The 72,089-nt window shown below is 44.8% G+C and overlaps 1 protein-coding gene across 1 annotated transcript; it reads right to left on the reverse strand.

Moving 5' to 3' along the window:
- Positions 1-3,306: 3,306 nt before the first annotated feature.
- LOC125642805 (alpha-1,4-N-acetylglucosaminyltransferase-like) lies at positions 3,307-6,212 on the reverse strand. Its single transcript, XM_048864615.2, has 2 exons — positions 5,823-6,212; positions 3,307-4,602 (listed from the first exon to the last, which is right to left on the reverse strand). Exons 1-2 carry the CDS (start codon positions 6,132-6,134, stop codon positions 3,991-3,993), a joined length of 924 nt encoding a protein of 307 aa, XP_048720572.2. The 5' UTR covers positions 6,135-6,212; the 3' UTR covers positions 3,307-3,990.
- Positions 6,213-72,089: the final 65,877 nt, after the last annotated feature.

Raw genomic sequence — 72,089 nt, forward strand, 5'->3', positions numbered from 1 at the left:
AAAGGCCAGGAGACTAAATGGTGGGAAGACCTTCTGCTGTTGTGGCTTGCAAATCATACCACAGGAAAGACAGGGTGCGGGTTTGTTTGTACCACAGAGTGGAGGAAAGCATCATGGTGAATAATCACGACAGGATGTGATGGGACAGGGTGCTGAACAATCTTTTCATTTTTCTCTCAGGGTGTAGCTACACTGCAGCTGGAGGTGTAATTTCCAGAACAGGTGTAAGGCTTCAGGGATGAGACCCCAGGCTTGCAGATCCTGGAACAGCTGATAGTCCCACATCATCACCAGGAGCCCATGCAAAGCCACAGCCAGTACTCCTTGGGGAATTCTGCGCTACTGCGTACCTGCATAATTAATGAGCCCAGCATATTTTTTAATTTTTTGCGCCCCCCCCAAAAAAAAGCTTCTGCCAAAATGTTGTTGCAGTTCTGCCTTTTGCCCACCAGATGGTGCTATGGCACAACAACAGCGGTAGCTTCGGGCAGAAAACAACTTCTGTAGTTCTGCTTTTTGCTCACAAGAGGTCGTTGTGTTGATAAACCAAAGCAGCAGCTCCTGGCCAGCTAAGGAAGAGAAAGTCTACCTTCTTCACAGCACCTGTCAGGACAGGTCAGGAGACAGGGGCTATGGGGAGACAGACAGCATGGGGTGGTGGTGGGGTCAGACAGTGGCTCATAAGGGCTAGTGGGAGAGGACAGACTGGGGCATGGGCTGAATGGGAGTGGAGGCGCAGAGCAACAGGTGGGAGAGAGGTGCGGAGCCACATGGTGATGGAGGGTGGGGTGCAGCGCTACATAGGGACAGAAGGTGGCTGGGTGGGGGCCTAGAGACACATGGGGACAGGGGAAGGGGTACAGGGACACATAGGGACAGGGGAGTGTCTGGGTGGGGGCACAGAGATACATGGGGATGCAGGATGGGTACAGGGACACACAGGGGCAGGGGAGTGGCTGGGTGGGAGCACAGAGACACATGGGGATGGGGGAGAGAGCTACATAGGGAGAGGGGGTGCAGGGCCACATGGGAATGTGGGAGTGGATGTCTGAGTGGGGCTGAAGGGACACATGTGGACAGGGGCTACAAGGACACATGGGGGGTGCAGGAACACAATAGGACAGGGGCAGATGTGCCTGACTGAATGGGAGAGGCAAGAGGTCAGCCAGGGTCTGCACAGGGGAAGTTATGTAACAATCCCTCCTCACCCCTGCCCACCTCCCCCAAAAAACCCTGTTCCATACTTTTCCCACCCGTACCCAACAACCTTCCAAGTTCACTCCCTGACTCCTTCCCAGCAATTTACATCCCTGTCCCTCAGCTCCTCCATTACCCCTGACTCCCCCACGCCTTTTCACTGCTTCTGAGGAGTGTGGGGAATACAGTTCTGTATTGTAGTTTAAATGAATTATTACTCAGAGTTCTGTATTAATATGCCTAGTAAGGAATCTATTTGTAAAAAAAAATTTCCTGAATCTTTTTTGTTGCCTGTATTGTTACAGATATACTTACTGACAGGTATTTTGAAATAAATAATGAAAAATTGAAACTGGTGTGATTATACTGTGTTATTTTGAGAAATAAAATATGCAGAATTTTGCGGAATTTTAAAATATTGTGTGCAAACTTTTAATTTTTTTGTTGCAGAATTTTTAATTTTTTGGCACAGAATTCCCCCAGGACTAAGCCAGGGAGCAAGGTAGAGAGTCGGAGCTGCAGGAAGTACTGCTCAAGTGACCCAGAGTGACAATACCCTGGAGCCCTATTTAACCCTGGAGGGTGCCCCAGGAAGCTGATTGGGCAACCATGTAGACTTTGGATCTGCTTTGACTCCAGACCTCATCTTGTTGCCTGCTCTCCATTCTCTGATCTCAGCCTGACCCTGACCCTTGCCTCCTGACTGCAGCCTGGTGCTCTCTCTGGTCTCTGACCATGGCCTGACTTCAATTGCAACTCTTATTTATTGAACCTGGCTCTAGTGATTCCTCTGATCACTATCACTGCCATGTGGAACCCAGCCCAGCTGTAACTGCTCGGCCACACTGCCTGTGCCGTGGTCTCTTATATTACGTAAATGTACATGTGTTACCACTGATTGAAATAACATGCTAAAAATAGCAGTCTAGACACAGCCTGGCAGAGGCTAACTGCCTGCGGATGTACCGAGGGTCGTGCTTTCTCTGCCCCAATGCATATTTAATTATTCATACAAACTTGACCAAGCTTCATCAGGAGAGACTCTCACATCCGTATACCCCATAGTTAGGGCTATGATTTTGTCTTGGAAGTCATGGGATCCATGAGTCCCAGAGACCTCTGTGACTTGAGCCCATGGCACCTGGGAGTTCCAGGGTCCCCTTGCTGCCTGTAGAGGCTGGGAACTGCGAGGTCCTCAGGAGCTCCCCGGGTGCCCCACAGCTTGTAGCCGCCGCGGGTGGCGGGGGAGCCCTGGGAGCTCCAAGCCAGGGCCCCCTGGGTAGTGTGTGGACCCTGAAGCTCCCCATTTTGTCATGCATATTTTTAGTAAAAGTCAGGGATAGGTCATGGGCTTCTGTGAATTTTTCTTCATTGCCTGTGACCTGTCCATGACTTTTACTAAAAATATAAGTGCAAAAGCTTAGCCTTACCTATAGTTCAGAGGTTTGGGCACACATCTAAGAGGTGGGAAGCCTAGGTTGCAATCCCTTCCCCTTACCCTTACCAGGCATAGGGGGGAATTGAACTGGTGTCCCCTTCACCTGGTGTGAGTTCCCTAACCACTGGGCTAAAGGTTATAAGAGAGGAGTCCTTCCCATTTTGTGCTGAGTCAGGAGTGCTCAGAGCATACCTACCAGACTGGGTCCTGCAGGCAGCACATGTGAGTAGAGGCAGAAACATAGGTGCCAAGGGAACTTAAATCATGAGTTCAGCACCTGCAGGGTTAGGCAGTAGCTGAATGGGGGTTTTGTGGATTGCAGTAGTGCCTAAAACTGGGCTTTAGGTGCCTAGGTTCCTTTGTGGATCTTGACCTTCATCTCCATGCCTTGCTTTTCCAGCTGTACAATGGGGAGAATACCACTTCCCATCCTCACAAGTTGTTGGGAGACGAAATTCAATAGTTTAAGTGAGCTGCCCAAATGCCGTAAGAATGGGGCCATATAAGTACTTAGAGAGATATATTAAGAAACAATGAATAAACACAACTCCCTTTCCTTTTCACTCCATCCCAGAAGCTTGAAGGAGGTTTGAGAGGGGAATACAAATTCAGAGCCATTGGAGTGGGTTAGATATTTTATTTATATGTGCATTTAAAATGTCACTGTCCAGAAGGTAGGGTACATAGCTGAAGCAGAAGAGAGGAAAAATAAACAACGTTAATGAACAGTTGGAGTGGAGGAAGTTTGGGCTATGATTGATTATTATATTTATTCTTACTGAACATTGATATTACAGTAGCACTGAGAGGGCTGAGACAGCTTGGGGCCTCATTACACAAAGTACTGTACAAGCACTCAGCAAATGACAAGAAAAAAATTCCCAAAGAATCTAAGGAGCCAGATTTTTAAAGGCATTTAGGCCCCTAAAGATGCAGATAGATGCCTAATGGGATTTTCAGAAGCACTTTTCTGCATCTGTAGGCACCAAATACCTTTGAAAATCTGACCCTTGGGTTTTTCAGTGGATCTTTGGCTCGCAAAGCCAACGAGATTTTTGAAAATGGGATTCAAGCTCCTAGATCACTTAGATACTTTGGAAAATTTTACCCTAAAGGACAAAACATACTTGTAATTGGTGATGACATGATATTTACACTCCCACCTTCTTACACATTTCATTAGGTCCTGGGGAAACTTGGGAGAAGAGGTGGTTTCTGAGAGACTCTTTCCTACGAAGTGGTCTGCAGACAGAAAATGGCTGAGTCACTGACTAAGAGGAGGTACACATTGTGCAGTTTATTTTAGTCACAGGACTATCAGGGCTGGAAAGGACACCTCGTTCTGCTAGATCCAGTCATTCAGTCTTATTTTGTTGCATATGACCACTGCCTTCTGTGCCTTGAATAAGGGCCTTATAAGTGGTGGGGCAGTATGTTTTGTACAGATTTTCCACTAAAGTGTTACTTCCTGCAACCACAGTCTTGTGTTCCTTGTTCATGAAGTTCCACAGGTGCAAAGCATAGGAATTGTTGAAGTCAGGGCTTCTCTTCCAAACCTTGTAGTACTGCCTCCATGCTGGGTAAGGGATGGGGTAGAAACGCTGAGGATGTAAGAAGGAAATGTTCTGACAGCTCTGATCCTCCACATTATGGAAATTGGTCAGGTTGCACAAGGCTTGCAGCCTCCTCGTCATTAAGAGGGGTCCTTGGTTTCCCCAAATGTGTCCATTGTAGTTTTGAACAAAATCTTTCATGCAATCCCAAATGAACCAGTGATGGTGAGGAAAGCCAAAAATCCCATTGCTGGAGAACTGGGAAGCCTGGGCTGCCAGGAAGTTTGTCACTGGAATAGGCCTGATGGAGATGACATCTGTGTCCATGTAGGTCCCACCGTATTTCCAGATGAGTGCAAGTCTGCTGGCATCAGAGCTGATATGAACCCAGTACTTTTCCTGGGTTGCATTTACCTACAGAGTTGGAAAGGGATCACAGAGATGCAATTGTCTCCAGTTCAAAATTTCAGAACACCTGATCCCATTAGCTATATAGTCTATAAAACTCTCAACAGTGTCTATCCTCACTTTAATCCCTTTAAAAATTAATGGCCACCCCCCCTCCCGCTCCCGCCCCCAGCTATGAAACTTTGCTGGGAAAAGGCAAGAGCAGCTGTAGGTTTTGTTCAATGTGATTCTACAGGTGTTTCCAAGGTGCAGTAAACTCCAAGGAAACATGCAACATTTATGAAATAATGAGAATATGAATCATTAACTGTAATTTCCACAAAAACAACCTTGCCCCATTTCAATTTACACACTCACTGTCTGATCCAAAGCCCACAGATTCTCATTGACTTCAGTGGGCTTTGGAACTCGCCTTTCCTAGTATTCTCTAAAGAGGATAAAAAGTGAGAGAGAAATTCAGGCCTTAGTTATGCTGGTGCACAGAGGGCTGGTGTAGCAGTTTAGCAGCCAACTGCCTGATTATTCTCCAGACTCTCCGCTTTCATTTAAAAATAAATAAAATAAAGAAGTCCTTAACTGTAATGGTTGCCAACAGATCCATGAAAACATGGAACAAGTGCAAACTAATGCAGTGATGCCTGCCTGAGTTTTCAGACAGGACTCAAAGGACTCAGAACAAGAACTCAAAGGGGTGTGAACTCCCTGAACAACAGTTCTGAGAGGCGTGGGTTGACCTTGGAAGACCATCACTGCCTTTCCTGCCCCCAAATTGACCTCTGAATGACCCTCTCACTTCTAGAGCTTGTCCCCCGACATTTTCATTGCTGTTTCTGACACCTTTAACAAGCACTGAAATCATTTTTCCCAAACAGTAAATGCTTATTTTAAATTCATGCTGACTAAAATTTTTCAAATACAACTTCTTTATAAAAAAAAATTCCCTTTTAAAAAAAGATGTTGATTAACCATTTTGATAAAATATGCTTATCAAAATCATTACTGACATGTCCGTTTGCCATAACTCCTGTCATCAGGAAATGGAAAATGTCCATAACAATTTCAATAAATATTTTGACTAATGCATGGCAAATCATCAAGAAACAGGGATCCATATTGAATGCAACAAAACAACAACAGCTTCAAAACTTCAAAACAATGTGCAAAAATGTTCCTTTAATTTTCTACCACCTCTACTTTAAATCTTGTTCAAAAACATTTCCTCTCACCTTGTGATACCATGGCAGCAGAGGTGTCTCCTGGAACAAAGTTTCCATCTGGAAAGGAAAAATGAAGACATTCTTCATAGTAGATAAAAGTGAGAAGGCTGTGTAAGTGGAATTTGAATCCAGCCATGTGCTATTGTTCAGCCCTTTCATGAAGAAAACAACAGGTCTGTCATGGTAGATCCTGGTAGCAGATTCCACAGAACATGAAACCAACGGAGGAGGCTCAAGGCGATCTGTAGTCTCCACAAAGATGATGCTTCTGCTCTGGCTCATAATATCCTCTTGTGTCAGGAATTGCTTAGAAATAGGCATGCATGACAAGACGCAGCCAGACTGCAGGGTGATTTCATACAAAATGGCAAAGACAAAGACAAAAAAGAAACAGAGCACTATTTGGATCTCCTTCAACATCCTTGCTTTTCCTTGGACATCTGAGTCTTAAATAACAAACAAAGTCAATGTTAGTGGTTCATTGTTTATCCCAGGGAAAAATGTGACAGGAAAGGATTTCAAAAAGTATTATGACCTTTGATTATTTTGTATGTGGTTGCCAGTGTATTATGTAACTGGTGAATCAAGAGTTAAACCAACTCACATACCTGAGTTGGCATCAACCTCTTTGACTCAGGCAGTTTATCATAGAATATCAGGGTTGGAAGGGACCTCAGAAGATCATCTACTCCAACCCCCTGCTCAAAGCAGGACCAATCCCCAATTTTTGCCCCAGATCCCTAAATGGCTCCCTCAATGGTTGAACTTACAACCCTGGGTTTAGCAGGCCAATTCTCAAATCACTGAACTATCCCTCACCCAAAAGAGCCTTATGAAAAAGGCTTGTCAACTATCTATGAATTGGAATCCTGAAGTTTGCAGTCCTCAAACCAGAAGAGTTCTCCACTGAACTTAATGGAACTCAGTGGCAACGAAAAGGGCCCTACATCATAACAGGAAGGAGAAACTGACATGAATCTAATTGAGTGGCACAAGCAAGGTACCCTACTGAGCTAAGATATGGTGGGTGTTTGAAGAAGACACAATTAAAGGTGTCAATAACAGAACAACCTCCTGCCTTGTCTTGGGAGCTCCATATAAGGGAGCAGCAGAGTCAACAGTCACTCACACCTTTCAGATCATATGAGATCCCAAAGGAAGTGGGTCGTGTACTTTTGTATGTATATTCTCACTGTGGGGCATTTAGTTTCTTCTAATATTACCAGTCTACTTGGCTGTGCAGTTCCTGTGGAACCTAGGGTTATTATCCATTCACAGTCCATTTTATTTTGGCTGCATGAAGTGAAAAATAAATGCACAGGCCAAATTCAACATTGCTGCACAACGCCACAGAACCTGAGTAGATCAGAAGTTGCTTCAGGAGGGAGGCAGAATTTGGCCCTATATCTGGACTACACTGTGTTTCAGGTGTGTTCACTCTGGGTGTGCCACTTGATTGCATGTTACCAGTGCATATCCATTATAGACAAATCTGCCAATGCTCATTAGCCAGCCTGAGATTTTGAACAGCAGCCTCAGTGCTTAAGGAGTCTATTTGTTTTATGTTCAGGATAAGGCTGCAAGACAGAAAGTGATACACACCTGGGCTCCCATTACAGTGTAGGGCATGAGGGTGATTGTTTGACAGTTGTGGATTTGAGGTGTCTGAAGGGGAAATCTGCAGTAACCATCTATAGTAGTCGTCAAGGCTGTGAGCAAACTGAGTAAATTGTACTTCCAGTAAAGATAGGAGATACACCCACATTTCTTTATCTGGTAACTTTTCTTATTAACTAATAGGATCAGAATATAGACAAAGTACCATGTACTGCACATCAATTATCAGACACAGATGAACATGATATGTTGGGGAAGAGTCAACATGGCTTTTTGCCAAGGGAAATCATGCCTCACCAACCTATTAGAATTCTTTCAGGAGATAAACAAACATATGGTCATGGGGGATCCAGTTGATATTGCATACTTGGACTTTCAGAAAGCCTTTGACAAGATCCCTCACCAAAGGCTCTGAAGCAAACTAGGCAGGCTTGGGATAGGAACAAAGGGTAGGAAGAAATGGCCAGTTTTCACAGTGGAGAGACATAAATAGCAGGGTCACCCCGAAGGATCAGCACTGAGACCGGTGCTGTTCAACATATTCATAAGTGATCTGGAAAAGGGGGTAAACAGTGAGGTGGGAAAGTTTGCAGATGATACAAAATTACTCAAGATAGTTAAGTCCAAAGCTGACTTTGAAGAGTTAGAAAGGGATCTCACAGAACTGGGTGACTGGGCAACAAAATGGCAGATGAAATTCAGTGTTGATAAATGCAAAGTAATACACCCTGGAAAACATAATCCCAACTGTATATATAAAATGATGGGGTCTAAATTAGCTGTTCCCACTCAAGAAAGAGAGCTAGGAGTCATTGTGGATAGTTCTCTGAAAACATCCAATCAATATGCAGCAGGAGTCGTAAAGGCTAACACAATGTTAGGACCCAATAAGAAAGGGATAGATAATAAAACAGAAAATATCATAATCCTGCTATATAAATCTATGATATGCCCACACCTGGAATACAGCATGCAATTCTGTTTGCCCTATCTAAACAATGATATTTTAGAATTGGGAAAAGTACAGAGAAGGGCAACAAAACTGATGGGGGGTATGGAAGAGCTGTCAAATGAGAGATTAAAAAAACAGGGATTGTTCATCTTAGAAATGAGATTACTAAGGGTGGATATGATAGAGGTCTATAAAATCATGAATGGTGTAGAGAAAGTGAATAAGGAAGTATTATTTACCCCTCACATAATACAAGAATCCAGGGTCACCCAATTAAATTAATAGGCAGTAGGTTAAAAACAAACAGAAGGAAGCACTTTTTTTGCACAACACACAGTCAACCTGTGGAACTCATTGCCAGAGGACATTGTGAAGGCCAAAAGTATAACTGGGTTAAAAAAAGAATTATATAAATTCATGCACGATAGGTCCCTCAATTACTATTAGCCAAGATCGTGAAGGATGTAACCCCATGCTCTGGGTGTCCATAAACCTCTGACTGCCAGAAGTTGGGAGTGGACTCAATAATTCCCCTGTTAATCCCCTTTGAAGAATCTGACACCACATACTGTTGGAAGACAGGCTACTGGGCTACATCAAACATTCGTCTCTCCCAGGCCATTCTTACGTTCTTAAGCTACATCAAAACTCTACTGTGAGGTCCCTGGATGCTCTGGCATGTTGGTGGAAATTGAGCCTCCCCTGGATTGTTTATTTGGATGTTACTTTGCTCTACATTGTTGCCACCTATTCAGTTTTCAGTGAGCCACTGACTGCTGTAACGGCACCATAGAAATTGTTTAGGGGAAGCTAGAGGGTTTGGCAGTGATTACACTGTAGCAATGGATAGGAAGGATACAGTTCCCTATAGGTTCTGGAGAAAAAAAAGGTAGGTCTTGGTTGCAGCCTCAATGTGAAGGCAGAAGGAGAAGGAGTCAAATATGTTTATATGTATGTGCATGCACACTGTGTTTATGTCGGTGCATGTGTGTGTGTGTGTGTGTACATGTGGTTTAGAATCTCAGAGTCACATACAAACTTTCCTTTTATTTTTTTCTTTCCTTTCCAAGTCTTCATTCCCATTTAGCTAATAATTCATCCCAAGGGGCTGATGCTGGAGGAGCTGGACCTTCCAGTTCCATTGTGAAAGATGGTGCCCAGCCTTCCAATGCCTGATGTGTTTGGGGTTCAGGGAAGGTGAGGGGGAGAGTGTACAGCTGACTCAGCAATCAACCAGCTTCAACTTTTCAAAAAGACCGTCGTGCACTGTAGACCACTGCCCCTCCAGCAGCCTGTACTTGTCACGTAAATACAATTTGCCAGTGAGACCTGGAGAACAATGAACCAAAGTGTGGAAAGGACATGAGAAATAATAAATAGAGGTAAGTATGTTGACCCTCAAATAGAACCTCTCTGTGTGTGTCTCTCTCTCACACATACCCCTTCTGTAATATTTCTAGTTCTTGTAAAATGCATAAACTTAGGATGAAATCCTGCCTCCACAGAAGTCAAAAAGAGTTTTTTCATCAACTTCAGCGGGGCCAGGATTTCACCTTTAGTCTTTTAGAATTTTAGCTCCCAACTAAAATGAATCCCTCGCACATATGAAGATGGAGATTTTGTTCTTCCAATGAAGTTGAGGTGTTGGAGCACTGTCTCTGCAGCTGTTAAAATTTTAAAGTCTTGGCTCCATTTTCTTGGTAATATTAGCTTGAAACAGAAGACCAAGCAGTTGCATTGATTAAAAATGGGAATATCAAAATATTCTCATTTCTGACTCCATATTTCCCATTTGATGGCCTAAAAATCTGATGTCTCAATTCTTTCTGAGGACCCCAACACAAGTGTGGTTGCAATAAATTTCAGAATACTCCAGAAGGCATATTGTGGAAACAGAATAAGCTGACATGCCAACAGATGTCAGTTCTGTGTGTGACAACATGAAGAAAAAACATGAATCTTTGTTGTCTTATTTCAAGGAATTGTTTTCTGTGGTTGGTGTTCCAAAGCCAGTAGGTGGGGAGTTACTTATTCAATTCACATTTGACCTGGAGACAACTGTTATCAGAATGTTCACTTCTCTTCTCAAGTTAAGAGGGCTGCAGAACCAAACATTAAAAATACATCCCAGCCATTAAATAGATTATCCTGTCAAGTGGTTGCTTTTTCTTGTGCATCAGACAAGATGCCAACTTGCTGGCCCTCCTTGACAAGATATTTCTATTCTCTTGGTCATTTCAGTATTTCAAACACAATATGTAAAAGTGGATGAGGCTGTGAGAAAGAGTAGCAAGAATGCCAAGCTGTTACAGCACTGGAAACATTGTGTGATAATTCCCTCAACTCAGTCTGTGAAATACTTGTTAAAGAAAGGTACAATCTAATTGCCAGTAAATAATACAACTTTGTGTAGACAACTTCTACAAGTGGAGGGGCAGGTCAGTTGGCCCACTCATTATATCTAACATTTGCCATCTTACCAACACTTGTGACAATTATACTTCTGCAACGTCTTGGAGGTGTCATGGATCATGAGATGCTATGGGAAGTTCTGCCATTAACAGACTGACGATAACTTTTCTCATCAGACAAAGGCAGTGTTTGAGGAGACCCTGGAACCTGAGTGAAAACATTTCGCTCAGACTCTGGCCAGATATGACAGAGGTGATGCTGGTAAGAAGAGGGAAGAAGTTTGAGGAACTGTGAGGAACTACAACCTCACTCTCTATTTGGAGCACCGACTCCTTATAGCCAAAGGTGCAATACCATGTTGGCGTTCTTTTGGTGGCTTCACTGGTCCTGGGTAAGAATGTTGTTTTCTCTCTTTGTCCCGCCGGCAGATTACCCCATTTTTTCTTAGATGCAAGACTAGCCATGGTGATACACATCATCTTTACCACCAGGCTAGACTAGTACAGCAGGCCACCCTAGGAAGGGTATACAGTGTCTATATTGTTTGCATTTTAGTGTTTGGGGCATTCTTAGGCCTGGTCTACACCAATTTTGTACTGGAATAACTCTGTCCATCATGGGTGTAATTTTATACCAAACTAGTTATCCAGGTACAAAGCCTAGTGTGGACACAGTTATCAAGGTGCCTTGAACACCTTCCCTTATGGATATTAATGCTACCAGTATAAGCCCCTTTATACCAATTTAGCTATATCCACACTGGGGTGGGGAGGAGGGGGCACCACTTTAACTCAGCCGGTATACTTCAAAAATACCAGTTGCTTCATCTCTTGTGCTTTTATTTTATCTTCTTCATCTGGCTCCACTTCCCTTTTCCTGATTTTCCTTTCCGATCTCAGGCACCATCACTCGGTCTCCTTTCTTACATTGCCTTCAGGATGTGACTCCTCTTTTCCTTCTTCATCCAGCCAGCCCTTTGGGTCCATCTCTCTCACACCCTGAAGTGTCTCCTCTATCTCCTCCCCTGCATTTGCTGCTTCTCCTTTCTTCCTGTTTTCTCCTCAGATTCTGTCCCCAGCTGGGACAGGGCCCTTTCAGCAGCACCCTGGTCATGGACATTGCTGCAGCCTGAAGAAGCTGCGGGCCAAGCGGGAGGCAATTATGAACTTCTGTCGGGGGATTGTAAGCACCTGAGTGATGCTAATGGGGTAACTGGGAGGATACAAGTGGGAGGAAGAGGAAGCTCAGAGAGGAAGCTTGGGCAAAGGAGTGACGGTAGCATGGAAGCCTGCCTTTTCTGCAAGCCTGCATTACGTTGTTACTTTGTAAGAAGGGATTTGCTAAACACTTTGGTGACAGATAACAACACAGGGCGGGGGGGGGGGGTTTGTGGCTGTGAGGCCACACAAACTGGCCAGGCAGCTGAGTACACGGGGTAATGGCGAAGGCAGCCTGTGACACCAGCTCAAGAGTATAGTTCTCTTTTCTAACGTATCCAGTCATTCTCTCTCTCTGTCCCACTCTCCGACTCACACCCAGCCATGCACTACCTCCACTCCCACATCAGGCTTGGAGAGTTGACCAGATGCCTACTAGCCACAGGACTCACCCTACTAACCAAAGAGGGCTGTGGAAGGGCCCCAACTGTCCTGAGAAATCTTCCTGGTGAATAGCTGCTGAGGAAATGGGGAGTGTGCTGTGTAGTACTGGGGTGCAATCTCTAGAGCCTGCTCTGAATCTCTGCTTTTCTTCATCGGGGCCAGGAAGCTCTGTGACTCTCTTCTCAGGGAATTGCCACTGAATTCTGCTTTGGGGAAGAGACCAGGGACCTGGCCCATATGTCCTGAAGGCTCCCTGAGTTCCATGCAGATCTCAGGGATCTCTCAGAGGCAAGGGGACATTGTGTCCCTACATCTTTTGGGGGGCCATCTGTGACTCCACTCCAGGTCTTTGTCAGTGCTGCCAATGACTCCCCCAGTCAGCACCTATCCCTAGAACCCTCCTGTGAAGGGGTTCTCCAACACAAAGGGCTCAGCATGAAAGTTAATACATCTGGATGTGGGGGGACATGCATCTCACAGCTCCATACTTTCTGCCCCATTGCTGCCTGATCCCCAATCACAGATTCCCAGAGCCCTGGAGAGCCCTCCATGAGTCCTGGGAAGGGGGGAATTGCTGTTGGGTGGGAGAGAACCATGCACATTGAGTCCCTGTGCACATGGTTCATCTGAGCATGATATGCCTCTAGTATATTTGTGTTTTCATAACTGTTTGATTGTATTTGCTTTAAAAATAATTCAGACTCTCCACAGAATATGAGACAGAGGTGGGAGGGTCGAATATATTCAGAATAATGCCCCAGAATTCCCCAAACGTTCCCGACAAGCTTAATTGTAACATATAAGTCTAGAATTGAATGGGTAGGTCAATGCATAATGCCTTGGCTATCATATATATGCTCGGGGGTGGGGGGTTCCCTCCCTTGTTTGACCATTTCAAAATATTGTGGGATATTTTTAAATCAGCTGAAACTTTTAATCTATACAATTTTTTTTAGTTCAGATTTGGTTTGAGGTTTGGACTAAGAGCAGTAACTGTAAATTCCTTTTATCTGAACTGATTAGCACACATCACAAATATAAATACATGTAATCTGCAAGAAAAGGTAAATAATATCCCTATCTAGCTATCTGTCATTGCCATACATACCATCACCATGCATACTCATCTATCTATCCAGGGCTCATCACCATGGTATCTGAGCACCTCCCATTAAAATAATCGGCTCTCTGAATCGCCTCTCCTTCCCTGACAACAAGAAACGGGCTTAGGCTTGTGTTTTGTTTTTATGAATGAGTCTATGAAAATGCAGGCTCTCTTGTGGGACTATCTGGATAAAGGGGTGGGTTTTACATTTGGCTCTGCATGCAGTAAGGTTAGTGATTGTTCTTAATCTTCTGGCAGTGGATTCCCAGAGACAGTGTTATTCGTAGTAGACATGGCACCATCTGAACTGCATAGGTCTTATCTCTTTTCTGAATCTGCTATAGTCAATTATCGATTAAATTACAAATTATATTAAAAGTAGAGTGGGAGCCCACACATGCACTTCAAAGCCAGCTGCATCTCAGATTTAAACCCAGGCTCACAGTAAATTTCTGTCTGTCAGAAAACCTCTAGATTATATAATATTTAATATATAGCACAGTTATATATCTATGAAACTAAAACAAATCATGTGAATTATGTCAAATCTTATGCTACAATTTCCATTCATTTTCCGATTTTACTTTTGACATATTTGTAAATAAATCAAAACTCACCTTCTTTGATCAGAAAAAGCCAGACAGAGCTTGCAGTCTGCTGGACACGAATGCTGAATTATTTTGAATTAGGATACTTTTGAAAGCAGGCACTAGAATTATCAGGAAGGTTGGAGAAGTCCATGACCTGGTGCCTAAGAATACAGACTGCCTATGCAGTGCGTTCATGCCAGGTGGAACTTTGAGAGCAGTATCTTATACCTTGCTTTCAGGCCGTGCTGGCATTTGCACTCTGTTTGCACTGAGATAAGAGGAGGAAACATAAAGAGCTATATTTGCAAATGTGCAGGATTATGAGCACCAGGAAGGATGCCGCACAAAAACATGTGCATTTGCAGTGCAACGATGAGTACTTTCCAATGAAAAAATGCAGGCACCACTACTTTGAAGGTGCACAGTTGCACTGCTAACAAAATGGAGGAGCATATGTGCACAGTGGAAAATTGCACCAGCGACTAGGGCAGATGCTTTGCGCTGCTGATTGAAGTGGGCACAAAATTATAGCTTAGGTTCACCTATTTGGAGCACAGTTTTACCTGTGGGCACATGGAAATTAGGTGTGGATGTAATTTCTTCAGCACATTTAACCTTTCCTCCTTGGACCTGAAATGGGACTCGAGAGATGCGTTGTCACTTGTGATTTATACAATGTCCTGGAAAGAGAGCTGCTACTTTCTCTGGGGAGGAGAGGTACATTTGTGGGTATGGTGTGCAATGCTATGAATCGCTTTCAAGGAAGGATTTGAACCAGAAGTGGCAGTGGCTCCTGCATATGCCTCTGGGCAGAGGCCCAGACAATGATACTACCCCTACCTGGTATTCAGCCACTACACAAATGCCTGGTCTCAAAGGTCCCTTATGAAGCTAGACCTCTACAAAAGACGAGACACATGACATGCTCCTGGAGCACTACGGCTGTGTGGAGGTATCTGGTGATGATAGAACACAACTTCTTCATGTTGCCATAGGACACCTCACACCCCAGAGGAGGCTGCCATTGGAGGGGTGTGAACTACAGCACCCAGGATGTGGGGCTTGGGTTAAGCCAGGACTCGCCTGTCAGAGGGTATTGCAACTCCTGACTCGCCTGTCAAAGGGTATTCCAATGACTAACCCCCCTTACAAGGGCACTCAGACAGGCCATATCAACTTCCATCGGCTAACAAGTTCCTGCATGTTCTCTGACAAAAGCCTGTAGTCCGCCAGCCTAGCGTAGTGACCCATAACCCCTCAGGTATAGCTTGGCTCCTGTGAGTGAGACTCACCTTGTAACTCCCACCAGGGGTTCTGGGTACCCTGTGCCCATGTGCACCTTTGTAAGAATCACTTCTATAGCCTACTGAGGAAGCTAACCCAGGGTATTTAAATGCTGACTGGGAGCTGATCAGCTCCTGCCCTGTTCATGGAAACTGTGCCCTCTTCATTCCCTTTCTCCATCCTCTCTGAGGCTGAGTTTGGCCACCATGTGAGGTGGGAGTGTGCTGCTGTTTTGTCTCTGGCTACTGAGTGTTAACTGGCTGTTGCAATGAGGCCATGCCGGGCAGCTGATGTTGTCTGCTCTCTGGCTCAGGCATTACAGAAGCAATTTCTCGTGCAAATATTTGCACCAGGTGAATCTCACAGGTAGCTCTACAGTGAAGCTGTGCACAGCATCCTTACCGGGGCTCACCCACTCTTTTCTTCATTCCTTTCTGACCACTGGAAGAGGTTACACATTGAACAGGGATTCAGATATAGAGTGGCAACCAAATAAAGCCAGAAAGTTACTACCATTGAAATAAAAATACATTCCGCTAGCCCCACTCCTCCATAGCTGTGTTGCACCCCAGGTTGCGATGCCCCTGGAAACCTAATGCTGTGGCCTAGCTCTTGTTGTGTTTGCTTTCTGAAATATGTGGTTCCTGTTTCAAATGGCTTATGGAGGATGTAGCATTGTTCATGCTGCCAGAACAGAGCAGTGCAAACACTTGCCATGATATGTTATCTAGATATTCTGCTCTTAATGGATAAACAATGGCATGTGGATTATGCCAAGAGGGTTTAATTTATACTGACTACATTTACACCGCAAATGAGTATATATGTGCCCAGAAATACCTCAGTGCACCCCAGAGCACAGTAAAAATGGCAACATGGGAATCTGCTTAAAAAACTGGCTTGGTCCTAGCTTGGCCAGACCTGAGGATTGGACCCATAATTTCCAGTTCATTCTGCAAAAAAATATGATGGTCTGAATGCAGCCCCTGAAATCAGTGGAGTTACACCAGAGAGGAATGTGGCTAATGTCTGTCTTTTCTCAATGAACATCAGTACTGTCTGCCGAGCGTAGAGCATACATTTGTAGAATAATATGGGGGCATGTATAGAAACAGATTATATCTCTTATTAAACATTCCATTATAGCTTTTATCGAGCACAGTGTTGGCCTAACATGACAGGTTCTTCCTACTCCAGCGATTCTCTAAACATCTGAATGTATAGGTGAGCCCCAGGGCCCCAGGAGTTTGACATTTGAATTTCTTGTGCACTTCATTACTGCGGAATGGACAGTGTAAAATTAGAGCTCTGGGCGTTGCAGATCGCAAAGCATCTGAGGGAGCTAGCCGTTTCAAATGCCTGGAGGTTGTAGAGTGACAAGGCTTTGCTGTGAATACACTTGCACTGGTCAATAGCTTCTGTGAAGCCCGGGGATTACTTGGGTAACATGCCAGAACTGTGCAGCTTCATATAAGGCCAGAGGTAATAGTCCAGAAACTGCCACGGTGGTTGGTGATAGGCCTCTGTCACTGTGTGATCTGAGAAGCAGGTATAGAGGACAAAGAGAGTGACTAGGGTGGCAGCCAGAAGAATGGCCAGCAGCACACCAGTGAGCTGCCACAACAGAACCAGAATCCACTTGGGGCTCAGCCTGCAGGATAAAGAGACACAAACACAGGGCATGTTACACAAATACACTGACACACTGCACATTTCACAAACACACCGCATGTTACACAAACACACTACATATTAGGCAAACTAGGGTGACCAGATGTCCCTATTTTATAGGGACAGTCCCGATATTTGGGGCATGTTCTTCTATAGGCGCCTATTACCTGCCCCACCCCCATCCCGATTTTTCATACTTGCTGTCTGGTCACCCTAATGCAAACTCACTGACACATTGAATGTGACATAAACACATTTGTTGGCAGGAATGTTCATGAAAATTTTTAAAGACAATAGCAGGGTTATTTGCCTTAAGGATTTTACCCAGCCCCACTGAATTCTGCGGGAGACTGTCACTAATTTCAGTGGTAGCTAGACTGGCTGCTAATTGAATTTTGAACTCAGTGTGGATATTTGCACCAGAAACCTGATTTTCAGGGTTACGCTCATCCAGTCATGCAGCATATACTTCTGAATCATGAATAGATTTAAGATCATAGATGCTGCTTATGGGCAATTGGCAAACTGTTGCAAGAATTATTCACTATGAACAGTTTGTTCAGCCCTACCCTTCTGTTAAACTCTGCCTGCTCAGACTCAGTGAGGAGAAACCTGTATAAATGGACCTGGAAAAACTGCCCTCACAGCTCTTCCTACTGGAATGGTCCACATCCTCCCCCAGGCTCAGAATGGAAATAAGATAGCATCTACGATCACCGTGGGAAAAAATTACTCTCCCATTGATTTCACTGGGGCAGGATCAAACACTCTAGCAGAGGTAACAGCAGTCTGCTGTCTGAGTCTTTAGATTTCGCAAGACATTCCCATGCCCTCAACACCACGTCTTATTGTAAGTCCACATCTCTCAGGCTCATAGGTGGCGTGTGAACTGCAGGCTGGGGGAGGCTAGCCCCCAACCCCACTCCTTCCACCCAAGGCCCCGTCCCTTCCACAAATACCCCCCACTGGAGCCCAAAGCCCCTCCCCACTGCAGCCCCCAGCCCCTGCCCCAGGCTAACCACCATCCCCCAAGCTCCAGAGTGCTGGGAGGGCAGGTACAGAGAGCGGGCAGGAAGCAGGAGGGGGACCTGGGGGTGGAGCATGGGCGAGGCCATGCCTGGCTGTTGGGGAGGCACAGCCCCCCCTAGCATATGGTACCCACTGCCCATGCTCAGGCTTGCAACTCAGCAACTCCTCCCCATCTCACTGCCTCTTTCTCCTCCCTCACTGTTTTCCCTTGTGTGTCTCACACTCTTCTCTTTCATTTCTCTCTCATTCATCCTCTTTACCCCTGTTCATTTCACACCGATTGGTAAGGCTACCTTATGGTTAAAATGATACTTTTCCCTTTTAAAAATGGTTTACATCCTAATTTTCCCTAAGATTATTATTTTATTTAGTGTCTAGATTATGAAGCACCTAGGGGCCCCAGTCATGCACCAGGATCCCATTGTGCTAGGCTCTGTACAACCCAGAATGAAAAGACAGTCCTTGCCCTCAATGCGCTTACAGTGCAATGTCCCAGAGTTTGAACTTAATGGAAGATTTAAAGCTGCAATTTTCAAAGCTGTAGAAGGGATCTGGATGCACACATTAAACTTAATAGGAATCCAATATCTAAATCCCTTTAGATAGCTTTGAAACTCTTAGGCCAAGATTTTCCCCTTTAATGGGCCCTATCCATTAAAATTTACTCATACTAAGCAAAGTCCTTTTGTATAGACTTGGGCCCAGATTTTCAAAGGTATTTAGGTGCCTAAAGATACCAATGGGTGTTTGATGGGATTTTCAAAAACACGCAGGCATCCACTAGGCACCTACCTGCATCTTTAGATATCTAAATACCTTTCAAAAGCTGGCCCTTGCTCCATTCTGTTCTTTTTTTAAATGTGCATATTCTTGTATGGTCATAAAAATCTTTTAAAAAGGCAGCTGTTTCATAAATGTAAACAGGAGCTTCACTAACCTACCACCAAAAATGTGCTTCCTTTGGTTCTTTTCTTTTCCTCGCATTTTGTCTTCCTGCAGATAAAGAGAATTTTAAGAGACTTAAAACACTTTCAATTGCAAATAAGCAAGCAAGAGATTGTTTAAAGGGACACTCAGGCTAACAATGATAGATTCTTTGTAATATTCTTAAAACCAAAAGGATTCTACTTATGTTTTCACAAGTGATGCCCTTTTATTACTTTTGTATGTTGCTCAAAAAAGAATAGATTTGTATTTTTCACTTGTGTGTCTGGCCAATGGGCTCTGTGGTGCCCCACAGGTAAACACTGTAAGTCATTGTGGATAGTTCTCTGAAAAAATCCATTCAATGTGCAGCAGAAGTCAAAAATCTAACAGAATGTTAGGAAACATCAGGAAAAAGATAGATATTAAAACAGAAAATATCGTAATGCCACTATCTACATGAATGGTACTCCCACACCTTGAATACCATGTGCAGTTCCAGTCACCCTATCTAAAATAAGATATATTAGAATTGGAAATGGTACAGAAAAGGGCAACAAAAAATATTAAGGGTATAGAACAGCTTCCATATGAGGAGAGATTAACAAGACTCTGACTGTTCAGTTCAGAAAAGAGACAACTAAGGGGGGATATGATAGAGCTCTATTAAACAATGGCTGGTGTGGAGAAAGTGAACAGAGAAGTGCTATGTACCCCATCATGTAACACAAGAACTAGGAGTCACCCAATTAAATTAATAGGCAGCAGATTTAAAACAAACAAAAGAATGTACTTCTTCACTCAACACACAATCGTTGCCAGGGGATGTTGCATAAGAGATTTTAAAAAGAATTATGTAACTTCATGGAGGTTAGGTCCACCAATGACTATCAGACAAGATGGTCAAGGATCCCACTCCATGCTCTGGGTGTCCCTAAGCCTCTGACTGCCACATGGTGGGACTGGATGACAGAGACTGGATCACTCAAAATTGTCCTGTTCTGTTTATTCCCTCTGAAGCATCTGGCACTGGCCACTGGCAGACATAACATAATAGGCTAGATGGACCATTGGTTTGAGCCAGTATGGCCATTCTTAATGTTTTTATATTCTATCCCTGAGTCTTTTTCATCACTATTATTGCAGACCATAAAACGTAAGATCATGGCCACATTGTGCTAAAAGCTGTACACATATATAGTAAGACATAGTCTCTGCACCAAAGAGCTTATAGTCTAACAGATAGGGAATGATGTTATCATACCCATTTTACAGATGGGGAACTGGAGCCCAGAGAGACTCAGGGATGCAATGTCACACGTGTCTGTAGCAAACTGATGAGGCACATCTCCATCCTAATCAGGAGAAGACTAAGCACTTCTCTAGGCTCATCTGGTATTAAATAGGTGCACCTGCAGAGCCTGCTCCACTAGGAGGAAGCAAGCTTAAAATGGAGAAGTTGTAACAGGAAGGGGAAGCAACCAGGAGGAAAACTATTGCACCCCAGGATTAGCTGACTCTTGCAACTGAGTCACCAGGAAGAAGACAGCTTGTAAACCTCCGCCACCCATAAGGACTCACCAGACCAGTTACAAGCTGATCGCTGCTGGTAGGGGTTGAAGATAAACTCTGAGTCAGAGTTTAGCCATATCTAACCACCATATACAAGCCACATCCCCATTCATTCTTTTAAAGGAAAACCTAGAGACTGAACACCGCCTTTAATTGGAAGAACCCCCAGCTTGTGACTCCAGACAGACTGAAGTGATGTTCCCAAGTGGGAAAGGACTTTGGAAGGGGAAGAGAGACTCTGAAAACGCTCACATGGGACCTGGTAAAAACTCAGCCTATCATAAAGAACAAGGACCTGATCCCAGAAGTTCCAAGTCCCAGTTTGGTGTCCTAAACACAAAGTCATCTTTCTGTGTGACTGCACATTTTTAGCTATTTACTCAGATACAGGTATATAGCCTTATGATCCAGTCTCCTGAGAGGTGAGTGTGCTCTGAAAGCCACTCACAGTGGCAGGCATGGCTGAAAAGAACTGGTTGTCTGTCCCCATGAAGGCCTTTAGAGTTGAGACTCATAGCTAGAGTTGCTTGGGATTTCTTTTTTGACCAATAATACCATTTATGTCAAAATTGAAACATTTTGAAAAATGTGTCAATTTTGATGATCATTCCTGTGGAAAAAATATCTTGCAAAATGAAGAATAAAAGTTCATTTCAGAAAATTTTCATTTCAGGGAATTCCAAAATTTTGCTTCATATTTCATTATTTTTACATTATTTCACAACATGTCAGTAGAGATGGTAGTGTGTAATATAGTGTCAATTTGTGTCATACAACACAAAAGGGAATAAAAATAAAAAAGAAGATAAAATATTTCAATCAGTACTAAGTAACAGCTGCCCTTAATGACTTATAAAATAAAAATAATATCTTTCAACTACTAAATCATGTCACATTATGGCTTTCTGCAGTGGAAGTGAAATGTTATGAAAGAACATAGAAAAAATAAAATTAAAAATAACATTTTAGAATTCTGAAATTAAAATTTTCCAATAATGAATTTTTTTAAAATTTCTGATTCACGGGACAGTTAGAAAATATATGTTTTCATTCCAATTTGGCACGAAAGCAAATTCTGAAATGTCAAAACTTCCTACAGACTTGAAATTTGGAATTTTGACCTGTTTTACTTACAGCTGGCCCTAAAAACAGGCATGTCTAGCTCCAATATGAACATGGAAGGAGCATCCCGATATATAAACATCAATAAGGCATATAAACTTGAATCTTGTCACCTCCATGGTATGTCCTCTAGGTTACAGTGGAAGTAAGTAGGGAGTAATGTAATGTAAACTGTTTAAAAAGTATTTTAAGTCAGGTCTCCGCATGCACCTACAGCAGTAGTTTTCAATATGTGGTCTGCAGAACTCTGGGGGCCTGCAGACTATGTCTAAGATTTCCAAAGGGGTCCACACCTCCATTTGAAATTTTTTAGGGGTCAGCAAATCAAAAAAGGTTGAAAACCACTGACGTACGGGATACATTAGTAATGCAGTAATACAACAATTCGTCCATTCCTAGACGAATCAAGAAACTAAAGGAAGTGTTGATTCATTTACAGTTCCTCTTCTACAGATTAAGATAAAAGTACTTACCAACTCAGCTTTGACTATTTCAAACATCAGGCTCTTTGGGTTGATGGTCAGGATGTTACTGGGTGTCCTTGGGAGAGTTCTGTAAAAATAAAAGGAACTTGATTTGAGGATGTCAATAATTATCATAACATTCAGTTGTCCGATTTGTTCTCTGTGAACATATGGATCTGAAGACCGTCATATTCCTTTCTAAGATGATACATTTCAACCACTTTATGAGTACTGGAAAATGGAAGAAAGGACCATAAGAAGGGACCAGATGTTAAAAACCTTCTAGCAGCATGGGTACCAAGCTAGCCATGCAATGGAGTGCCATAGCAAAGGCTGCAGATGGAATCTCTTTCTATGCCCTTTTCCCCATCCCTTTCTTACATTCTTTCATACATTTTCCCATCCCTTTCTTACATTCTTACATTCCCTTTCTTACATACAACAGTGTGCCTTTGTTGCCAAGAAGGCTAATAACATTTGCGGCTGTATAAGTAGGAGCATTGCCAGCGGATGGAGGGACGTGATCATTCCCCTCTATTCGGCATTGGTGAAGCTTCATCTGGCATACTGTGTCCAGTTTTGGGCCCCGTACAACAAGAAGGATGTGGAAAAATTGGAAAGAGTCCAGCGGAGGGCAACAAAAATGATTAGGGGGCTTGAGCACATGACTTATGAGGAGAGGCTGTGGGAACTGGGATTGTTTAGTCTGCGTAAGAGAAGAATGAGGGGGGATTTGATAGCTGCTTTCAACTACCTGAAAGGGGGTTCCAAAGAGGATGGATCTACACTGTTCTCAGTGGTAGCGGATGACAGAACGAGGAGTAATGGTCTCAAGTTGCAGTGGGGGAGGTTTAGGTTGGATATTAGGAAAAACATTTTCACTGGGAGGGTGGTGAAGAACTGAAATAGGTTACCTAGGAAGGTGGTGGAATCTCCTTCCTTAGAGGTTTTTAAGGTCAGGCTTGACAAAGCCCTAGTTGGGATGATTTAGTTGGGGATTGGTCCTGCTTTGAGCAGGGGGTTGGACTAGATGACCTCCTGAGGTCCCTTCCAACCCTGATAATCTATGATTCTAAGGAAACTCTTCCCTATCTGACTAGATATTCGAATGTTTGGTCTCAAGCTGTAGGTGAAATTATTTGCAAAGTTTGCAGAATATCATGCCTAAAAAAAACCCACACTCATGAGTTGCTTGTTTGTAGAATTTCAATGTTGTTATGGACTCAATCAATCAGAAGGACTAGAGACCTCTATAGCCAAAGTCTACTACATCCATAGCCCACTGCAGACAATGGAAAGACTCTTGCTGATTTCAATGGATTTTGGATGAGACAGAGACCACTGGTCCTGTGTCAAGTAAAGCCAAATCCTTTGTGGTCACAGCAGATTGAATTCTATTTAATACACTGCCATGATCACAGCTACGTCCATAGTTCGTCATACAAGTGAGTTCACAGATAAATTCTTCAGTGCCCCAAGAAGGCAGATTAATCTGATATGACCTCCTGTATGCCTTCCACTGGGCCTACCCTGAGAAACCCAGCCTGAGGTCTTCTGGGAGGTGACCCCGAAAGGGGTGCTGACAGGGACCAGACCAGCTAGGACCAGCTGCTGGCCTGCTCCCTGACTAATTTTGCTGCTAGGCAACCAACGAGCCCAGCTGCAAGGCCTTGGGACTGATGGAGTGGCCACAGTGCCTGATCGTCTTCTGATTTAGCAGCCCTGCCTACAAGCCTGGCCACCACACAGATCAGTGGCTGTTCTATGCACAGCATGCCAGCAGCTGTGCTTTCCCTTGTTCCACTTCCTGCTCCTCTCCATCTTCAGACTTCTAGCCTCAGTCTCTGGTTCTGCCTCTGGCTTATGACTCTGGTTTACCTTCCAGCTCTGGCATTTGGCTTCTGGGTCCCTCCGGTACTAACCCTCAGCTCATTTCCTAGACTCTGCCCACCCTGGACCCAGCTCTAGTTGGTAAGCCACACTCTCACTTCCATCACTAGACCTGACTGCCCATGACCTGGTCAGCTACAGCAACATGGCTCTGGCTTGTATGTGAAAACCTGAAGTTCCCCATTGCAGAATCTCACTGGCCAAAATACAAGCAGAGAAGACCCTGCATTAACTGCCTCTAGAACTGCTCTGAACCCGCAGACGCTGAGAGCTTCATTCAAGTCTGAATGACCTCAACCAAAAAAATAAAAATGAGCTCACAGAAGGGAGCGCTCGTATCTGCTACACAATGGAGTGAGGCTTTGCCAGCTTGAGCAGGTCACAGCCTGGGAAGTCATGGATGTTACAGAAGAAGCAAAGAGCCTCTCCTTTATGTCTAGCACAGCCATGGAAGAAGATTTCAAACACTCTTCATGTTGTAACTGATCAGTTTCAGTTCAGGAATTTAACCACATAGTGTCCTGTGTACAGTAATCCTTTTCTGAGCCTCTGAAAGCTATCTGGATTCATCAGCCTCTGAGGATGGGCCAGTAAAATGGGTCTCGTATCCCAATGGGAGACATGCACACAAACATCAAACTGAAGGAGGCAGCGGTCAGTCCATGACAAATATATGATCTTCCTCTTCTCACAGATGAGAGTATCCTCTCTGGATTATCAGACACTTCCAATATCACCCAAGAGTTCCCGCAGGGTTGTAGGGAATACATTGTGTGAAGCTAATTCATAAAATAGGAGTGAACGTTCCTGTGTTCTGCTTAGCAGAGGAAATTCACCAACAATAAATAATAGATAAATAAATAAATAAATAACACACAATGCATCCAGAATGGAGAAAAATGTGGCACCTGCCATCTCTTCTAGGTGTTCATATCTGATTGGCATATGACGACATTCCCTTATAATGCTGGCATCTGGTTCCTTGGGATCCTAGCACAAGCACAGAGATCTCACTGGTTTTCTCCTATCATGCTGCAGGGTGGGACTTTCAAAAGGTCCCAGCCTTGATCTAACCTTGTTCCCATTGAAGTTAATGGGAGTTTTGCCCCCGACCGCAGAGTATAGCCATTGCTGAGTACGTTTGAAACTTGCACCCTGTTTCTGTTAGGTAGGGTTGGGTAGGGTACCCAGGCGCTCATTGGCAGGTTCCTTAGCCCTTTCATTTTCATCCATAGACGTGCCGTTCTCTTTGTAGTCTGCTCTGAAAGACACACTTACTTTCCTGAAGACATTTATGACAGATTATACTTCTTTCTTTCCAGTTATTTTATCAATTATTAATATCTTTCCTCTTGTAAACACTGCCACGTATTTTGCCACAAAGGCTGTGATATTTTCTGTCACGTCTCCTGCTATAAGAACATAGATTTCAGTCCTAATGGCTTGATTCCAGTCGTAAGAAAAGGTGTTCTGTCCCCTAGGACAGTCACAAGGCATATTTACTTTCCATTCCTTATGCCTTAAACTGAGATTGGGTCTGTTGTGGCTGTTGTACAGCACAGTAGTGGGACATTGGTCTTTTTCACTAATGGAGGTTACTTTTGCCTTGATGCACCACAGCTATGCACCGGTGTCCCCTTTATATGCATTTTGTGGGCCATTGGTGATATGTGTTGTAATCCCCACTGTTTAGATGGGGAACTGAGCCCCAGAGAGATTAAGTAAACTGCCCTCATTATATTGCAAATAAAGGGCAGTATTGGGAATAGAATAATAGAAATGTAGGGCTGGAAGGGGCCTTGAGAAATCATCAAGTCCAGCCCCCTGCACTGTGACAGGACCAAATAAAAGTAGATGATCCCTCATAGTTGTTTGTTCAGCCTGTCCTTAAAAACCCACAATGACGGGGATTCCATAACCTCCCTTGGAAGCCTGTTCCAGAGTTTAACTACCCTTAGAGTTAGAAAGTTTTTCATAATGTCTAACCTAAATCTCCCGGGGGGACAGGGGACGGGGAGGCTTCAAGGAATTTGGGGGGGTTGGATGGGGAAAGAGTCCCCGGGGGGGCAGGGGTGGGCCACGACCCCCTCGTGGGGTGAGGAAGGAACTGGTTGTTAAGATTTTGGCAGCTCATTACTGCTCTTATCAGGTCCCCCCTCAGTCTTTGTTTCTCAAGACTCAACATGGCCAAGTTTTTTTTTCTTTTTTTAACCTTTCCTCTTAGTTCAAAGCTTTGATCTTTCTGTTGCTCTCCTCTTCACTCGCTCCAATTTGACCGCATCTTTTCTAAAATGTGGTCCCCAGAATTGGATACATACTCCTCTATCACCCCCAGATCCCTTTCAGCAGTACTACCGCCTAGCTAGTTACTCCCCATTTTGTAGATGTACACTTGATTTGTCCTTTTTAAGTGAAATACTTTACACTTATTTGCTTTAAGTCTCATTTTGTTGAATTCAGACCTGTTTTCCGATTAATCAAGGTCCTTCGACTTCTAATCCTGTCCTCCAACGTAATTGCAACCCCTTCCAGCTTGCTGTTGTCTGCACAGTTTATACGCATACTCTCCACTCCATTATCCAAGTCATTAATGAAAATATTGAATAGTACCAGACCCAGCACTGACTCCTGTGGGACTCCACTAGATACGCCCTGCCAGTTTGACTGCAAACCATTGGTACCTACTCTTTGAATACAGTCTTTCAACAGTTGTGCACCCACCTGATAGTACGTATAGATCTACTTTGCTTAAGAGAATGTCAAGTCTCCTCTCTCTCTCAGCCCCTCTGCTTTAAACCCTAGGCAATGATACCTCCTGCTGCTGTTTTTCCCCATTGCCAGTCAGCAACTATCTGAAAGTTCACTTCTTCGATTCACACACATGTCTAGACTCCTGCCCTGTTATAAGGTTTTGGTGCCATTCCTTGCACTGACTATTCTCATTAGGCAGGTTTTTTTTCCACATCTTGCTGAGCAATAACCTCACACAGAGCATATTGGCTACCATCTTTACATCTGTAAGATTGCCTGTCCAGGCACTTGGCAGATCTGTAAAGCTTTCTCCGACTCCGAATTTCTCATCAAATGCTCAGACTGCACCTTCACAGTCCACGACCAACCTATCTTTAGTTGGGGATTTTCTAAATTACATTTTTCACATTTTTATAGGGTATAAAGTCACACAAGACAATCAAAGAGACAGAGCAAATTAGGGGTTGCCTGCAATAGGAGGTTGAACTGAATGACCCAGGAGATCCCTTCCACTCCTGTGTCCTAAGTTGCTATATCTTTCCTGTGTCTCCCTGTTATAGAAAAAAAGATGGATAGAAAGACAAAGGTCTAGAAGAGAACAAGAGAGTGCCATGTATCTACCACAGAGTCTTCAGCACAGAAGCAAAAGTGAATGGAGAACAAAAGAAAATGAAAAGAACAGAGGGGAAGAGGTTAGAAGATTATAATAAGCCAGCCAGTGTATTGCTTATCAGCCATGCTTGTATGTTAAGTACAGTTTTTCAACGTTACACAAAGAAAGGCAATGATTAGTTTTCAGCTAAGAAATGTAAAGACCTCGGTCATGACATTTTAAAAGTTCTTGCTGTTGTTTATATGTGAGTTATCTTACAGGCTGCCATTTCTGATAAATCTTTACATCAATCTTGGCAAACGAACCGGATTTCCGCCTTGGCAAGATAAACCATTTGGCTATGAGTATAGCCAAACACAGCTAGGAAATACTGACTCAGTGCTTCTTGTGACACCCTGCTGCAGTTGGAGGAGAAAGTATTGGATATTACTTCCCACATACACACATAGCCTCTCTTTTTCTTTATATTAGTGGTTTCAGGATCAAGTAGATATGTTTGTTGTAATGCTGAATAACATGACACCCCTGGATGGTCTGGCAGCAGGGGGAATTGAACCTAATATCTAAAAGCATTTGTCTTTATGGAACCCAGATTGTTAGCTCAAAGACTGCCATGGACTCATCAACCTCTATACATGGTCTAACCACTAGAGGGGGAGAGTGAACCACACGGTGTTTACATGGGTTGGAAAGTAATGTCTGAGCTCAGTCTTTTTCTAATGAGACAGAATATTTGTACATGTAGTGGGACTATTTAGGCCTTGTATGTTTCAAGACACCAGTACAAATGGGTTAGCTATAACTGGTGGAGGAATTTGTCCATGCTGCAGGACATTTCTCTGCAGGTGTAATAAGCATAGGTAACAAGCAGCTCTTCTGCGACCCCGCCCCATCCAGCCATCAAAACAGAAAGCCAGGAGGATGGGGTTAATGAAGCTTAGGCCCCATGTGAATACAAGTGTCAACAAACTAAAAAGATAAAAAGTGATGTAAGGGGAAGAGGAGACAAACACATGCTACCATGGTACAGTCCTAGGCCTGCAAAAGTCACCAAAGAGGGTAGCCTGGGGAGAAGAGAGAAAGAGCTCAGGAGAACTCAGGATAATGTTCTCCTAACATTGTCAAGGAATAGGCTGAGTTGAGAAATGTGGCTGATGGAAATGAGCCTCATGTTCCTTCGACAACCCCAGCCGTTTGTCATAATGGACTGCAGGGCTACCTGTGCTGATATCTAAAAGTCTCTGGTACTCCAAGTGATATGGACTCTTTCAGAGTGCCGTGGGGTTGTAGTCTCACCTGCCAGTGTGAGAGTCCGGGCAACAACCCTGGATAGGACACAACTGAATAGGCGTTTGACAGTCTTATCCTAGCTCCCGTTAGAGCACGTCACGAAACCACCCTGCAGTTAAGAAGTCTGTTTGAGAGAGGCCCAGTATCCGTACAGGAAGCATAACTCAGATTACGACTGTGGTGAACTGAAAGAGCTCTGGTAGGCGCTTGTGCAAGAACTACCAGGTTACGCTTGACTCAGACCAGGCTCTTAACCAGTCACTTTCTTGAGCCTTAGCAGTATTGAGTACTTATTATTTAAATTCCTTACACTGGCTTCCTCTCAACTTTGCATACAATACTACTTTTCCCCAGGTAATGCTCATCACTAAGACATTGGCCATAAAAAGCTTTGGTTTGCACCCAGGAGACTTACCGAGCCTTCTCCTCAGCAGCTGAGAGCTGGTCCTGAAGAGACTTCTCTTTATTCTGAAGAACCTTAGAAATAGCAAACCCATTAAATCACCTTTGCTTGGGTTTCTGTTTCATGTGTTTTATATCTCAGCAGTTTGATTTTGTTCCATAAGATGCTGAGGGTATTTTCCCTACAGATCTGCTTCAAGAACAAGTTGGTTGCATTGGCTGCCAAAACGAGACTAAGCAAATGAATCACACAAAAGACTAAATTCAGCGAACCCACATCACTACAATTTGGATTTGGCAACAAGTAGCGGATGTTCAATATATGACAGTGTGGTACCTGGAACTCTGTAGAGAAAAGCAAAATCCCCAAAATGTTCCTTGGATTGTTTCAGAGCAATCCAGGGGCCAAGGCAGTTCTTTGTGAAATGAAATCAGCCTCCCCCTCCTGGGTTCAGTATTCTGGCTTCAAATATAGTACTATTTCCGAGTGCAGGTGCACGCACACAGACTTTCAAAATGGCCACAATTGTCATCTCACCACCTATTTGCCAAAATGTACCAAAGCATGTCCTAAACCACTGTTGCCCTGAGAAATTTTTCCTGTGGTATGTTCTGTCCATCCCTGTGGAGCCATCCCTGCTGCTGCTGCTGGCCCCAGTGCCTTGCCCACCCAGTCTGGGCCATGCTCAGCCCCAACCTTCCAGCCCTGCCCATGCAGGTGCAGTGTCACTCCCCATCCCAGAGAGGGGACCCAGGCTGCTAGAAGCGGGAAGGCTGGGCAGATCACTGGGGGGAATCATCCAGGTGCAGGAGCAAGCCCCACAGCAGCAGTGAAGAGTAGCATCACTGGCTCCACCACTGTCCACTCAGGTTTGGCCCCACGGCCCTCCATTATGATAGGAGGGTGGCATGGCCAAAACTGAGTGAGTAGTGTTGTGACCTGGTCCCCGGGGATCTCGCCGACACTCAGAGAGGCCCTGCTGCCCCTCCCTGAGTGGTGCTGTGATCCCCAGCATCAGGTTGCAATGCCACCCACTCAGTTTTAGTCCCATGGCACCTATATCATGATGGGCCAGTGGGACAAACCTGAATGGGCATTGGGGTGGAGAGCGCTACTTCTCTTTGCTGCTGCGAATGGTAAGGACTGTACATAAGGTGCACCACTGAAGGCACCACTGTTCTACACACTCAGGACTCGACTGTGCACATGACTGTGATGGGGTGTCTACCCCACACTCACCCTGCAGGGTTTTATGCAGGCCTGTCAAGCTTCCTTCCCCACTTTGAACTCTAGGGTACAGATGTGGGGACCTGCATGAAAGACCCCCTAAGCTTATTCTTACCAGCTTAGGTTAAAAACTTCCTCAAGGTACAAACTTTGCCTTGTCCTTGAACCCTATGCTGCCACCACCAAGTGTGTTAAACCAAGAACAGGGAAAGAGCCCACTTGGAGACGTCTTCCCTCCAAAATATCCCCCCAAGCCCTACACCCCCTTTCCTGGGGGAGGCTTGATAAAAATCCTTACCGATTTGCATAGGTGAACACAGACCAAAACCCTTGGATCTTAAGAAAAATGAAAAAGCAATCAGGCTCTTAAAAGAAAAATTTTAATTGAAGAAAAAGTAAAAGAATCACCTCTGTAAAATCAGGATGGTAAATACCTTACAGGGTAATCAGATTCAAAACATAGAGAATCCCTCTAGGCAAAACCTTAAGTTACAAAAAGACACAAAAACAGGAATATACATTCCATTCAGCACAGCTATTTTACCAGCCATTAAACAAAAGAAAATCTAACGCATCTCTAGCTAGATTGCGTACTAACTTTTTACAGGAGTTCTGAAGGGCATTCTTGATCTGTTCCCAGCAAAAGCATCACACAGACAGACAGACCCTTTGTTCCCCCCCACCTCCAGCTTTGAAAGTAACTTGTCTTCTCATTGGTCAGTTTAGTCAGGTGCCAGTGAGGTTATCTTAGCTTCTTAACCCTTTACAGGTGAAAGGGTTTTGCCTCTGGCCAGGAGAGATTTTATAGTTCTGTATACAGAAAGGTGGTTACCCTTCCCTTTATATTTATGACAAGGCCAGGTGGGCCAATTAATCAATTAGGCAGCTGATTAAGGAGGCTCACCTGGGCAGGAATAGGTGAGGCCTACAAAGCCCAGGAGCTTAAAGTAGAAGCTGCTGGGAAAAGGCAGACACTCCCAGGAGAAAGGGAAGAGCGAGTGGGGACTTTAGGCTGTAGTCACTCTCTGGGAAGAGGGTGGAGGCTCTGGGAGCTGATAGACCCAGGAAGACAAGGGGAACCAATAGTAGGAAGCAGCCCAGGGATAGAGCAGTGAGGCCAGAGAAAGAGCTGAGGGCCCCTCGGCTGGAACCTGGAAAAGAGTGTGGGCCTGGGTTCCCCTATCAGCTACTTGACGAGTGGCACTGAGGCAGTGAATGAAAACACTGCCTAAGACTAATGAGGAGTTAAATCCCACCCCCAGAAAGGGGGAAACACCAACAGTGACCCGGCAGGAGGGCCGAGCCATGAAGAGGCTGCTGGGGTTCCTGAGGCTGTGAGAGGGACTGCAGGTGGACAGCAGAGATGGAGTGACACTGTGTGAACTGTGGACAGGGGAGCACTGGCCTTGAGCTGATCCCCAGAGTACCAGGAGGAGGCGCCAGTCCGGTGTTGAGTGATGTGCCCTATGACAATGGCCATTGTAAAGTTTATAGGTTCCGCCATTATGGTGCTATTCTGTCACTCCCACTCTTCCTGCCACACCTCCCAAAATCGCAACAGTTGTTTACAGTGGGAAAAGGTGCGTTGTTACTGTCCTAGAACTGCAGAAGCTGCTGAAGAGACCCTATCCCCACTTTCCAAAGTCCCTTTGGATGGACAGCAAGGCTCAAAAATTTTAGCCCAAAGACAAATGTTGGGGAGAGCTATGATTATGTCTTTAATATGATTAAAGGCCCCAGTTGATATGGCAGCCTAGTCTTCCTAAGTATGGTTCAGACACATAACAGGAGACAACCCTTACCACACTGAACTTAACAATATCAATAGACAGGAGGACAATAGACAAAGGAAGCACTGCACCCTCACCGTACAGATGGAGACCCAAGGGACACACTGACAGAGCCAAAAAACAAACCCAGGTTTCTGGAGTGCTAATCCAGTGCCTTAGTTACAAGATCCTTCTTCTGTGTTACACGTTGAATTATGTAGGACATGCTACCTTTAGCCAATTTAGCATGTGGAAGTTTTACCTGGATCACTGCCTCATATTCTTTTATGGATTCCTCCAATTCTTGGGCTTGGTGTTTCATCTAAAAAAAATTCAAGTTGAGGTATAATTTCATGTGGCTCATAGGCTACGTTACTCCAATGTCCTTTGTCTCGGCTTACCACTGAACAGTGCTACAGATAGGGAACAGCACCCAGTGTGACAGCAAGAATTCAAGGTTCTTTACCCAGGAACGCTGGTGAGAACCAATTTTCCCTTTATGTTGCCCGTGTGGCAGCAAGTGCTCTTGTCCAAGGTTACTACTGTCCAATGAGCTTTGCCTGCATGCAGTTCATTGCAGGATTGGGGCTCCAGAGTTTATTTTTACCAGGGCTGGCTCCAGGCACCACCTTTCCAAGCAGATGCTTGGGGCGATATTCGTAATGGGGTGGCAGTCCGTGTCCCATGGCGGCAATTCGGCGGCAGCTCCCCCGTTGTGCCGGGGGCGGCAGTAATTCGGCGAATGCTTGGGGCGGCAAAATTGGTAGAGCCGCCCCTGATTTTTATTACATAAGTGTCTGCTCCAAAGCCCGCTAAATGGGAATTGCGCTGACTTCAATGGGCTTTGGAACAGGCCCTAAAGTTCTAAATTATATAGACAGGAGGGTTGTGCCTAACCTCATATAGAAAGAAATATGGGTGAATTTATTTTTTGTGAAAGGTGCTCATTTGATAGCCCTGAAGACTGTAGCCTTCTGCATATTCACACACACAAAGAAATTCAAAATACTTGGGCATTATTAAATGCTAATAACAAGTGCAATAATTGCTACTTACTCACCCATTGTTGCTTAAAATTATTTTTTTTGCAAAATGAATCAGTGATTTTTAATTACAGGTGAATAGTAAAGTAATGACTTGTTACTTGTTACTTGTGACTGAAAAGCAATAAATATTACTTGGGAATTATTAAATCATTTCTCAGTAATGCCAATATCTATACAGAACGAGAAATTATTTAAGCCCATTTTGTTCTCTCCACAACAGAGGTGATTCAAACTGGGCAGAACTCCTCTTGGTGGGAATTTCTATTCTCCCAACCTTCAAGGAAAAATCAACATATCAACTAGCCAACAGCTGGTGCTGTAGGGACTCAAATGTGAAAAAATCTCTGTGCAAACTTTTGATTAAATGTTTTTATATTCATGTTTCTAATGCTTGATTTCATTCCCATCTCCCCAGTTATGCTTTGCAGAGCACCCCAAACATTCCTCTTCTTCCTTGGTGTCACATCCTTCAGATACATTATTATTATACCTTCCCCCCAGTCCTCGTTGAGTCTAGCTATGAATATGTAAACAGTCCATTCCCTTGAGCCCGTAAATAGTTGTATTTGCTAGTCTCTGAATTCCTTTCAGTTAATCAAAAGCTTTCTGGTTGTACTGTGAGATATGGCCCCTCCGTACCATTTAGAAAGGGACCTTCCAGTTCTGTGAAGTGATGCCTCTGAGTTTGCAGCCCAAAGTTGCACTGGATTTTTATGCTAAATGACAAACAATGCTGTTGATTATTTTCTCTAGGTCTCCTTCAGCTTTACCCACTTTCCAAAAATATCCTCAATATTGCGTACCAGCTGTACTAGCTTGTATTGAAGGCCTAGCTAAGACCCTGATCTACCTGCATATACACCATAAATCATATTCAGCTAGTGATATTGAGCTGTCTATGCACTAAGATCCCTCCCTAGCCTAAATAAATAATGCCTAGATAAACGAGTTTACTGTACCTTTCTGAAAATGTCATCTTCAACACCAGAAGCCAGTTTGCATTTCTGTATCTTTTTCTAATAGGAGACAAACATTCCATAAATATGTTCTGATAATACAACTTCTTGGCCAACAGTCCCTCCCCTGACCCCCACAAAACATACACTTCCATGCACCACTGTTGTTTCTGCTAGCCAAGGAAGGGAAATCTTAAGCCCTCTCTTGAATTTGTGGCACTGGTATAAGTACAGTGTTGCTACCTGCATGCTAGCTGACCTAGACACAGCTTTAGATATCTTTATGCTTTTCCCACAAAATTCATATCCAGGCTGGTTCAGAAAAACTACCCAAAGCATCTCCAAAAGAATATTCACATGGCTAATTCCTCTCTTCAACTCTGGCATCCATTGCAATATTCTTGAGTAACCGAACAAGGGTAAAAAAAAAAAAAGGTTTGACTGATTATAGTAAGTGGTTTCACATGCTTCCTTGATTTACATTTAACAAAGACATATAGGGCCAGATCCTGAACTTGTGCGGCATCAAAGCTCAGTTGAAATCAAATGGAGCTGTGACAATTTTTACAGCGATTGGGGAGCTGGGGCACAGGCTAAGATTTATAGAGGTCCGGGGGGAATGAGGTTCTCAATTCCCTCTGGATTTCAGGGGGAAATCAGTGATTTTTAAATCACCAAGGAGGGTAGCCTGAGGAGAAGAGAGAAAGAGCTCAGGAGAACTCAGGAGAATGTTCTCCTAACATTGTCAAGGAATAGGCTGAGTTGAGAAATGTGGCTGATGGAAATGAGTCTCATGTTCCTCTGACAACTGGATTTCAGGGGGAATTGGGCACCTAACTCATTTGGTTTACAGGCCTCCCTAAGTGCCTGACCCCAAATCACACTGAGGTCAACAGAAAGATTCCTACTGATTTCAGTGGGTTGTGGGTCAGGCCCCCAATTCCTTTACATGAACTGGATCTTTCTGTGTTTCAAGCATTCCTCTTTGCTGGATGCAGTTCTACTCACCACTAGTTTGTGGACATCAGCCCAAAGCTGCATGTGGCTGCGCTGGCTGGTTCTTCTCGACATGGTCAATGATGAGTTCTGAAATCAGATGGTGCCATTGTACTTCATTTCCTGTAGGGCCAAATATCTTGCATGCAAGGAAAGTCATTAGTCTTCCAACAAACGTATCTGTTATGGGCCTGATCCTCATCTAAGCGTAATTCTGCGGAAGTCACTGGTGTATAAGGGGTGCCTCATAAATATAAAGGGAAGGGTAAACACCTTTAAAATCCCTCCTGGCCAGAGGAAAAACCCTTTCACCTGTAAAGGGTTAAGAAGCTAGGATAACCTCGCTGGTACCTGACCACAATGACCAATGAGGAGACAAGATACTTTCAAAGCTGGAGGGGGGGAGAAACAAAGGGTCTGGGTCTGTCTGTGTGATGCTTTTGCCGGGCACAGAACAGGAATGGAGTCTTAGAACTTAGTAAATAATCTACCTAGATATGCGTTAGATTCTGTTTGTTTAAATGGCTGAGAAAATAAGCTGTGCTGAATGGAATGGATATCCCTGTCTTTGTGTCTTTTTGTAACTTACGGTTTTGCCTAGAGAGATTCTCTATGTTTTGAATCTAATTACCCTGTAAGGTATTTACCATCCTGATTTTACAGAGTTCATTCTTTTTACTTTTTCTTCTATTAAAATTCTTCTTTTAAGAAACTGATTGCTTTTTCATTGTTCTTAAGATCCAAGGGTTTGGGTCTGTGTTCACCTACGCAAATTGGTGAGGATTTTTATCAAGCCTTCCCCAGGAACGGGGGGTATAAGGTTTTGGTGAGGATTTTGGGGGGAAAGACGTTTCCAAACAAACTCTTTCCCAATAATAAATACCGGTTAGACGTTTGGTGGTGGCAGCAAAAGTCCAAAGGCAAATGGTAAAATAGTTTGTACCTTGGGGAAGTTTTAACCTAAGCTGGTAAAAGTAAGTTTAGGAGGTTTTCATGCAGGTCCCCACATCTGTACCCTAGAGTTCAGAGTGGGGAAGGAACCTTGACATGGTGGCAGAGCGGTGGGATTAACTTGAAATAATTTTGAGATCAATTTGAGATTTTTTGAACCAGAAGCACAGATTTGAAAAGGATTCTTTTTCCCTTTGGGCTGCTGAAAAGCAGGGTTTTGGCTGAAAGCAGTTAGGTTTTTTTTTCTGCTTTGGGGCCAGAGCAGAGACAAAAGGGAATTGTCTTTTGTGAGCTGGAGTTTTCTCTACCTAAAGGCAGGATAGTTAACCTCCTGCAGGGAAATTCACAAGTTTTCACATACCTGAAGTTGTTTTTTACCTAAGAGCACCTAGAGTGGTTTTCTGCCTATTTGCCTGGAGACAAAGGTGTTAGTTTTTGGTTTTTTTAGGATTTTGATTTTTTGAACAAGGAGCACAGATCTTAAAAAGGAATTTTTTTTTTTCGTTTGGGCTGCTGAAAAGCAGGTTCAGGGCTGAAAGCAGTTAGAGGGTTTTTTTTCTGCTTTGGGGCCAGAGCAGAGACAAAAGGGAATTGTCTTTGGTGAGCTGGAGTTTTCTCTACCTAAAGGCAGGGTAGTTAACCTCCTGCAGGGATATTCACCAGTCTTCACAGACCTAAAGATTTTTTTTTTTACCTAAGAGCAACTAGAGGGGTTTTCTGCCTATTTGCCTGGAGACAAAGGTGTTAGGGTTTGGTTTTTTTTATTTTTTGGCTTTTGTTGTTGTTGTTGGAGGTTTTTTGGATTTTTCTGTAGGCTGACAATCACTATCAGAGAATATAGGTATCATATTACAGCACAGCAAAATTTTAGAAGCCAAGTTTTTTTTTTGTTTGTTTTATTTCTAACTCTCGGGTGTAAAGTTAGTTAAAAACAGAGAGGTAAAGATGACAGAAACCAAGACACTACAGAAATTGGAGTTAGCCAGACTGGAGGCAACAAAAGAGGCAGAAAAAGCCCTAGAAGCTGCCCACAGGAGAGAAATGGAGGCAAAGGACAAAGAAATGGAGGCAGCGAAAGAGGCAGAACAACACCAAGAGGCTGCTCACAGGAGAGCTAAAGAGGCAGAACAACACCAAGAGGCTGCCCACAGGACAGCAATGGAGGCAAAGGAAAAAGAAATGGAGGCAAGAGCCAAAGAACTGGAGGAGAAGGAAAGAGAGAGAAAGCATGCACTGGAGATGGAGAAGGAAAAGACTCAGCAGAATATACCAACAAACCCTAGCAATTCTTCTCCAGGTACCACTTCCCATCCCAGAAAGTTCCCCACCTACAAGGCAGGCGATGATACCGAGGACTTCTTAGAAAACTTCAAAAGGGCCTGCCTTGGGTACAGTATCTCTACAGACCAATACATGGTAGAGCTGAGGCCGCAGCTCAGTGGACCCTTAGCTGAGGTGGCGGCTGAAATGCCTAAGGAACACATGAACCAGTATGAACTGTTTAAAACCAAGGCGAGAGTCAGAATGGGGCTAACACCCGAGCATTCCCGTCAGCGATTCAGAGCCCTAAGGTGGAAACCAGATGTTTCATTTACCCGACATGCCTATCACATTGTGAAACATTGGGATGCCTGGATATCAGGAGCAAGTGTTAAATCTCCAGAAGATTTGCCCTTGCTAATGCAAATGGAGCAATTCTTAGAGGGTGTTCCTGAGGAAATAGAAAGATACATCATAGATGGGAAGCCCAAAACTGTAATCGAGGCAGGGGAGATTGGAGCCAAATGGGTGGAGGTGGCAGAAAAGAAAAAAAATGGTCGCAGTTGGAGCGGATACCAGAAGGGACAACCTCAGACCACCCCCTACTACCGGGGGCTGCCCAAGGCCCCAACTATGTCCCCAAGGAACCCTCCAGACACCTTATCGTCCCACCACACCATTCTCCAGCAACCCACCTCACCCCAGTGACTCATCAGCTGGCCGATGTTTTAAATGTAATGAGCTTGGGCATGTAAAGGCCAACTGCCCCAAGAACCCCAACAGATTACAGTTCATTGCACCAGAATCACACCAGAAATCCTAAGGCCCAGATACCTCCCAGATACCCTCAGAGCGGAGGGAAACTGTGAGTGTGGGGGGGAAGAAGGTTACCGCGTGGAGGGACACCGGAGCACAAGTGTCAGCTATCCATGCTTCCTTAGTGGACCCCAATTTAATCAACCTAGAGATCCAAGTGATGATTCAACCCTTCAAGTCAAACTCTTTCAATTTGCCTACAGCCAAGTTGCCTGTCCAGTACAAGGGCAGGTCAGGAACGTGGACTTTTGCAGTCTATGATGATTATCCCATCCCCATGCTGTTGGGGGAAGACTTGGCCAGTCATGTGAAGCGAGCCAAGAGGGTGGGAATGGTCACCCGCAGCCAGGCTAAACAAGCCGTCACGCCTAGCTCTGTTCCGGAAACTTCTACCAGGACCCGGTCAGAGGTGATGGACCCGAACCCCAGGCCAATGTCTGCAACAGCAGTAGTGGATCCAGTCCCAGAGACCCAAACAGAGCCAGAACCGGAACCGGTGGAACAACTAGTACCAGACCCATTGCCAGCACTGAATCCAGTACTTGCAACCCCAACACCAGAGGGCCCCACCGAACCTAAACTGGCAGCAGCCTATAACCCTACACAAGAGGCTCAGCCAGAGCCTGAACCCCAACATAGTGCACCAGCGGAGAGCGGTTCACAGTCAACGGAAACAGACCCATCCCCTACATCACTTCCAGAGGGACCAAGCATAGGTCCATAATCCAATGAGGAACTGATGTCTCCAGCATCAAGGAACAGTTCCAGACCGAACAGGAAGTAGATGAAAGCCTCCAGAGAGCTTGGACGGCGGCACGGAGCAACCCACCGCCTCTCAGCTCTTCTAATCGATCCAGGTTTGTTGTAGAAAGAGGACTTTTATACAAGAAAACTCTTTCTGGTGGACACCAGGAAGACTGGCATCCTCAGAGACAGTTGGTAGTTCCAACTAAGTACCGGGTCAAGCTCTTGAGCTTAGCCCATGATCATCCTATTAGCCATGCTGGGGTGAACAGGACCAAAGACCGTTTGGGGAGGTCATTCCATTGGGAGGGAATGGGCAAGGATGTTTCTACCTATGTCCGGTCTTGTGAGGTATGCCAAAAAGTGGGAAAACCCCAAGACCAGGTCAAAGCCCCTCTCCAGCCACACCCCATCATTGAAGTTCCATTTCAGCGAGTAGCTTTTCCGAAAAAGACATCCAGAGGAAAGCAGTACATATTGTCTTTCATGGATTTTGCCACCAGATGGCCGGAAGCAGTAGCTCTAAGCAACACCAGGGCTAAAAGTGTGTGCCAGGCACTAGCAGACATTTTTGCCAGGATAGGTTGGCCCTCCGACATCCTCACAGATGCAGGAACTAATTTCCTGGCAGGAACTATGGAAAGCCTTTGGGAAACTCATGGGGTAAATCACTTGGTTGCCACTCCTTACCACCATCAAACAAATGGCATGGTGGAGAAGTTTAATGGAACTTTGGGGGCCTTGATATGTAAATTCGTAAATGAGCACTCCAATGATTAGGACCTAGTGTTGCAGCAGTTGCTCTTTGCCTACAGAGCTTTACCACATCCTAGTTTAGGGTTTTCACCCTTTGAACTTGGATATGGCCTCGAGGTTAAGGGGCCATTACAGTTGGTGAAGCAGCAATGGGAGGGATTTACACCTTCTCCAGGAACTAACAGTCTGGACTTTGTAACCAACCTACAAAATACCCTCCGAACCTCTCTAGCCCTTGCTAAAGAAAATCTACAGGATGCTCAAAAAGAGCAAAAAGTCTGGTATGATAAACATGCCAGAGAGCGTTCCTTCAAAGTAGGAGACCAGGTCATGGTCTTAAAGGCGCTCCAGGCCCATAAAATGGAAGCATTGTGGGAAGGGCCATTCACGGTCCAGGAGCGCCTGGGAGCTGTTAATTATCTCATAGCATTCCCCATCTCCAACTGAAAGCCTAAGGTATACCATATTAATTCTCTAAAGCCCTTTTATTCCAGAGAATTAAGGGTTTGTCAGTTTACAGCCCAGGGAGGAGATGACGCTGAGTGGCCTGAAGGTGTCTACTACGAAGGGAAAAGTGCTGGTGGTGTGGAAGAGGTGAACCTCTCCATGACCCTTGGGCATATGTAGTGACAGCAGATCCAGGAGCTGTACACTAGCTGCGCGCCGACATTCTCAGCCACCCCAGGACTGACTGAACAGGCATACCACTCCATTGACATAGGTAATGCTTACCCAATTAAAGTCCAACCTTACCAGGTGTCTCCTCGAGCTAAAACTGCTATAGAATGGGAGAGCCAGGATATGTTACAGATGGGTGTAATCCTCCCCTCTGGCAGTGCATGGGCATCTCCAGTGGTTCTAGTTCCCAAACCAGATGGGGAGATACGTTTTTGCATGGATTACTGTAAGCTAAATGCTGTAATTCGCCCAGACAACTATCCAATGCCACACACAGATGAACTATTAGAGAAACTGGGACGGGCCCAGTTCATCTCTACCTTGGACTTAACCAAGGAGTACTGGCAGGTACCGCTCGATGAATCCGCCAAGGAAAAGTCAGCCTTCACCACACAGGTCGGGCTGTATGAATTTAATGTACTCCCTTTCGGGCTGCGGAATGCACCCGCCTCCTTCCAAAGACTTGTAGATGGTCTCCTAGCAGGATTAGGAGAATATGCCGTCACCTACCTTGATGATGTGGCCATATTTTCGGATTCCTGGGCAGAACACCTGGAACATCTACAAAAAGTCTTCGAGCGCATAAGGGAGGCAGGACTAACTGTTAAGGCTAAGAAGTGTCAAATAGGCCTAAACAGAGTGACTTACCTTGGACACCAGGTGGGTCAAGGAACTATCAACCCCCTACAGGCCAAAGTGGATGCTATCCAAAAGTGGCCTGTCCCAAAGTCAAAGAAACAGGTTCAATCCTTCCTAAGCTTGGTCGGTTATTACAGGCGATTTGTACCACAATACAGACAAATTACCGCCCCACTGACAGACCTAACCAAAAAGAAACAGCCAAACGCCGTTCAGTGGACCGAAGAGTGTCAGAAGGCCTTTAACCAGCTTAAAGTGACACTCATGTCTGACCCTGTACTAAGGGCCCCAGACTTTGACAAACTGTTCCTAGTAAACACAGATGCGTCCGAACATGGTGTGGGAGCAGTTTTAATGCAGGAAGGACCGGATCAAGAATTCCACCCTGTAGTGTTTCTCAGCAAGAAGCTGTCTGAGAGGGAAAGCAACTGGTCAGTCACTGAAAAAGAATGTTAAACCATTGTCTACGCTCTGGAAAAGCTACGCCCATATATTTGTGGATGGCATTTCCACCTGCAAACTGACCATGCTGCGCTACAGTGGCTTCATACTGCCACGGGAAATAACAAAAATCTTATTTGGTGGAGTTTAGCTCTCCAAGATTTTGATTTTGACATCCAACACATCTCAGGAGCTTCTAACAAAGTGGCTGATGCACTCTCCCATGAAAGTTTCCCAGAATCAACTGGTTAAAATCGTCCTTGAGATGTGGAAAATATTGTTAGTCTTTATATACTTGGTAGTATATTTAGAGGTGCATGTTTCTTATTAACTCTGTTTTTTCCTAGAGCTCCAGGAAGAAATCCCAGCCAGCTTTTCACCCTATCTGTGATTTGGGGGGCATGTCATAAATATAAAGGAAAGGGTAAACACCTTTAAAATCCCTCCTGGCCAGAGGAAAAACCCTTTCACCTGTAAAGGGTTAAGAAGCTAGGATAACCTCGCTGGTACCTGACCAAAATGACCAATGAAGAGACAGGATACTTTCAAAGCTGGATGGGGGAGAAACAAAGGGTCTGGGTCTGTCTGTGTGATGCTTTTGCCAGGCACAGAACAGGAATGGAGTCTTAGAACTTAGTAAATAATCTACCTAGATATGCATTAGATTCTGTTTGTTTAAATGGCTGAGAAAATAAGCTGTGCTGAATGGAATGGATATCCCTGTCTTTGTGTCTTTTCGTAACTTACGGTTTTGCCTAGAGAGATTCTCTATGTTTTGAATCTGATTACCCTGTAAGGTATTTACCATCCTGATTTTACAGAGGTGATTCTTTTACTTTTTTTCTTCAATTAAAATTCTTCTTTTAAGAAACTGATTGCTTTTTCATTGTTCTTAAGATCCAAGGGTTTGGGTCTGTGTTCACCTACGCAAATTGGTGAGGATTTTTATCAAGCCTTCCCCAGGAATGGGGGTGTAAGGTTTTGGTGAGGATTTTGTGGGGAAAGACGTTTCCAAACGAACTCTTTCCCAATAATAAATACCAGTCAGACGTTTGGTGGTGGCAGCGAAAGTCCAAAGGCAAATGGTAAAATAGTTTGTACCTTGGGGAAGTTTTAACCTAAGCTGGTAAAAGTAAGTTTAGGAGGTTTTCATGCAGGTCCCCACATCTGTACCCTAGAGTTCAGAGTGGGGAAGGAACCTTGACAGGGTGTGAGATCAGAATTTGGCCATGATTCTCCTCCCACTTACACTGGTCTGAATCAGGAATAATTTCACTGATTTCACCAGAGCAGCAACAGGTGCTGATGAAAAGCAAATCAGGTTCATTATCTCTGCGAGCGCCAGGCCAGGTGAGACACTGGAGTAATTCAGACCATTCCAGCATGGAATTTTTCTCCAATTTCTCAGCTGTCAAAAGGGAAAGCAGAGATCCATGGATGCTTTGCTTGCAGTGTAAATGACCTGCACCTGACACTCAGACGGGTATGTAATTGTCAATATGCATGATCTGCAATATGTGGTAATGCCCTGTGGTCTCCACTGCTATTTGTAGGTACTGTCTGTAGGTGAAGCCAAATTACTTCCACTGTTCTGATCCATTTCAGGGAGCTGAGGTGGAATGCAAAACACATGTCTCTGCAGATGCACATACTATGGACATATGCTTGGGGGTAAATGTTTCAAAAGCACCTAAGTGACTTAGAAGCCAATGTCTCTTTTTAAAAAGTGACTTAGGCACTTTACTGCCTTATTTGAACTGACTTTCAAGTGCCTAAGTGGCTTTTTAAAAAGTAGCTTTTGAAAAAATTTCCCTTTTAATTAAAAGGATACAATAATTAATTGCAGTAAACAAATGAATGTAAAAGACATGTAAATATTCATTGGGCAAGAGAAAAACTGAGGCCAGGTTTACACTAAAAAAATAAGTCAATCCAGCTCTGTTGCTCAGGAGCGTGAAAAATCCACCCCCTTAAGCAATGTAGTTCAGCTGACCTAACCCCTTAACTTGACCCAGCTGCCTCCGCTCAGGGAGGTGGATTAACTCAGTGATGGGAGAATCCTCCCATTGATGTAGCGAGTATCTACACTGAAGCACCACAACTGTGCTGTTACCATGTTTCTAGTGACTACATTGTTAGGATATAGATATTCAGGCCTGTCTGTAAAGGCCTATACTCTAAGAATTTAGGTGTATTCCTATCACTTGGCTAGTTAGAGGTATAAAAGAAAGAATCAAAATCACTGTCTGCCAGTGTAAGGGCCTTCTCTTACTGTGACAGTCTGAGGCCCTGTTCTTAGGCTAAGGCCTTTGGCTAAGTGACAGAGGCAGCCATAAGCTGGGAAGTGAATGGTCACATCCTCACATTCCAAACTAGTCACATTGAAATAAGGTGCTATTGGGCTGTTAGGAATTTAATCCTGTCCTTATAGTGCCTATCACCTCCAGAGAAAGGGAAGTGCCTAGAAGCTGTAAAAGGAAATTGAGGTTGATAGTTTTCTGTCTGGTAAGAACTCACTTATCAATAGACACAGCTGGGAAACTCTTATGTCTTTATAGATGTAGTTGTGAAATCCTCACTTCTGTATTGTTTTGTCATTATAGTTCCCACTTTGCTATTGTTTATTGGCATGGTCTCTGTCTGGTTCTGTGATTGCTTCTGTCTGCTGTATAATTAATTTTGCTGGGTGTAAACTAATTAAGGTGGTGGGATATAATTGGTTAGCTAATCCATGTTAGGATTGGTTAGTTAAATTTTAGTAGAATGATTGGTTAATGTATAGCTAAGAATATTACTATATAAATTAGGGGCAAACAGGAAGTAAGTTAGGATTCGAAAATAAGGAAAAAGGAACTTGTATTTAGCTTGCTGGAAGTTCACCCCAATAAACATCGAATTGTTTGCACCTTCGGACTTCGGGTATTGTTGCTCTCTGTTCATGCGAGAAGAACCAGGGAAGTAAGTGGGTGAAGGAATAAGCCCCCTAACATACATAGCCTAAGAATGACAGTACTACCCAGTGGTTAGGGCACTCCCCTCAGATGTGGCAGACACAAGTCCCTGTCCCAATGAATATTTAATTATTTCTAAAGAGTAGAAAAGCTTCAATTAAGAGATTTTTTTAAAGTCCCCCTCCCCCCCCCCCCCCCGAATACCTCATGGCCCAGTGGTTTGGACACTCTCCTAAGACCTGGGTTCAAACCCTTACATCAGGCGCACATGTGTCTCCAAAATCCTGGATGAGTGCACTAACCCCTGGGCTAAAGGGAACAAAGGGGGAAACAGTCTCAGTTTTTCATGGGGAAGGATTTAGGCACCTCAGTGCAGGACTGGGTTCATACTGTGAACCCCATGAAGAGATAGGCACCTCCCTTCAAACTGGATTTAAGCATCTAAGTTCTTTGAAAATGTGTGGCTTAGGCTCCAGCCCTCCCCTTGGCACTTCATAATGGCTGCCTTAGGGGGCTCCCCACTCAGCGTGTAAGCCTTGGTGTATCCTATTCTCAGGTGCCTAGCTCCCCCCAGGCATTGTACAGGGAGCCTGGTCACCTAGCTCAGGGCTGTGGATTCCACTAGGTGATAGAGTGCCTAAACATTAGGTGCTGCAAAGCTAAGTCTAAATCCCTTATGATCTAAAGCCACAAGACAAAGAGTGGAAGAAAGGAAGGGTTATTACCCCATTTAATAATTAGGGTCTTGAGGGCAAGAAAGATCAGGTGACTGTTTCAAAGTCACATTGGGAGGCTATAAAAGAGCTGGAATTAACCCAGGTTGCCTGGTCTCTGCCTTAATCAAAAGACCATCCTTCTTCCCTTAGGAGGAGAGGTTGGGTAGCCAAAAGCTATTAGCATGTTTGCTATCAAAGTCCATCCTGGTGAAGAGAGCAGGCTTTGGTAATACTCAGGATATAGCCACGTCATAGTGAACAATAGCACACCCTGTTCTGGAGGACCATGTCCTGCAGGGCAGAGGCTGAAGGGCAGCAATAATTCCCAGCAGGCTTAACACATGCAAGCTCTTGCAAAGACTAAGCCAGGATTCATCAGACCAAGCTTCCCTTGAGGTCAAAATTCATTTTGATGTCAACACAGAAAGGAATGATTCAGGACAGCAGGATTTGATCTAATATGGTGCCTGATTCCCCCCTGCTTGCACCTCATGCCATCCTTGACACTTGTGCAATGTAGATGTAAAATGCACCTGTTCTGATCTGATGGTGTTTTTAAACCCACTCGGAGGTGTCAATGGCGGCCCAAGGTGTAAGGCATGATGGAATCAGCCATGGGGACTGAAAGGAGAGCAGCAAACTGGGTATTCCGAATTATGAAGGGCATCAGGAACACTGTTCTAATCCTCCTTTTTAACCAATCCCTGACTTGATCAAATAAAAGTACAGCAAGCGTCTAGCTCAGATCCCATTGACACCAGGGAAGAATATTCACAGCAGGGCAGGCCAGGTAGTTTGGTAGCTAGAGAGCTGGAATGGGAGTCAAGAAAACTAGGTTTGATTCCCACCTAGGCTGCAGTTGTGCTGTGTCACCTTGGGGAAGTGACAGAATCTCTGTGCATTAGTAAGATGGTGTGGTGAAGATAAAATCCATTAATGCTTGTGAGAGTCTCAAATACCACGGTGATGCAGGCCATATAAGTAGCTAGACAGATCCCTAGCTTTATATTGGGATATCTCCAATGACTTCAGTGAAGTTAGACTGTACAAATCCAAAGTAAGTGAGATCAGACTCTGTCCTGAATACTATGGCTGGATCCTAAAAAGGACTTAATAACTGTGTGATCAGCAGCCACATTTGTGGCAAGACAAGCTAATACAATAAAGCTAATCAGCCTGCACACCCTTGGGGAGTGTTGTGGGGTGGGGTTAGTTCCCTGTATCTGGGGAATGGAAGGTGCTATAGAATGAATGGTACAAGGCAGAGAGGACTGGTAACCTATTTCATTTGCAAACACAGCTCAGCACATTGCTGTGCATGATTTCCTCCAAACCTCTTAGGTGCATTACTGGATTGTGTTACATCTCATGGTTTTATACATACATGCTGACAAGTTGTTTATCTTTTGTGCTAGAGTGAAAAGGAAAGAGTCCCAGGGGGCATGATCCGCTTTTCCTACATACCTCCTCCGAGAGCATGAGAATCCTCAAATTTAAATCTTCATTGTCCTTTTCCTGTGGGAAGAACAAAGATTCCTTGGCTGAAATGCAAAGGGCTTGCCACTGACTCTGTGGAATGGGTATGGTGGCTGTGCAAGCTGACATTTCAAATATCAATGGTGATGTTGTTGACTGGGTAGGTGTGATGGGGTGTATAAACCCTACGTTGGTTAACAGGAGCCTAAGCCCAATTAACCCGCCTGCTTGCACCATATGGGAGGGCCAGGCTGAAGATGAAGCCCAGATAAGGAAAAGCTGGGTGGTGCTATAAAAAGAGGAAGCCCAAAGCAGAAGGGGGTTGCAGGGAGGGTTGGAAGAACACTATAGTTCCTCTCTTGGCACTAGAAAGGGGAGAGACTAGGAGGGGCAAGGAGGAAGCCCGGGGAGAGTTAGCTGATCCTTGGCATCCTCACCTGAGTAGAGAATTCTGGCAGGAGGCCAGGAGAGACAAAGAGTAGCCTCTGGGGTGCAGTGGGCTCTGGTGGTGAACGCTGATAAAAGGGCAGGATCTAGATTTCCAGGGAGGAAGCCCTGGGAGGTGTTCAGTGGAGGAAAAGAACAAGGGAAATTTATGAGGGATGACAGGTCAAGATCGAGGAGGGCAGAAGTTAGGTTAAGTTATAGTTTTAGGATTATCCAGGGAGCAGCCTCGTGAGTTCTGGACCTGAAAGAAAGATGAACCTAGGATGTCTCTGGGAGAGACCTGCTCATGGGCTAAGGTAGGAAGATGTCCAGGGAGGCTGCAGTAAGGAGTCTGTTAGAGCAGCTCATGGCCGCTGGTACCCTGGGCTGGAACCCAGTGTTGTGGGAGGGTCTGGGTTCCCCTACCAGCTACAGGGGAAGGTGGGATGAAGCCCCTGATGTAAGGGGAGGTGGATGATTAAAAGTCTGAGAGACAGGTGTAAGGGCTGCAGGGCTGAAGACCATTTGTAGGGACATTAGATTCTTATTTGTGGTTCTGTTACCCCAGAATTGGTGGAACTAAAGCATAACTTGGCTGGATGGCTGAGTTGTGAGAAGAGGAGGGACCACCGCAGGACTGGAGCAGCTGTCTGCTGAGGGTGCTAGAGAAGAGCTGTTTTGCCATGCTGTGCCACAAGGGAGCATGCCAGTGATGAGTCAACCTTTCTATACAGTATGGTATTTTGTTAGTTGTACAATACAGGTGTTGCTCTGAGCTGCATTTGCCTAAGGTGGGGTTCCTTGCACCTTCCTCTGAAGCATCTGGTGCTAGACACTATTGGGCCTATTCTTACCTTGCTTGCCAATGTTGAACTAACCAGTTAGTTTGTTGCTTTCTGTTGGATTCCTCTGAGTTTCCAAACTAACACATATAGTTACAACTTGTGGGATGGGACAAAAAAACATCATCACTCTGATGTGAAAGTAAGGAGGGGACCACACCTCTCTGGTCTGGGACAGGAGAATCAGAAACTTCGTATAGAGATTTTAATAGCAAACTACACACTTTTTGAGAGAAATCCGTTTTCCTTCTCCTTTAGAATCACTGCATTTGAATTTTGCACTGAAATCCACCTGATTATTTTACTTGCTTTCATTCTCATTTTCCAGGACATCTCATATCCATATGTTCTAATAAAATTAATCTCGGAGACTTTATTTCAAAAACTACAGCAACAATAATAATAATCATCTGTTTTATTATTGGGATATATTCTTCTATTAGGTAACAATTATTATTGTTGCTGTTAATAATAGCGTAGTGTCCTAAAAGAGTAATCTACACAATAACAAAATAGTTGTTGTTGTTAATCTTATTGAAATAATTAATGTGGAATAATTCCATTATTAGGTATAATGTAACAGTACCAGCTTCCTGAGGTAAAGTTCCTTTTGTGAGGCTGACACACGCTCCTCCTCCAGAGTTTTCTTGGTTGTTTGTATCTCTGCTTCTAAAAGCGTTTTCATGGTTTCTGCCTGTTTTATCCTGTATGCATCAGAGGGGCGAAATAAACTCAAGACAATAAAATTATAATCCAAAGATTGCTAATGTAGCAATGGAGCTGTTTACTACAGATTCTCAAAGGCTGAGCTAGATTGTGAATCCCTGGCTGACATTTATTCAGTTCAGTTTATCATTGGTGCTTCTGACTCTTTCAGCATACTTTAGAGGTGGGGTTTTCAGAAGTACCCATGTGACTTAGGAGAACTAGTGCCATTGACTTTCAGCCTCAAATGTAAGTCTATGAAGCAGCAGTTCCCAAATGGTGGGTCATGACCCCCAAAGGGTGTGGCACCATCAGCAGATGGGGTTGTGTGTGGAGGACCCCATTTTGCTTCATACAGCATGACCTTGCATACACGCTGCATGAGAGGTCATGGTGTATGGAGGATGCCATTTTGCCTACAAAATGGCATCCCCTCTGCTGTCTGGGGTCCCCGGAGGAAATAGTTCATTAAAATGGGGTTAAGCCAGCAAAAAGTTTGGGAACTCCTGCTAATCAGCATTGGGCATACACAATGAACAAGAGGGTGAAAAAAGGAATCAACCAGTCATGGCAGGGTTGTCATGTACTATGGGGAAAGGCAGGCAGTTGTCCCCCCACAAAACTTTTCATAGGTCTGTCTTCTCCATTATACCTTCCACTTTTTGCACTCTCTCTCTCACCCAGACTTTCACCGTGGTCACTAGGAAACGATAATTGTCTAGCTTTTCTTTTTTGTGATGCTATTTGGGATTGAGAATGTTCTGACACAGCTTTGCCCACTCCTGGAATTTTGGTGAAATTCTCCCCGGATCATAGACTGTCAAGATGGTGTATTGCTAACCTAAATTGAAGTCATGAACATGTATGTACACGGAAGGAGAACAAGTGTAATAGATGGTTGATGTGAATGTATCTCCTGCTAGCAACTGGTCTCTAACTGTATAACCTGTGACTATTGCACAGGTAATGGATGGAGATGTTTGTGTCATGCATGAAATGAAAGGAGGGTCAAGAAGCATTGGAATGGGTTACCTAGGGAGGTGGTGGAATCTCCATCCTTAGAGGTTTTTAAGGCCCAGCTTGACAAAGCCCTGGCTGGGATGATTTAGTTGAGGTTGGTCCTGCTTTGAGCAGGGGGTTGGACTAGATGACCTCCTGAGGTCTCTTCCAACCCTAATCTTCTATGATTCTATGAAAGAAAATGCCCTAGGGCTGAGATATACTAGCTTGTGCATTCAAAATCTTTCCACACACAATCCAGGATCTGCCAGCAGCCTTTGGTAGCAAAATCCATGTCAAATAGCATAGCTGCATACGTTTGCAACGGGGCCCACAAAATTATGGGGCCCAACTAGATGGAGTAGCACTTCAGCACTTCACCTGTTGCACAGAGTTGCAATACCACTCACTCAAATTTGGCCCCACCACATCACTGTTGAGCTGCGGGGTAGCTGGTCCAAATTTGAGCGGTATTCAGACCAGGTGCACAGGGGTTGCAACGCCATTTAGATTGGCCCGCTCACCTCTCCATCATGACATGGGAGGCCAGGCCAAACCTGAGTGGCACTGCGGGCACATGCACCAGGTCACAATGCCACTCATCACTCAAATTCAGGCTGTGCTGGGCGAGTGCAAAGTGGGCACTGACAGCGAATAGAGCCTTTGGTGAGCCAGGATTGGGAGGAGCCACCCCAGCCCAGATTGGAGCAGACCACTGAGCTGGAGGGGGAGGGAAGGGGGCGGGTGCCAGTGAGTGGCCAGGAGGAGCCTGGGGGTGCTGGGTGAAGGGCTGCGAGTGAGTTGTTGGGGGTCTTTGGGTGCGTAGGGAGTGTTGGGGGGCAATGGGGTAAAGAGATCAGTGCAATCGGGAGAGTTGTGTGGGGTGAGTTGGGGGTCCAGGGGACATTGTGGGGCTATGATGTTGGGATTAAGCAAAATTTCTGATATGGGAATTGGGAAGGAGGACCCTAACCTATTCTTGCCCCAGGATCCTCTGGGGTCTTTTTATGTGCTGACACTGAGTGAAGATGTAGCATCATGTGAACTCAGGTCGCCTGTTCTTCTGAGGAGTCTGCAGCCAGGCCGCTCTGCCTGTAAGCCAGAGGGCAGGGGCTGAGGCCAGTGGACTCTAGGAATGTGAAGGGGGAAGTATCCTTAGAGCCACAGCTGGTCCAGTGCTGATCCCACTGGTTCAGGAAGGTGGCAATGGGATTGTTCTGCCTCCGCAGAGGTGAATTAAGTCCAAATGTCATTTTGGCAACTTGTCAATAACCTGTAAATTACAGGGGTTAGGAAGAAACTTTCCCCTTGCTGCCCATGGCAGAGGTTCTTCCTCCTTTCTCTGAAGCACTAGGTACTGGCCACAAGAAGGAGCCCCAGTCTGATGCAGCATGGTAAGTAAGTCACTGGCAGAGGCTTGTCCATGGCACAGCACGAAACTGATGGCTAATGTCAGGGGCGGGGGAAACTGCAGCCCAACCACTGCATCATTTCATTTTCCCTTTTCTGTGATTTCCAGTAATCACTTAGAAGCTTAACTCTGAATTCTGTGCCCTACCAGAGCAGATCTCCTGCATGCTACGCATGCAACCCCCAGGTGCTCTGGTATGTTGCTCGGAATTGATGGGCTGATGGCCTGGAATTCTTGTTGTGCAGATCAGTGAAACATTTACTTAGGGAAATGTGAGTTACTAAGAAATACCCTGCAAATGAATACAAGGAAATGAAAAGCAGGGGGCAATGATGGCTGGTTGACTTAGACAGCTATATTCCCAAATCTTTCCTCTTATCTTAGCTCAACAGGGAAAGTGCAGATCTAGTCTTGCTCAAGAGTGTTTGAGTTGTTGGCATCCTCAGACATGTCATCAATGGACGGAATGTTCATCTAAAACCCCAGGCTGTTTGCCTTTACCTGCTGAGCTCGGCTTCCATGCTGCTCATGGCTTTCTCTACATCTCCAATGCTAGTTCTGATGTTGTTCCCTTCCTTACATAGACTTTGAAGTTGCTCTTTCAGCAGCATGTTTATGTGTTGGGACTGGAAGACTGAGTCACCTTCTGCTGCTATCCAGATGTCCCTAGCACAGGTACAAAAAAAATTCTCAGCGTCAGAAAACTCTACCTCATTCAGATACCATGCTGATGAGGGTAGAGTAAATGCCTAGACCAGGGATTCTCAAACTTCATTGCACTGTGACCCCCTTCTGACAACAAAAATTGCTATATGACCCCAGGAGGAAGAACTGAAGCCTGAGCCCACCCAAGCCCTGCCAAAGCCCAAAACCTACCACCCCGGGTGGCGGGACCAAAGCCAAAGCCCAAGAGCTTCAGTCCCAGGTGTGGGGCCTGTAACCTGAGCCCCATCACCCAGGGCTGAAGCCCTGCTTCAGCCCTGGGTGATGGGGCTCAAACTTTGACCCTGGGCAGTGGGGCTCAGGCTTTGGCTTCGGCCCCAGCAAGTATAATACCACCCCTGGTGACCCCATTAAAATGGGGTCCTGACCCACAGTTTGAGAACTGGTGGCCTAGAGATATAGGGAGCTGCATTTGACTACATTCCAGGGCTGAGATTTTTCCAAAGCACCTAAGCAACGTAGATGCATAAACCCCTTTGATGTATGCTCCTAAACCACACGGGTGCTTTTGAAAATCCCACTCTGGTTCTTTAGAAGGAAATCAGTGTGACCTTTGAGATTCAGGGACCTGGGCACCAGATATGTGATGGTCTAAGCAGCCCCCGGATGATTAGTGCAATGACAGAGTAGAATCTCTGTGTGTTCATGAAGCTGCCCTCAGCGCCAGAGGGAACCCTGAGGGGAAAACCTGGGCAGCTGATGGCACTCAGGGGAGATGGGAATGGTACTGAAATAGGGTTTGTGTGAATGAGTCATTGAGAGAGGGAGGTGTTAGTGGCAGGTTTGCTCTCCTGGAGGTGCTGACCCCAGGAGTCTCACCCCACGCAACTCTCAGGGTTCCGGGAAGAGACTAGAGTTGAGGGGTGAGAAATGAAACTCAGGGTGCATGGGAAGGGGATGAGGGAAAAATACCGATAGCCTTGGGTGAGAGGGAGGGGAGAAAAATGTTGGGGCCCTAAGTGAGGGATGGAAAGAGACTGGCCACTTGTGAGGAGGGGCGAAAAGAAAAAGACTATAGGTGAAGGGAGAGAAATGGGGTGGCTAGAGGAGCAGAGTGAGAGACGGGAGAAGGAGGAAGATACAGAACAAAAGAAAGAAAGATCGTGTGTAGAGAGGCGCCCGGGCATGGGAGAGATGAGGGAGGAGGAGGAGAGGAGAGCAACCATCAGCCGAAGAAAAACAGCTTACTTCCAGAGAGTCAGCGTCTCTTATTCATTCAGGTTCCTAATTTTAATGGCATTAATTTCTACTCTTCACACAGCACCATTGGTGTGTTAGGCCCTCTAAACACTTGTATGAAGAAACAGGGCAACAGCAGCTGGGAAACCCTTCCCCTGGCAGTGGGGCTGGCTGTGGAGACTCCATAATACCTAGTGCAATAGCTGGCAAATCCCTAAAATGATGTAGCAACTTCGTGTTAGGCAGCAGGAGGCTTCTTTTCCCCAACAGGTGGTTGCTAGGACACCCCAAGGTTCCCTACCAACCACATTGGGCATTATGGAGTGTCTGGGTTCCCAATTGAGTGGAGCTGGCAGAGGGAGGAGGAGTCTCCCCCTTTGCCCTAGGAGGTACTGCCCTATGGAGGAGCAGGCACATCCTTCTCCCTGCCTATTGAGGGGTGTGGTACCTGTGTACTGGTAGAGAATCACCAGGACCACAGGGTGACCTCAGTAGACCAGTGCAGAAGACATCCAAAGTAAGGCGGAGGGATCTCAGAGTCTGCAGTGTAGGGGGGCTATCAGTGGAGCTCCTGTGGGGGCAGCAAGGGTGTAGGGGGGAGCTGTGATGATCCAGTCCAGATTGCTGGCCTTCATCTGAATCTTGGCTGAGGTTGGCACACACACACACACTGGAACCCAAACACACCCTGATTGTGTGGGGCTTCTGTGAATTTGGAGCTAATCTCAGTAACTATCACTGAAGCACCATAGGCAAAGCATAGACTAATTTCCCACAGAATGTCTTTTAAATAATGCTGAGGTTCTATGGCTGTGTGATCACATGGGCAGTGAATGCACACTGTGCTTGATAACTGTAACTGTAGTCATGTATACCGCTCCAATGGCCAAAGCAAGGCAGCATTGTTCTATTAGTGCTCCTGACCCTGACTTTGAGCCAAGAGATGTGGAGTCTCTATAACTGTTCAATCTTTGGTCTCCCTTTTGAGACTGCTGCCAGATTTGGAAAATTCACGTTAGTTATGGTTCTGTGGACACCTGTCCCCTGAGACCTACTGTGAGAACTCCAAGGCCTCAGATAGCAACACATTTTACGCACTATCTGTCCAGGTGGAGTTTGAGCTGCTGAACTTCATTTGAAAGATGCTCTGAACCACTAAATAATCCCCCGAACTATCCTATAATCCATACTCTTTATACAGGCTTTTGCTCACTGAGTTGCTAGGAGAAGTAAGTGCAGTCTAAAACATGGCTACTTAGACACTTCAGAGACAACAGACAAGGACATTTTAAAGTGCCACTGTAGCTGCTGCATATGCTCAACAGAAATGTGGAATATGACTTCTTGGCTAGCGACCTATGATTATGTTATATCCAAGACATAGATGGCTAGTTAATAATGTTCAGTTATAAATTTGACTGGTGCACACTGAACTATGTCCAGACTGATACTTCACTTCTCTACAGTTCGGATCCTATCTATTGTAGGAGGGGGATGCCACTAAAAATATGAATCAAAGGCTCTTAAACACTATGGAGACCATCAGTTAATGCAATGATAAGCATGGGATACAAACCTCTAAATAGAATAGTTTTTACATATCACAAGTGAAAAAGGGCAAGACATTTAATTTAACTAATAGGATTCAAGTATGCAAATGAACAGATAACAGGGAGGAGAGGATGTGAGAGAGGTAGGTCATTAGTGATTTAGCTACACTATCCCAGTTTCATTGGGTGTGATGAAAAAATCCCACCCCTGGACAATGTGCAGCAGACAAAATAAAGGAGAGGGGTGAATGAGAGGATGGGGAAAACAGGGTGAGAAGGCAGGGTAGAATCAACCATGAGCTCACTGTGACAGCCAGATTTGTACAACAGTGCCAGAAGGGCTTGTCTGGAGGTTACCAAAGTTCACTTTTAGCACAATAACCCAAAGGGGTGTCACATACCAGCAATAATCTGTTTCCTCACTGGCAGCTGCAGAGGCTCCAGAAATCTGCAGGCAACAATAATTTACTTTTAATATTTTTAAACTTTAGAAATAAACCTATGTCCGCAATGGTCTTGATAAAGTCTCATTCTCCCATGGTGTATGTGCAATAAAGCAGCATGCACCAGGGGCTAGGCAATTCGCCTGGGGCTTTAGAAACTAGGGTCCTATTCTTGGCTCTACCACTATCCTGTTGTGACCTTAAGCAAGTTACTTCATCACCTTGTGTCTCTGTTTTCTTGCCCTGTCTGGGTGGTTGATTTAGACTCTAAGCCCTTCAGGATGGTCTCTGTGTATCTGGTGCCTATCACAACAGAGCTCTGAACTTGATTGGGGCCTGTATTTGCTACTGGAATATAAATAATAGGAACAATGCATGTACTTCCCAGACCTAAGCCAAATAAATCAGATGATGACCCTCTTTCCGTCCTGCTGTTCCCATCTGTACCTACATTTCACCTCCTGCTATCCTCGTCTTCCTTTTAAGTTTTCATGCACTTCTGGTCCCTATTGTATTTTCTTCCCTTCCTTTCTTGACCCCTAGCCACAGTGGATGTCTTCTTCCATATTCTTTTCCTCATCTATCCAGTCATTCACCCATTCACTTCCTGCACAAGCACCACCTCCTGCGTAGGACTTCCTCCTTTGCTAACCCTCTGCCATGCTCACCTTGCCCTTACGCTCCCTTGGCTGCCTTTCTCCTTTTTAACTTCCTGGAAGTGCCAGCACTTCTCCATCCCTCATTCCTTCATCCTACTGTATGGACTCCCCACAGGGCCAGCCATACCCCTCCCTGAGCCTGCCCTGCAACCACCTTCTGCCCCACTTCCCCTCATGCTTTCCCACTGCGTGGGTTAGATGTTGTCAAGAACACTTTGCCCATGCAGAATGCCTGTCCCAGTGATGCACGTAGAAGCTGAACAAAGCATGTAGGATGCACAAGAGTCCAGGAGGAAATCTAGAGGGGAAGATAGGCTGAGATGTATCCCACCGGATGAAAAATGATGGGATCCCACCATGTCACAATAGTCATACCCACAGTCCATTTTGGATTTTTTTTTTTTACTATCCTGGAAGCATTATGCAAGACATGGACAGACTTACCATACTCCAATGCCACAAGAAAATTAGTAATTTCCAGTGTTACCTTGTTTTCAGTCATGTCATTATCTGCCAGCAATAATTCAGGAACAGGTTTTGCCACATTTTCCCAGTGGCTCAGTTTAGTGTCTGAGTAATTGCAATAGCTAAAATGTGTCTGGTACTTGACTATGTGTGTCTCTGCTTACTAACTGTGGACCTGTGAGGTCACAGAGGGCTTGACAACTCTCCAGTAAACAGCCCTCTGGGCTGGCATATGAGAGTTTACAACAGGTCTGTTCCCAAGAGTAAGAATTATTTTCTTTATTATTTGTATTGCAGTAGTCTGAGGAGCACCAATCATGGAGCAGGACCCCATGGTCTTGGGTGCTATACACACATGAATGAATTATTTTTTATTAGTAATAATAATAATCAATAATAAAAAGATGGCCCCTGCTTTAAGAAGCTTATACTCTGGTGTAATCTACACCTACTCTGTGTGGTGCTCTGTCCCCTTCTAGTGGGGGGCTGGCCCACACAGAGATTGATGAGCCTACTGTAGTCTTGAGCAGCAGAGGTTCCTCTTTCAGCTCACCTGTAGACATATGCTTTTTGTGACAGAGGGCCATTGGTGCCATCTGGCAAAAGGGACACAGTTTTGTAACAGCAACTCCTAAAGGGCCTGACAAACTCACTACACCTAGCACACTGCTTGCATAGTACTTATCCATAAAGAATATCAGGTGAGGTCTTAAATGAAAGCTGCTCACACTGGTTATGAATATGGTCGTAGGACATGTGTACCACTATTATAGATGAATTATGTATTTATAGTAGAAATATATTCCTAAAGAATCTGTTAAGGCAGATTAGACAATCAGGTTTCTGCCAGACAAAGGATGTTTATTCACCTCTCCTTATCTGTCCCCATCTAAAATAAGCATTTGTCAGGTTACACAATGGGACTCATTTACATATGATGTCAACGGGAAGAACAAGCACCCATTGGAGTTCTACTGTCTCTGAGGACAGACACTGAACTTGGGCGTTATAAGTAGAATGGAGGGAGACAGGCCTTTATCCTGCATCTAGAAAGTAATCGGGCAATGTGATTACATTCATAAAAACAGGGTCTCAACCAGGTAAAATGGGTAAAATGCTGCAAAGAACATTTGGGGTGAGATAAACTTACCAGGTTAAACCTTCTGTCTAAGTAAGTTTAGTCCCTAGGAATTGTGCTAGGATTTTGTTTTATAGGTAACCTGTTGCTATTGTCCTGATTCACTCTCTCTTAAATATTGATCTTTAACAATAAACTTGTTGATTGTTTTTCATTGTAACTTAATACCACAGCACTGAGATATGGGTAAGTGCTGATCCTCAGTTGAACCAAATAGGCTGGTGTGGACACTGACCCCTGGTGACAGAAGACCTAGGAATGCTGTGATGGTTCAGTGGCTAAGGAGCTGAATGCTACAGGGGAATGCTTTGAATGGACTCAAAGTCTGGGGTGCATCTATTGTTAACCTGCAAGACAAAGTAAGGGCTGGGATAGCCCAGAGGAGATTGTTTGGGTGGCTAGCAGGTTGGGGTATGTCAGGAAGCTGACAACCAGCTAAGCACCAACAAGTTTCTCTCTTGGCAGAAGCAGGACTGTAAGAAGGTGACTCACAGTCTTGAGCATCTCCCGAGTCTGTCACTCTTTTATACCCAAAAGCCATGGGTTTGATCCCTGATGCCAACACCCCCCAACAGGAGTGAAGCACCACATTAACATCTGACCAGAGACAACAGACAATAGTGGGACAAGATATCAGTGAAAATGAGTGTGTTTAGTACAGTAAGTGGTAATCACCACACATCAGCTGCCTGGTGCATTCTAGGCAGTGTGGCAAGTGAGCTATAAGGAGAGATTTGAAGCAACAGAATCTAATGGCTTCATAGATTTTTATAAGTCGTATAGATTGCTCCCTGTGACAGGGAGAGGAAGGGATTGACACAGTGGGGATTCATGAGATTGCAGCCTACTCCCTAGTTCAGCTGCAAATTCCTGAGACACACATCAGATCAGGGTCTCTATGCTTCATTCCCCCATCCTTTTGGGCAGGTTCCAAAACTCCACCAAGCAGTGGTGCTAGGTGGATGATGGTCCATGAGTGTTTTGTGAAACAAAAAAGTCAGTTTCACTCTGTGCATCTGTGGGTATATTATTTAGTTTTTCATCAACCGGTACTATCCAAATGGCTGGAGGTCAGGAGGCCTGGGTTCTAATTCTGGCTTGGCCATAAACCTGTGTGACCTTGTTCATGTCACTGCTCTGTGCCTTGGTTTCTCTTCTCACCTTCTGCCTTGTCTATTTAGATTGTGAGTCTTCAGGCCAGGCACTCCCTCTCACTGTATTTGTATGGTGTCAAGCATAGTTGAGCTTAGTTGGGATCTCCAGACATTACTTTGATATCAGTAATAATTACACAACATGGGGGTAGTGGTTTTTTTTTTTTTTTTTTTTTGGAAGAGAAGAACCTTGAACAGTAATTCAAACACCCTAAAGTTAGGTAATACCGGAATTAAGGTTGCTTCTGCAACCTTAAACTCATCCTCTTGTGCAAATGCATTATGATATAGTCTTTAATTACATGATCACAAATTATATTTTTCCATGCAACCCCTGCCTCATTCAGGGCACAGGCTGGATGGTGCTCAATGACAGATCTGCTATTCAACAGTTTGTTTTATTCTCATCATTCAGTGTGCACCCTCAGGCCTTATTTACTGCACATTACTCAAATGCTGCTCTGAAGACAGCATGATTAATTTCCTCCTGGGCTTTGTCATGTCATTCATCACTATCGGGTCTGAGTGCTTCACAAATATTAATGAGTTTATTGTCGGAACACCCCGTTAGGTGAGGGGGTGGGATTATCTCCATTTTACAGATGGGGAACTGAGACACAGAGATGAAGGTCAAAAGTCTCCACTAAGTTTAAGTGCCCAATTAGCGATACCTAAGACCAGATTTTTTAAGAATACTTTGTATTTATATGTTCAAAGCAAAACTCCCATGGGCTTCAGCTGCTGCTGTCAGTGCTCAGCTCTTCTGCAAATCAGACCATGGGGTCTCAAGTCAGGCACCCAGAAAATGATGGGGGAAAGTTTGATGTCAGTGACCTGCCCAGCATCCCACAGGAAATCTGTGGCAGAGGCAGGGATAGAATCCAGTTCTCCAGAACAGGATTCAACTGCCTGAACCACGAGACCCTCCTTTCTCTTCCTGCAGACCCCTGCCTTGTTCACTACTCACCTTCTAGCTTCTGCAATAAATGAAGTAGCGTTCCTATAGACAACAATCTAATTCACTACACAACCATGATTCATTGCCTGAGCAAATCCATTCGGTGCCCTGAATGAGGCAGCATCTCTGGAAAAAAGTAAAGGGATCATGCAATTAAAGACAGTATCACACTGCATACGCACAAGAAGGCTGAATTAAGATTGCACAGGCAACCTTGTTTAGCATGTCCTTTCTTTGTGTGATTGATTTTGCAAGCTTAATTTTCCTTTAATGTCTCTCTCTCTTTTTTTTTTTCATGTGGGTAACTTCCTAGGACTTTTAAAAAGCTAACTGGAAAAACAGAACTTCTATCATGTGGAATCATATTGGCCCCCATATGGGTCATTAGCAGGGTTTGGAGTCACCACAAAGACCTCTCCTAACAAAGTAACTGGCCTCAATAGTAGGTTGTTGTCATCTGTATGGACCAGAATGGGAGGGAGATGAGGCACACATTTTGCTGTGGTTTTCACAGGTATCTGTTATCAGGAAAGAGGTGATACTCAGGAATTCTGGGTTCCATTCCAGTTTCTGCTGCAGTATAAAAGGGAGGGGAGCAGCCTAGCTCAGTCAGGGCTGACTGCTGAGGAAGAAGGACACACCTCACAGGCTCCAGCTGAGGAGCAGCCAGAATCCCAGACCGCAAGAACCGGAGGTGCCAAGCCCCAAACTGACACCCAAGTGTTGGCAGATGCCTCAGGGAGGTTGTAGTCTTTGGAAGCAACATAGCCTGCAGATCCCAGAGACACCGAAGACACCCAGACCACGATGACAGGAATCTTGGTAGAAAGTAGCCCGGGGGGGACTATCCATTGTCCCCCGAGAGTTGGTATGTTTTGGTTGGACCCTGCCCCCACCACTGACTCAGTGGTTAACTCACTCACCACTGTCTGGGCCCTGGGCTGGGATGCGGTGCGGTCAGGTGGGCCTGCGTCCCCCTGCACTCTGCCATCCCACCCCTGGGCTGGCAGTTCCTTCAGCTGAGACCAAGATGCCTGTGTTTGTCTGCTGTCCCCCAAAGATAGGACGGAAGACTGTTTGCTTAACAGTTTGCCCCACCAGAGAGCTGATCTCTAGATGGATTATTACTCTGTCTGAACCGCAAAACAGGGACCCCATCCTAGACTGGTTGGGTGGCATCTCGCCAAATCCCTTTTGGCTCCGGCCTCTAGGCTGTGCAGCCCTGAGGCTAAGGGCAGCCTAGTGACATGAGTGTGGGGCTTGAGTGCACTTTTCCTCACCCCAAAGGATGATGGGGTCTACAGGCCCTACAACAAATGGTCATAGATCCTTCTGTCCCTTATCCACCCCACTGTCCCCGGCCTGTCCTTGTCTCAGTTCCCCACCCGGTTCCTCATCCATGTCCCAGTCCTCCTCTCAGTTCCATGTCCCAGGCGCCACATTGACCATCCCTACAGGCTCAGCTTCTCACCCTAGTGCATTCCAGTCGCGCTGTTTCTCCTCCTCCTCACTGCCTGGGCCCTATTGGTAGCAGCACTGGGGGCACAGGAGAGACCATCCTCTGCTCTCTGGTCCTGTAACCAGCCCCATGGCAGCCGTTCGCTGCCCAAACACAGCAATTGCAGGGGAAGCCCTGCTCTGCCCTGGGCTTCAGCATGCTCAGTGCAGACAGAATCTCTGGTGAATTTAGCTGCTAAACTCTTGCAAACCTTTACTGCCATGTGCAAACTGAGATTTTCAAAGGGCCATAGACTGGGCAGTGTTACAGATGGAGCAAAAGGCACCGTTCGGACATTAGGCTGACCCCTCCTCCTCAATTTGAAGTTGCTGCTCCAAAATGTGGAGGCACTATTACTTCTCAACACAAATGGTTGTGAGCATGTTTGTTGTGGGCAAAACAATATATTGTCCCTTAATCTCATCTCGAGAAATGGCTGACTTGTTTCTGCTGAAATTTTCCAGAACTATTCAGCCTAAGGTGTGCACACAGCATAGAAAATTTCAGCCCAAACCATTGTATTTTGGCAAAGTTACACCAACTGAAAACAGGGATTTATAACAGAAAGTGTCAGGAAACCCGCACCACCTGTCACAATAATAATAATAATAATAGCACCAGCTATTGTAGCAGACCCCCACTGTACTGCCTGTCACTGCAATCACGTCTCTGCTTCACCAGCTCCATGGGTAAGTAATCACAGAGGCATCACAACACTCAGCTTATCCAGGGCTAAATAGAGAGTCACTTTTTTAAAGCCATATGAGCACCCGATTATTTTTGCAAGGGTGTTTTTTGCAGGAGCGATGTCCGTAAATGTACATTGGCAACTAATCTGAAAATGCTAACCTCATTTAACTGGTGAATAAAACCCCGATTGGGTCCCAGCTCTCAGGGCAACAGCTGAGCACATGAATCCACCACGACTCCTCTGGTGAAGTGAGGTCTGTTCGCTTCACGACAGCAGCTTTTCATTTGATCCCCATGTACTGTGGGAAAATCTACGCTAATGTGTCATTACCTCATTTTTAAATCTGTGTTCAGAGTTAGCAAGTCTGCATTAGCTGTCCTGAAACTCTACTCCATCTCCTCATGCTGAGCTTCTGGTTTCAACAGTAGCTCATGTTCCCTGTCTTCAGTCAGTGATGATTGCTGGGGTGAAGTCTGTCAGATTCCAAGCCAACTAGAGCATTAAGAGTTAAGGCCCAGGGCAGGTCAGACCTCTTTGTGGGGGATTATATCCCCTTGGAGAAGGGCTAGGCAACCTAGAAAGGACCATTAGCTCATCTAGTCTGGTGTCGTGTATATCACAGACCATGAAATTTCACCCAGGGACCCCTGTACTGAGCCTAATGACTTCTGTCTGGCTAAAGCATCTTCTGGAAAGGCCTCCAGTCTGGATCAGAAGACACCAAGAGATGGAGGGAATGGTCACTTACCCTCCCGTGACTTGGGCTCTTTCAGATGTTGTAATCAGTGTGGATTCTATCACAGGGGCACATCTGCCCCAGGCACAGGAACCCAAAACCCCCTTGGGCAGCATGTCTGTGATCTTCCCTCAGCTCCCTCACACACCAAAGCCTGTGGCTGCTGAAGACTCCAAAGAGCATGAACAGAGAGCGGCTCATGGGATCCACACAGACTGCAACATCTCAAAGAGCCACAGTTGCTGGAGGGTAAGTAACCATTGTCTCCGATGTAAGTGTGTATGAATGTGGATCCCATTGTTGGGGACTAGCAGGCAGTGTCCTCACAGGATGGTGGGAATGAGGAACTTCAGGTGAATCAGTCAAATAGAGCCTGAAGTACTGTGCTTCCAAATTTGGCATCTGATCTAGCAGTTAAGCACAGTGTATTGTAAGAATCTGCTGGACTAGAACCTCGGAAGTTCTAGGCCAAAGATGCTTCTGCATCGCCATTGGAAGCTTAGTCTAGGGTTCTTCAAGAAGACACTGCAGGAAGTACTGCCCAGCAGGGTATGAGCGGCAGCCCCCTACAGCCCACTGATTGACTTATGCTGGTATATAAACCAGGATGCCAGCATAGGGACCCATCTGAGCAATGATATAGACTGTCTTCTTGCTTCTGCTCTTCACATTGCTTTGGTGTGGAATGTAGACTCTGGTTTCTGACTCTGGTTTGTCTCCAAGTTCACTGCTTGCCTGCTGTCTGTAACCCGGTGCCTGACCCTGACTCCCTGGTATTCTGACCTGGCTAGACCCTGACCCTGCTACTCATCTCTTGACGGCAGCTCTTGTCATAAATATAAAGGGAAGGGTAAACACCTTTAAAATCCCTCCTGGCCAGAGGAGAAACCCTTTCACCTGTAAAGGGTTAAGAAGCTAGGATAACCTCACTGGCACCTGACCAAAATGACCAATGAGGAGACAAGATACTTTCAAAGCAGGAGGTGGAGGAGAAACAAAGGTTCTTTCTGTCTGTGTGATGCTTTTGCCAGGAACAGAAAAGAATGGAGTCTTAGAACTTAGTAAGTAATCTAGCTAGATATGCGTTAGATTCTGTTTTGTTTAAAGGGCTCAGAAAATAAGCTGTGCTGAATGGAATGTAGATTCCTGTTTTTGTGTCTTTTTGTAACTTAAGGTTTTGCCTCTCTGTTTTGAATCTGATTACCCTGTAAGGTATTTACCATCCTGATTTTACAGAGGTGATTCTTTTACTTTTTTTCTTCAATTAAAATTCTTCTTTTAAGAATCTGATTGCTTTTTCATTGTTCTTAAGATCCAAAGGTTTGAGTCTGTGTTCACCTATGCAAATCGGTGAGGATTTTTATCAAGCCTTCCCCAGGAAAGGGGGTGTAGGGTTTGGGGAGGATTTTTGGGGGAAAGACGATTCCAAGCGGGCTCTTTCCCTGTTATATATCTTTGTTTGTTAGACGCTTGGTGGTAGCAGCAAAAAAGTCCAAGGGCAAAAGGTAAAATAGTTTGTACCTTGGGGAAGTTTTAACCTAAGCTGGTAAAAATAAGCTTAGGGGGTTTTCATGCAGATCCCCACATCTGTACCCTAGAGTTCAGAGTGGGGAAGGAACCTTGACAGCTCTGTAACTGGTGCACACAGGCTGCCCACGGCCTGGCCCTGACAGTGCATAATGTTTGACAAGCATTGAGTGGGTTACTTGTAGCTGCCTTGTAGATTTCTGATGTTGGTACATTTCAGAAGCAGGATGAGACTGTCGTTTGAGCTCTGCTGGAGTGAGTCAGATGTTAACATGTCTAGATACGTTGTGTTATTCATTTTGGTAGTCTTTGTGATGAAATAGTCTGACCTTTAGAATGGCCAATTATAGCCACAAATCTGAAAGATTTAATCCTGTTAATTCTCTATTGAAGACCTCTGGATACATCCAGAGAAAAGCTTGAAAACACAACCTGAGTACACTTTAAAGGCTCAGAAACCCAAAGGCAAACAAAGAACACCCAAAACATTGTATTTTTTTAAACCTCATGATTTTTAAGCCTATCCCTTGATATTTTTTGTTGTCTGACTAATGATTTTTTAATGTTTCATAGAATCATAGAATCATAGAATATCAGGGTTGGAAGGGACCTCAGGAGGTCATCTAGTCCAACCCCCTGCTCAAAGCAGGACCAATCCCCAATTAAATCATCCCAGCCAGGGCTTTGTCAAGCCTGACCTTAAAAACTTCTAAGGAAGGAGATTCTATGACCTCCCTAGGTAATGCATTCCAGTGTTTCACCACCCTCTTAGTGAACAAGTTTTTCCTAATATCCAACCTAAACCTCCCCCACTGCAACTTGAGACCATTACTCCTTGTCCGGTCCTCTTCTACCACTGAGAATAGTCTAGAACCATCCTTTCTGGAACCACCTCTCAGGTAGTTGAAAGCAGTTATCAAATCCCCCCTCATTCTTCTCTTCTGCAGACTAAACAATCCCAGTTCCCTCAGCCTCTCCTCATAAGTCATGTGTTCCAGACCCCTAATCATTTTTGTTGCCCTTCGCTGGACTCTCTCCTATTTATCCACATCCTTCTTGTAATGTTGGGCCCAAAACTGGACACAGTACTCCAGATGAGGCCTCACCAATGTCGACTAGAGGGGGACGATCACGTCCCTCGATCTGCTGGCTATGCCCCTACTTATACATGCCAAAATGCCATTGGCCTGGTTTGGAGTGGATAATCCTGAACACGATTCATGCAAATATGCAATTCATTACTTATTTCCCACAAAGTAGCATTGCTCAGTGGAGGGATTCATTTGTATCACTGGGTGGCACTATTGCTCTGTGAACTAAAAGCTCTAGCTCAGTATATATATGTCTCTTATATTAGGACACACACACACATATATATATATATGAAATTCTGGTTAGGTTCAGTCCAGTGTTTGTTTCAAGAGAGAAACTCCCATGTTTAATTTCAGAGGGGTAGCCGTGTTAGTCTGGATCTGTAAAAGCAGCAAAGAGTCCTGTGACACCTTACAGACTAATAGACATATTGGAGCATAAACTTTCGTGGGTGAATACGCACTTTGTCGGATGCATGTAGTGGAAATTTCCAGAGGCAGGTATAAGTATGTAAAGTAGAATCAGGCTAGGGATAACGAGGTTAGTTCAGTCAGGGAGGATGCGGCCCTCTTCTAGCAGTTGAGGTGTGAACACCAAGGGAGGAGAAACTGCTTTTGTAGTTGGCTAGCCAGTCACAGTCACTGTCCAGTTTGGCCTATGTACATAGCAGAGGGGCATTGCTGGCACATGATGGCATGCCAGCAATGTCCCTCTGCTATGTACATTGGCCAAACTGGACAGTCCCTACGTAAAAGGATAAATGGACACAAATCAGATATTAGGAATGGCAATGTACAAAAACCTGTAGAAGAACATTTCAACCTCCCTGGACACACAATAGCAGATTTAAAGGTAGCCATCCTGCAGCAAAAAAACTTCAGGACCAGACTTTAAAGAGAAACTGCTGAGCTTCCGTTCATTTGCAAATTTGACACCACCAGCTCAGGATTAAACAAAAACTGTGACTGGCTAGCCAGCTACAAAAGCAGTTTCTCCTCCCTTGGTGTTCACACCTCAACTGCTAGAAGGGGGCTTCATCCTTCCTGATTGAACTAACCTTGTTATCCCTAGCCTGATTCTTGCTTGCATATTTATATCTGCCTCTGGAAATTTCCACCACATGCATCTGACAAAGTGGGTATTCACCCACAAAAGCTTATCCTCCAACACTTCTGTTAGTCTGTAAGGTGCCACAGGACTCTTTGCCATGTTTAAGTTGTGTCCCAGAGCCAACTGAAGAAGAAAACATGTCAAAGTTGGCTTGTGTATGCTTTGGACAATCAGCCCCTGTTTTAATTTAAAGGGAAGATTTGGAGGTGACACAGCAAATGACAAATGATTCTTAACATATGTGCTGAAGCCTGAGACTTAACTGGCTTCACTGGTATGCTCCCTGAGGAGCTGGGAGATCAAACAACAGTTCCCATTTAAAAAATCCAGCTGAAATAAGTTGTTCAAGATACATTTGTGTGTGAGAGTGTTTTGTGCATATAAAGAAATGAATGTATAGGCCTGCCAGATATATTTAGCTTAGATTGCACCAAAATGTCCGATCTGTGTGACTGAAAGGGGCCCTTGATGCTAATAAGAGCTAACACATTTGTTAAGCATTGAGAAAAAGCAGAAAATGTATTTGAGTCAAGCATTAAGACCCTGACTATCCGCGTGTGAATAGCCATATTAACTTCAGTGAAAGTATTCCTGTGCTTAAAGCTAGGCAGGTGTTTGCTGAGTCAAGGACTAAAATGAGTTTCAGACCTCACCTTGATACTTGAACCACCTGGACCTCCCTCATGAGTCTCCCTCTGCCCCTGCATTCCTTCTTTCCCTAATGGAAAAATAAGAAAAATTAAGGATTTTTTCTTTAGGGGCTGGCAAAGAATTAATGGAATACAGATGTTAGCATAGTGGGGATTTTACTGGGTTTCAAAGGTCTCAGATCAATATTTTATTAGTGATAAAGGAACTTGAAAAAAACTCAGAAGTTAAGGGTGGAGATGAGCTTTTGGCTGAGATTTTAAAACCCAATGCACAATGTAGAGTTGAGTGACCTTATGTGGTGTGAGCCAGATTCACCCTGGTGATCTGGCTGCTTTGCACTGCTCTGTTTATGCAAAGCACCCATAAACCTCTCCTAATTGGCCTGTTAACCAGGTTTACATTGTAGGAATGGTATAAAGCAACCAGATGTTCCTGCTGGAGCAGGACCTTTGTATGTTTTTAAAAAAGTATTTTAATGTAACCCCTCTGCCATGTGCTGCTGGCAGCAGTGAGGGCTGGGTTTGATATCTAGGGGTTCCTCTTAACAATACACGACAGAATTGGTTTGAGCTCCCACCCAGTAACCTGGGAAAACCTAACACCACCTCTGGGCATGTCCCAGAGATAATATTTCCCCACGCACAAACACTGAGGCTGTGTATAACAAAGGAGAACTTTTATTAAATGGGAAAGGGAATCTAGCATTAGTTCAGGAAAACATAATTTAAAAGCATGTAACTGCAGCAGTTCCCAAACTGTGGGTCGGGACCCCCAAAGTGGGTCACTACCCAATTTTAATGGGGTTGCCAGTGTCATCATTAGACTTGCTGGGACCCAGGGCTGAATCCGAAGCCCGAGCTCCACCTCCCCCAGGGCAATGGGGCATGGGCTGCAGCCCTCTCTCCCCTCACCCAGGGTGGGCTCTGACCCTCCCCCCCAGGGTTATGTAGTAACTTTATTGGCAGAAGGGGGGTCGTGGAGCAATTAATTTTGAAAACCCCTGCCATAAGCAAACACCGACCCTACAGTATATTGGGCAGTGTCCTTTGCCTCCATTCCCCACCTTGCCATGAGAAAATCTGACAAATGAATGGCCCTTTAATATTCCTTTATCCTCTCCTTCCACTGCACCCCCTCACAATGGTTTTTCCTTGATCTGCAAAGTCCCAGAGTTCAGAGGTATGTTCACATAGGTTCATCTCCTCCCACACCCACTGCCACTGTTATCAGTGTTGCTTTCATGATGCTGCATCCTGAGGTGCACCATTTAGTCCAGCTCTTAGTGATGGGACTGAGTAGTGGGCAACATCTCTGCTACTGTCTCTTCATTGTCTTCCACTGCAACACTGTCCCCCAACCAGGTCTAAGACTCAGCGCCCAGTGCTGCTCATCAGTGTCTTCAGCTCTACTAGTCACTGAACAAAAACAAGGACTCTTAATTGAGTCTAATCAGCTCTGTCTTTAAACAGTGAAGAGAAGAGGATCAGATGTTGTTTTGGGACTCTGTACATCACAGCCACATCGTCAAGTCAAGTAGTGTCAGGTCAGGTTGGGTTAGATTCTCCCTCTCCCACCTCTTCTTCTTCTTCTTCTCCTGGTCCCTGCCCCACCCTGCCCCTTCACAGTGATTTGGCATCCCTACCCCCTGCTTAGAAAGTGAGGATCAATTCAGGGTGATCCCCTCAATCAGGGCTAAGTGCAGTTCTGCTGCTGTTTATTCATACCATAAGGATAACACCAATGTATTGCTCCTACATTCAAATATGGAAGTGATTTGTAACCCAAAACCAGCCAAAATTGATCATGTTGCAAAGCAGCTCTGTCTGGTGAACACCTCAGCAGAGTAGGTGTGTCCATGGAAATACAGTAAGCTCCTGAACTCTTTCCCCCCAGTTCAGCATTAGATGTCAGGAGAGTGATCATTTAGACCCTGCTCCCATTAATTACATCTCAGTTAAGGCAATTAGAGACATCTTAGGGCCCCATGGAGAATATCAGTAAGATACTTTTGTACCTGCAATGCAATTGAGACCCTTCCAGAAGTAGAGCTGGTTGAGAATTTTTCAGTAAAATGTTTTTCATCAGGAAATGCTGATTAGTTGAAGTTGAAAGCATTCATGAGAGAGAATTGGTTCTGCCAAATTTCCCATTTTGAATTTTAAGTTTTGAAATTGTTGAAGATTCATTTTGACATTTTTTAAATGCGGTTGGTACTTCCACAAAGAACATGACCAATGTAATAAGAAAGGCTTGGCTGTTGTGGCGATGCTGTTTGTGCAAATCCTCTCAGGGCTGTGATTGCACTTCTAGCCAGCTGTGTTTTTAATGCCCGTGTGAGCATTCAGCATGACAGAAGTGTTACCCCAAGGGGAGTAAGGTAACGCTTCAGAGAGAAAATACTCGAGAAATGGTAGGGGGGAAAGATAGAAAAGGAAAGCCCCTTTTCTGAGAAGAGCAGAATCGGCTCCCTTCTGTGTTTGTCACCAGTGGATTTAGCTTACAATAAGGGTGTCCCTCCCTCCCTGTGTGATGTAATAAAAATGAAGGAAAGACAAGGTAATATGGTGCAAACAAAGGTAAGTATATTAAGGGTAAAGGTACAAAGAACTGGAAAAACGGAGAGAAGAAACTCAAACTTAACCATACAGTGATTCAGTGACTGGCTTTAGAAGCTTGAAGCTCAGACCCACAAAACCTCCCTTGGTATTCAGAAAAACAATAAATAAAACCCCAATACAGAAACCTTTTCCTATGATTTAGGCATAGTGGACACAGCATACAGGGGCGAAGCCCAGGACCTTCTACTCTCCGGCTGATGTGGAGCCTTCAAGGAGGACTACTGGGGAGTCCCGACGACTGTTGGATTTCGTTGCAGGCAGGGAGACCCTCCGGGATGATGGACACCAAGAAAAGCAGGACCCTCCAGAGGTAAAATGGATTCAGTTCGCTGTGGTGGGGATAGTGAGGACAGGTCTCTCCTTCCTCAACCTCGCTGTGGGATAGATGGTACTCTTTTCTCTAGCTCTGGAGCGTTAGGAAGACCCGACCGTGCACATGCTGCCGCTGGAATGGACAGCCCCGCACAGATGCTGAGCAAGTTCTTATATAGCCTTTTTGGTGGGAAAAACTGGTTCAGTCTGGTTTGAGTCAGGGAAATCCAGGATCTTTCCAGTAAACAAGTTTGCTTACAGAGATGGAGTCCGAGAGTCACAATTGATATACTCCATATTGGATTTCATTAAAGCCAGTGATTTACATAACCTTTACCTTATACATACTATTAAAACAGCTAATTAAACACATTTAAACAATACCAACACAACATTTCTTACTAACAGAAGGGAGTAAGGAATATGCGATTGCCTCTATGCCAATGTTAACACATCAAGTGTAATTATTTCTCCCCTCACTTTCATAGACCCCCAATAATTACTGGAGGTTTATAAATCACTGAATTTTAATTGGGAGAGGGGCTTGAGTGGGAGGTTAGTTGTGTGGTTTTGTTTTTTGTTTTTCCAAATTCTTAAATTCTGCAGCAGGTCCTTAGCTGTTGTAAATTGATGTGGCACCATTGACTTTGATGCAGCTATGCCAATTTATACCAGCTGTGGGTCTGTCAAAGCGCTCATGGTACTTTCCTGTGCAGTGTTTCTGGGATCAGGCCCAAAGTTTGGTTACTTGGTTTTTCTTGGCCTGTAATAAACCTCTAGGATGATCAGGGAAACAATGGTACAAAAGGCTCTAGCTTACAATATGCAAAATCCATCAGACCCATCCAGAAAGTGAATGGGTAGGAAAAATGCCATGGATCCTGAAGATGGTAGCATTTCCACTGCTCACAAACAGCGAATGTGCAGTTAGCAGCAGAGAGGAATTGGAAATGAAGGGCGGTGACACAACTGTGTGAAAAGGAGAGGCGTGCAGCTGAGTTACAGCAGCATACTAAGGAGCGTAGTGCTATATGTGGGAGTGTAAATGGGGTTAAGATGAATGGTACAGGCCAAACGAGAAGTGTTCTCTCCACACGCCTGTCCCATGTGCACCTACATACGAGAGGATTAATTGCTACAGCAGCAGTTCCTGGCTGCAAGTAGAGGATCCAGTTAGTGCTGTATGGCACAACAGGGTATGGCCAGGTGGACTTGGAAATATGTTCCAGGCCCCATGCCTCCTGTACACTAACAATGGAGAGAGTATGGGGAACCCACTGGTTATTGTGTGCTATGTGTCCCCCTTGGTGCCCGCTCTGTAGAGCGGGCGAGTCTGTTACAGCTCTCCTCCTGAGAGCCTGGCTCTTTAGCTCAATCTGCAGAGACTTACATGTTTAATTTCAGAGGTCTGTTCATTCTTTGGTGTCAGCTAAGATGGGGTGTGTCACGTAACATTCTCACTCTAGCAACTCTTCTCCCCCATCATGTTTGATTAAACTGTATTTTCAAGGTCTGGATCTCAGAGCTGAATGACAAGTTCAGGGGTTATAGTGAATCATAAATTGACTGAGTCAACAATGTGATGCAGTTGCAAGAAAGGCTATCATTCTGGGGTGTATTAAGAGGGCATCATATGTAAGACACAGGAGGGAATAGCCCTGCTCTACTCAGCACTGGTTAGGCCTTGGCTAGTGTACTTTCTCCAGTTTTCAGTGCTGGACTTTAAGAAAGATGTGGACAATTTGGAGAGAATCCAGAGGAGAGCAACAAAATTGATAAAAGATTTAGACCTGTCCTCTGAGGAAAGGTTAAAAATAACTAGGCACGTTTAGTCTTGAGAAAAGAAGACTGAGGGACAACCTGATAAGTTTTCAAATATGTTAAGGGCTGTTATAAAGAGGCCGGTGATCAATGGTTCTCCATATTCACTGAAGTTAGGCCAACAAGTAATAGGCTTCATCTGCAGCAAGGGAGATTTAGGTTAGAAATGAGGGAAAACTTCCTAGCTAAAAGGGAGCTCTAGAATAGGCTTCCAAGGGAGGTTGTGGAATGCCCATCAGTGAAGGCTTTTAAGAACAGTTTAGACAAACATCTGTCAGGCAGAATCTAGTCTTACTTGGTCCTGCCACAGCACAGGAGGCAACAAAGGTGACCTCTTCAGATCCCTTTCAGCCTGACATTTCTGTGATTCCATGATTGTACATATGTGCAGCCTATTCTATTGAGAGTTTCATGCATGTACAATTACAGCCATATGTGTTTTTGTAGGATTAAACCCTTAAATTGTAAATTCTTTGGGGCAGGGACCATGTTTTCTAAAGCACCTAGCTCACTTGGAGCACTGTGTGAGTAATAAATCACAAACAACCATGAAGAAACCCTAGCCCAGTGGTTCCTGATATCTTCCATACCAGGATTCCATGTTACACAGAATAAGGTTTCAGGACTCCCCTCTCATCTAGTCATAAAGAGAAGGAAGGTAGTTTTGACCTTTGGAAATCTGTTTGTGACCCCTCAGTTGAGAACTCCTGTGCTGGTACACTTATATTGAGCTGGAAGGGAGCTTAAATTCAGGAGTAATTAATGAGGACTCCTAGAGCCATGGTTCTGTAGAGTTGTTTTGTTAACAGGATCAAGGGACAGAGGAAATGAGTGAATCAGACTCAGAGGGATGTGG

The sequence above is a fragment of the Caretta caretta genome, chromosome 9, assembly GCF_965140235.1.
Source record: "Caretta caretta isolate rCarCar2 chromosome 9, rCarCar1.hap1, whole genome shotgun sequence".
NCBI lineage: Eukaryota > Metazoa > Chordata > Testudines > Cheloniidae > Caretta > Caretta caretta.

What these genes read in the sequence shown, in the direction of transcription:
- LOC125642805 (XM_048864615.2), bottom strand. Translation starts at nt 6,134, where the DNA reads ATGCCTATTTCTAAGCAATTCCTGACACAAGAGGATATTATGAGCCAG. An exon ending in TGCTGCCATGGTATCACAAG is followed by an intron (nt 4,603 to 5,822) that starts GTGAGAGGAAAT and finishes CCAACTCTGTAG; the next exon opens with GTAAATGCAACCCAGGAAAA.